At 36.2% G+C, this 72,089-nt stretch overlaps 4 protein-coding genes across 5 annotated transcripts; 3 read left to right on the forward strand and 1 right to left on the reverse strand.

Moving 5' to 3' along the window:
• Window positions 1–6,485: 6,485 nt before the first annotated feature.
• On the forward strand, window positions 6,486–8,888 carry LOC145094770 (translocase of chloroplast 34, chloroplastic-like). Of its 2 annotated transcripts, none has more exons than XM_079032823.1 (8): window positions 6,486–6,610; window positions 7,044–7,147; window positions 7,266–7,373; window positions 7,460–7,584; window positions 7,734–7,998; window positions 8,254–8,322; window positions 8,404–8,565; window positions 8,661–8,888. In XM_079032823.1, the coding sequence occupies exons 2-8, from the start codon at window positions 7,049–7,051 to the stop codon at window positions 8,736–8,738; spliced, it is 906 nt and encodes a 301-aa protein (XP_078888949.1). In that variant the 5' UTR covers window positions 6,486–6,610; window positions 7,044–7,048; the 3' UTR covers window positions 8,739–8,888. The 2 variants fall into 2 exon arrangements, with proteins under 2 accessions (XP_078888949.1, XP_078888953.1); XM_079032827.1 differs by having other exon boundaries at window positions 6,521–6,610; window positions 7,041–7,147.
• Window positions 8,889–29,700: 20,812 nt separating this feature from the next.
• On the forward strand, window positions 29,701–35,551 carry PWD (chloroplastidic phosphoglucan, water dikinase (ATGWD3)). Its single transcript, XM_079032833.1, has 19 exons — window positions 29,701–30,104; window positions 30,362–30,974; window positions 31,073–31,159; window positions 31,243–31,374; window positions 31,463–31,588; window positions 31,665–31,843; window positions 31,914–31,998; window positions 32,205–32,372; window positions 32,455–32,507; window positions 32,627–32,835; window positions 32,928–33,046; window positions 33,161–33,231; window positions 33,308–33,425; window positions 33,528–33,614; window positions 33,720–33,806; window positions 33,882–33,958; window positions 34,066–34,198; window positions 34,275–34,386; window positions 34,484–35,551. The coding sequence occupies exons 1-19, from the start codon at window positions 29,881–29,883 to the stop codon at window positions 35,380–35,382; spliced, it is 3,579 nt and encodes a 1,192-aa protein (XP_078888959.1). The 5' UTR covers window positions 29,701–29,880; the 3' UTR covers window positions 35,383–35,551.
• A 1,847-nt stretch (window positions 35,552–37,398) lies between these two features.
• Window positions 37,399–41,147, reverse strand: LOC145094800 (MACPF domain-containing protein At1g14780-like). Its single transcript, XM_079032838.1, has 7 exons — window positions 40,662–41,147; window positions 39,968–40,206; window positions 39,358–39,559; window positions 39,193–39,270; window positions 38,805–38,988; window positions 38,461–38,627; window positions 37,399–38,357 (listed from the first exon to the last, which is right to left on the reverse strand). The coding sequence occupies exons 1-7, from the start codon at window positions 40,917–40,919 to the stop codon at window positions 37,641–37,643; spliced, it is 1,845 nt and encodes a 614-aa protein (XP_078888964.1). The 5' UTR covers window positions 40,920–41,147; the 3' UTR covers window positions 37,399–37,640.
• A 2,347-nt stretch (window positions 41,148–43,494) lies between these two features.
• LOC145094811 (ras-related protein RABA5c-like) lies at window positions 43,495–44,655 on the forward strand. The gene is made up of 2 exons (XM_079032841.1): window positions 43,495–43,968; window positions 44,278–44,655. The coding sequence occupies exons 1-2, from the start codon at window positions 43,635–43,637 to the stop codon at window positions 44,595–44,597; spliced, it is 654 nt and encodes a 217-aa protein (XP_078888967.1). The 5' UTR covers window positions 43,495–43,634; the 3' UTR covers window positions 44,598–44,655.
• The last annotated feature ends 27,434 nt before the right edge of the window (window positions 44,656–72,089 follow it).

Below are 72,089 nucleotides of genomic sequence, written 5' to 3' on the forward strand. Positions count from 1 at the left end.
AACAGATCCGAAAAATTTTCATATCATTAAGCACTAACCCCATTTGTGATCTCTTCCTTTCTTCCTTTCTCGCAAAAGGACACATACTCTCAACAAAGATCTGAATGTTGTACAGTTGAGAGATGTCCCCAATCAGATGCCAGGAGCAGCGACTACCAACAAACCGAAGTCTGATGATATGCCTCCATAGCTGCTCCGACACAGAGCGGGATCAGTTGGTCTTTGGAACCCAGTCCATTTTGAAACTGGGTCGACCTTTGTCATTAACGCAAGGTACTTTCTCCCATGACATGTCCTGTTTATCACAAACAGAAGATGTAGAAATATTAGAGTCGTTAGTTGATTTGGGAGATTAAACCTTTGGTACCCATTTGTAGTTGGGTTTAACCCATTTCTTTTTCGATCCGATGGGTGCCTCGGCACTTGATTTGGAACTTGAAGTCGGCTGTCGAGATGACTTTGACCTAACCGGTCTTGGCTTCATAAGAGCATCTCTTGGACTAGACTTCTGGGCCAGCATTCCCTTCTTGTTCTTGGGAGTTGGATGTTTGGCCTTGGGAATTGGATGCTTGGCCTTGTGGGTTTGACTCTTGGCCTTCTGTGCGTTCCATTCACCATTGTCTGAACGTGACCTGGAAGGGTTTCTTTTGAAGTATCTCCCATTTGGCGCGATTTTCCATCCTTGTGCATAGTAGGGAACGTATGCACGATTAGGACAATTTCTGGCAATGTGTCCAGGTGTTCCACAGTGAAAACAAGTCTTTTTCTTCACTGTGAAGTTATTTATTCCTGCCCCTGGTGGCGTATCTTTGCCTCGTTTCATGTTGTTCCCACATGCACAATTGCAACAGGCACTTTGTTGCGTTGGAATTGGAGGCCTGTATTTCTCAACGGCAGGTTTGTTAGGAGTAACATATTTAGAGTTCAAGGGGTCGTTTGTTTGTTCAGAAGAACTCTCCTTGTTCTCATCCTCTGCTACTTTACCTGCACATCTAACAGAAACATTAGTATTTTCAACATTAAGAACTCCTCCTGACACAAATCCAGCTCGTTTTCCATATCGAAGATGTGGCTCCCTGTCAGTTTTGTCCTGTGTCATAGGGATGGATGTGTAGTTATGATTATAAGGAGGAGGTACACTATCATACCCTAGACCCTTGTTTTGATTTTCTTTGAATTTTAATTGGGTTTCATATAAGGACTCGACTGTCTGACTTGACGCAGTATAATTTTTGAAACTGACATCAGTTTTTCCACACTTAATTTTTAAAGCGTCAAGTTCTTCAGTTACAACAGCAAGTTGTCTCTTAACATAATCATAATTTTCACACTTGTTGTTATACTCTTCCTGAAGTTTCCTAAAGTCCTTGGTTTTTGCTTCTAACTCAACCTTCAGGGGTTTCTGTCCTTTCCTGAGTTGATATCCTTCATATCTCAGGTCCTTAACTTCTCTTTTAAATAAATCAATTTGTTCCCGAAGAAATTTAATCGTGGCTTCCCAAGCTTGAGTACATGTAGCACCCGGTTTCTGGTACGTAAATGTTATCTGAGTGTTTCCTTTCTTTTAGCCTTGGACTCGGCGAGTCATAGGTCCGACTCGCCGAGTGGATGCGGGACCCAGGACACGTTTAAGTTGGCGACTCGGCGAGTCCATATCCTGGACTCGGCGAGTCATAGCTGTTGGATGAAACCCTAAGTTTCAGGGGTTTGCACCCTATTTAAAGGACTTGTCAGCCCCAAGCCGGCCCCCATTGACCCTTAAAGCCCTGTATCTCTCGTTCTAAGCTATTCTTTGAGAGTTTGAGGTTAGTGTGTGTGTTTTTGAAGGTTTGGAAGGAGGAAGGAAGTAGATCCAGAAGAAGGGAAGCCATCCAGGCATTATTTGTGTTCTTCCAGCAGTTCCTTTGAGGTATAACCCATTTTCCCCTTGATTTTATGCTTAAAACTTCATTTGGGTCCTTCTTGGTCAAATCCCCAAGCTTGTATGTGCATTGTATGTCGTAATAAGATGTTTGGCCTCTGGATCTAGGCAAGATTGAGCTCCAGGAGCTCAGATCTGTTAGCTTTATGGCCCCATGTTGCTTGTTATCCCTAGATCTACCCTTTTGAGACATTTTGAGCCCTAAAATCCATATTGGTGAATATCCACACGTAAAGTTGGAAACTTTACGTGTGATTTGTGCCCTAGAAGTCCAGATCTGTGAATGGCATGGACTGGAATCGAGCAAATCTGTGTATTTAGTGGATGCATGGCAACGACTCGGCGAGTCGTTCATATGACTCGGCGAGTCTGTTCGCGAGTCTCCGAGTTTGTCCCCTTTTCGTAGTGTCGAGTGAGCAGTGAGTCACGGGGTGTGACTTAGTGAGTCGGAAGCTTAACTCATCTATGGAGGTACTCGGCGAGTCAATGCCCTGACTCGGCGAGTTCAAGGCAATCTCCTTAGATCAAGAGCAGACTCGGCGAGTTGTTCATACAACTCGACGAGTCTCAGCATAAGTGTTCTTCGAATGAAGATGGACTCGACGAGTTGTTCATACAACTCGGCAAGTCTTAGCATCAGTGTTCATCGGATGAAGATGAACTCGACAAGTTGTTCATACAACTCGGTGAGTAGGATGAAGGACTTGAATATTGGTTAAGAAGGTAAACCCGTCGAGTCGTCGCCTAACTCGACGGGTAGGATCGGGATTCAGGGCAGTCGTTTGGATAGGGACTCGGCGAGTTGGAAAGCCAACTCGGCGAGTCGGGTCAACTGAAAGTTGACTCTGACTTTGACTTAGGGCATGGTCAGGGGTAAAATGGTCTTTTTACCCAAAGGTCAGTGCGCAGTGTTTGATTGGGTATATTGTGGGAATTGCAGCCGGAGGATTTCCGGAGCAGCAGCAGCAGCAGTAGGCAGTCAGTTCCCGATCAGATCAGCAGCTACTTCGAGGTGAGTTACATTCCAGTAGCGGTGGGTCTAAAGCCACAACGCCGACCCACCAGTAGGAGACGTATGGTAGATGATTGTCTTTGTGATATCATCTAGGTTTACTACTACCTGATATGTTATATGCTAGCATGATACGTTGTATGTGATAGTAGTCGAGTTCGATTGTTAGGACCGAAGGGTAGTCAGACACCCTAGATACGTCTGACAGTATATGATGATATGTTTGCATGCTGGCTTGTTATGTTATATGCGATAGAGGTAATATGAGGGGACCAGTCCCTGTGGTCGGTTGTTAGGACCGACGGGTAGTCAGCACCCCAGAATGGCTTGACATGGGTAGTCAGCACCCCAGAATGGCTTGACACGGGTAGGACGGCACCCCAGAACGGCCGTACCGGGTAGTCAGGCACCCCAGAATAGCCTGGCAGTATGTATGTTACGTGTTTGTATGGTATGTGGTACGACGGGGGAACTCACTAAGCTTTGTGCTTACAATCTTCAGTTTTGGTTTCAGGTACCTCCTCAGCTAGGGGAAAGGAGCCGGCGCGGTAGCAGCATATCACACACACACTCTCCGGTTTCCGCATTTACGAGCTTCACTGGGATTTGTACTCTGATATTTTGATTGAATGTATGAATTGGCTTTTAGACATGGTTCACTTGTGTTATGATTTGATCAGACAATGTTTTTAGTTTTTAATATTTTCTAAAGTAATGTTTTTAAAACGAAATTTTTGGTCATGAAAATTGGGTCGTTACAGTACATGTAACTTCAGTGACCGGAATGTTTTCAGAACTCATTGTTTCTCTACACTTCAAAACATCAAGTTCTTGAATTACATCAGCAAGACTAAGATGATTGAGATCTTTTGTTTTCTTGATAATAGTCACGTTCATATCCCACGATTTCGGAAGTGAATTTAGCAGCTTTTTGTTGATCTCGGACTTAGTCAAGAAGATCCCGGCTATATTCATCTCAGTAGTGAGTGTAGTAAATCGTTGTAACTGAGTTTCAAGGGTTTCTCCAGGGATAAAATCGAAAAAGTTGAAATTTTGTCTTAACATATCCTGATGACTCTCTTTCATGTTTCAACTCCCTCGTAGACCTTAAAATCAATTAAAAAGCACAACTAAGACCCAAAATCAAACTTAAAAGTCAAACCCTTTGATTATAGACCTCAAAAGTCAACCTTAAAGGTCAAATTTAAAAAATTAAACTCAAAAGTCAAACTTGAGAAGACAAACTTGAAAGTCAAACCGAAAAACTAAATTTGAAAATTTAAAAGTTAAACGAAAAAGTCAAAGTTTAAAATCAAAGGTCAAACTTGGAAGTCAAAGTCAAAATTTAAGGTCAAAAGTTAAAAAAAATTAAAATATGAACTGATTTAGTTAAAATCCGATTTACTGTCGTATAAAGAGTTTACTGCCAAAAGGGGTTTGCGGCCGTAAACTTCAATTTTTCGATTAATATTTTTCAGTTCAATTGTTAGCAAAAATTCACGAGATTAATTTAATTTATTGCTGAAAAATAGTTTACTGCCGGAAATCGTTTGCGGCCGTGAACTCAGTGTTTACGACCGTAAGCTTGATGATTTTTCGTTTCAAAAACTTTAACAGTAATTCAAGAAATTAATTTATTTTACTTTCAATTATTCAATGTGGTTAAAATACGGTCTTCAAGATTAACCAACTTGTACCAAAATAGGGTTTACGACCCAAGAATCTAGACTTCACGGTTGATGAATTTGACTGGTTTGCGGCCATGAACTCAGTGTTTACGGCCGTAAGCTTGGACCGGAAACACCAATTATTCAGATTCCAGACGAAACAATAAAACCTTTTGACTGATACAACGAGGCTCTGATACCAATTGTAACTCCCTAATTTGTCTGTGTATCAATCAGATCCGTTTGATGGTGCGGAATCCCAATCAAACGGATGATGTCAGATCAAATAGAAGAGAAGGAGAAGAAGAATAATAATATGAATCTCAATGTATTAATGAATAGAATGATGATCCAGATACAAGAGATTCACACACACACACAATAGTTCTTCTCTCTCTCTGGCCGTAAACTCTCTTCGTGTTCATCAATCTCTACTCCTCACCCTAACACCCATATTTATAGTTGGAGAATATGGTTTGGATAACATGGGTCGTAAATGGGTTTACGGTCGTAAGGTATTTACGACCGTAAACTCAACCGTAAACATGACCGTAAACTCCAAAAATATTACAAAAAAATACAATTGCCCAGAAAAGTAAAGTATAAACCATATTTTAACCCAACAATCTGGTACTCTGTTTCTTGATTTGGATTTTTTTTTGGTGTTTTAGGTTCTAGAGCTTCTTGGTAGATCGATTGATATTTAGTCTTCATGTAAATCTTTTATCATGATAATTTCTGGTGAATATCATAACCAAGAATAAGCACATTTTCGTTTTTACATTTTGCTTTTTGAACTAAAAGAAATAGTGACTGAGATGATGCAATTTATAGGGTATGAAACTTTCATTAGTTGGGTACGACTATGTTACATGATGTAAATCACAAAAGATGGCAGAATCAGGGTACAACTATGTTACATTCTCATCTTTTTATAGCATCGTACTTTGTAAAATGGCATCATTTTGAGGATTTTTGAACATTGAGTGGATTTTTTTTAAATATTCTTTTATAACATTCTACTTTTTTGAAAACCGTCATTTATAGCATTTAGCATTTTAAAATGGTTTTTTTAACGATTTCGAATTTGGACTAGACAGTAAATAAAAAATATATATAAAAAATATATACTTATATGGCATTCTACTTTTCAGAAACTTTAAGTTATGTACCGGAAAAAAATAATAAATATTATACGGTATATGCTTGTTTTTTTGTTATGTGTGCTTTTGTGTAACAAGCTCTTTATAACACCATAAGTTTTTTTTTTTTTTTTGTTTTTTTTCTACTTTATCATGTTGCCTTACCTAACATGTGTGAACTATTCTTACTGTCATTTTATTTTATGTCATTTTACATTCATTGTTTTTCCTTAGAGGTGCTTATGATTTTTTGACTTGTAACTTATTTAGTGAAATAAAGAGTTTTTAATAAATAAGAGGTATGTTATTTACACTTTTTGATTTATTAGAACTTATCAACGGTTATAAGTTGTTTTTTATCCAAACATTTTTTTGACTTATACCGGTAAACCGATAATAAGTCAAAAAGCTCATTTTTAAGCTTTACCAAACACCCCCTTAATATCATTCTACTTTCATTAAATTACATTAAATTACATGATAATGTCAACCAAAAAACAATCTTCCTAACCGAAGATTTTTCCTTAATAATGTCATTTTATTTGATTTGATTTGTCGTTACTGAGTTTAAATTATCAAAAGTGTATTTCTTTCTTAACCATGATTTCCATAAGTATTAACCTACGAAATCATATAAATCAAATGAATAAATCCTCTTTTATAAATGAACTCGTTTATGTTATTCGATTCGGATGCAATTTTTATCTTCTACCCGCCCCAATTTAGTGTATTTCCGGATATACCCTTTCGCAGGGTTCATAATACTCGAAGCTTTTATCTATTGGGTAGCTCAATTCTGAAAAAGGTTATCCATCGGAGCTCTATCGGTTCACGCAGGCATCACCGCCACCTCTCTCTCCAGTCGCCGGCAAGACTCACCTTCCCCTCCTTTCACATTTTCCTTGGATACTTATCTCTCACGCTTTCAAATTTCTTCTGTGAAATTCACAATATATAATCATTGTAAATTTACAGATGAGCATGAAGTAATAACTGAATTTTGGTGGAAATTTCTATATGCTCGGTGTGATTTTTTTTACTTGTTTGGATTATTGAAATGATAAATGTGGAAAGCTAGATTAGGTTTGTTTTGATCATACACTTGATTCGACAGGGCTTGTGTTCGAAGTTTGGTTAATCTTTGGGGTTCAATAAACTCTGAGCTACAATTGTTAAATAGTAATAGAATCTCACAAAACCGAATGTAATTTAGTGTCGCTTTTGAATTTTACTGCTTTTGGGTTGAGGGTTTATGCGTAATTGATTTGCATAGTTGTTTAATTACGTTTTTCTTACAGCAGCTTCCATGGCGTCTCAGTTTATCCGTGAATGGAGTGGGATTCAGCAATTCCCTCCCGCCACCCAGGACAAGTTGCTACAACTGTTGGGAAAACTAAAGGAGAAGGTCTAACTCTTTCCCTAATTCCCTTCATGTATATACTCACTACACTCACATTAAAAGCAATATTATTACAAATTAACTTTACCAATTTTCTTATCTAATTCCTGTTCATATGTTACAGAAAAGGGACAGGTTAACGATTCTTGTAATGGGGAAAGGTGGAGTTGGAAAGTCTTCAACTGTGAACTCTATCATTGGTGAAAGAGCAGTTACTGTTAGTGCTTTTCAGGTACTTTTTTAAGTTTCTCAAGATATTTTTAGACCTAAACTTTATTGTACATGTTGAATTGCTTATAGAACAACATGAATTTTTAGTCAGAAGCATTGAGGCCTACAATGGTGTCAAGAGAGAGGTCAGGGTTTACACTGAACATCATTGACACACCAGGCATTGTTGAAGGAGGATATGTTAATGATCAAGCTCTTGAAATCATCAAAAGGTTATCTTTACTTTCCATGGTTTTTAATACATATGAAAGAAAGCTTTTGTCTAGAAAGATTTATACTAATGGAAACTTCAAAGTTCAAATATTTGACATTTATACATGATTATGATGCACTGTTTTCTTTTCTATGGTTGTTTGAGCAGGTTTCTTTTGAACAAGACAATAGATGTTTTGCTCTATGTGGATCGATTAGATGCATATAGAGTTGATACATTAGATGGACAAATTGTGAAAGCTATAAGCAATAGTTTTGGTCAACAAATATGGAGAAAAGCAATTGTAGTTCTCACACATGCTCAATTATCACCTCCAGATTGTCTTTCTTATGATGAATTTTTAGCAAAAAGATCTGAAGCTCTTCTCAAGGTTGTGTATCGTGGTGCTAGGTTCAGAAAACTAGATATCGAGGTTCGTCTTTTCTTCAAAATTACCATTTTACCCTTACCCATGCCAACATATTTTCTGCAGTACTTTATCACCTTTTCAGGTGGGTTGAAAGATTGCAATTTTTGTTCTAATTTGGCCCTTTGCTTTGACTGTGTGAAGTGTAAACTGTTTGTCTTGATAAAATGACCATTTTACCCCTGTTATATATTTCGGTTAATGATAATGTAAATTAATAATAATTACTAACTTTTACTCTGTTCTTGTTGCTGTTTATAGAACTTTCCTATTCCTATTGGTTTGGTTGAAAACAGTAGCAGATGCAACAAAAATGAGAAAGATGAAAAGGTTATAGTAGTCATTTTAATATTTATTTCTTTTTAACTTTTTATTCTTGACAATTAATTAATGCATCTTAATTTTGTTTAGATTCTTCCAAATGGGAGTGCATGGATTCCAAGCATAGTGGAAACAATCACAGAAGTCAGTTTGACCGAAAGCAAAAGCATTTTGGTTGACCAGAAGTTAATTGATGGGCCTAATCCAAATGAAAGAGGGAAACTATTCATTCCTTTCATCATAGCATTTCAAGTAAGTATGAAGGGTAAAATAGTCATTTACTAGCAAATCATTTGAATTGATTTCTAACTTGATCATTCTGTGTCCTCAATTGTGTGTAATGACAGTACTTTTTTGTTGTGAAACCGCTTCAAAGATCAATCAAGAATGATATTGCGAAAGAGTTAAAGCCTTTATGGGCATGAGGAACAAAGAAGGAAGATTTATGGTAATTAGTTTTTGGAATTTAATTTGAGAGAACAATTTTTGTTTAATTCTAAAAGTTACAATTTCTTGAAATTGAATTGATGTTTGGTATTGATATCACAATGTAGAGGAAAGTGTGTTGTTTTGGAGGGGTTGGGTTTTAATTTTTTTTTAGTTATCAATTTAGAAAATGATTATAATTTATGAGAAAGGAAAACAATATATTAGAACGATGGCAAACATCACTATGAAGTGCATAAATTAATCATCACTATGCAATCAAGTCCATGCGTGTTAATTAGTTAATATGGTCACTTTTTGTTATTCGATCATATTCTTGCATAACATGAACTTATGAGTTTTCGATGTTTTGATAAATTTTAGTTGGAGAACTTTTTTTTTCGTATTGTTAAGAAAGAAACAAAATAAATATTTCTAAAAAAGAGAGAATGCTATAAAAATCTTTAAGTTTGACAAGAATTTGCATTTTTACTTGAAACTTGTAGACTTTTTTTTTTCATTTGTGGCATTTTATAAGTTTGACACACGGGGATCTCTGGTTGACATGGCCATGACGTGGAATGTCATTTTTGTATGGTTTCTTTAACTGAAAATATTAAGCCCTTTGGAAATAGGTTGTCGGGATTCGAAATATATCACCACACATAACTAATGGGTCGTACATAATTTCACACAAAACACAAATAGAAAGGGACATACACCAGAAGATGTCTAAGTTTTACGATTTCTACAAGGTGGCAACTCAAAAAAAATAGCCAAAATATTTTTAATGCGGCGCTCTATGAATACTGTTTGAAAAGTAACATGTTGATATTTAATCAGGAAGGGTTTGATGGGTGAAGGCAGAACTAAAAGTGGTTACACCAACTAGGAAGCTGTTTTTTTTTTTTAGATCTGCGCAACTTTTGTCTGCATCGTGCAAATATATGCCCTTGCAGAGTGTTTGTTTTTTAAAAGTGTGCAGATCAAAAAACATCTGCACGAGATCTTCTGTAACACCATAAAGTTTAAAACCAATTTTTCATTTCAAAACACAAATAAAATATGTCACATTTCCTCAAAATCACTAGTAACAAATTATCAACACATTTTTATTTTAAATTGTTTATCACAAATCCAGGATCCTCCAAACATAACTCTTTCTTTCGTGTGTACAATCGAGTCGGCGCCTTCCTGATATCATGAAAAGTACCTGAAACACATATCACATAACACGGTAAGCATAAGCTTAGTAAGTTCCCCAAAATACAACACACATCTCAGTAGCTTCTCATGGCTATACTCAGATAAGACCCTCCGGTCAATGTATCTCAGTGGGACCCTCTGTTCCCATAACTTTGCTGGACCCTCCGGCCCTAACTCAGGATTCAGGAAGCTCATAATAATAATACTCAGCATAAATCATAAAGACATAATGCAGAATATCACAATACACAGATAAGCAAATAAGACATCTCAGTCGCACAAAGATACCACACATGGTAAGTATAGTGAGAAGACTCACCTCGAAAGCTAACAAGTAATAATCTCGCACACGGAAATCTCGAACTAGCCTCCGTCTATCACATAGGATAAATATCTCTAATTAATACTCTATTCTCACTCAATACCAAAAGGTTGTCCTCTCTTTCTCTTTCTAACTCTTGGATTGGGTAAAAGACTATTTTAGCCCTCCATGGTCTCCTTTACTCATGTAAGACCAAACCCTAAAGTCAACATAAGTCAAACTCGAGTCAACAGTCCATGTTTGACCCGACTCGCCGAGTGCATCTATGTGACTCGTCGAGTCTCCTTGTTTCTTCTGGAATATCATGAAAATCTACCTGGACTTGTCGAGTTGTCTCGCCAACTCGTCGAGTCACCCATGTCCAGACTCATCGGGAAAAAACCCCAGCCGACTCGCCGAGTCAGCTCATGGACTCGGCGAGTCCCTTCAATCTGATTTCTCATTCAAACGATTCAAAGCAGCTCTACTACTCCAAACACTAGATCTAGCATCCCAAGACTCCATTGTCACGTAAAGCTTCAATCTGTATGTTCATGCATGGTAGTTTTGCTCCAACATACGAAAACATGCTCTCACAATGTGTTAAGCACAATATCCTTCATATGAGTAAATAAAGTTGGGACATTTGGACTCTAAGGACCTCACAAGGTCCATATCTGGGGTCTAAACCTCAAGACAACTCTATAATCTCGAAATCCCAAATAAAGGTGGCACAAACCCTAACCTTCCAAAATCAAGAGATTTAACCATAAGAATGATAAAGGTATGAACTTTTCACCTTTTACAAAAGCTCTTGGATGACAAGCAATAGATCTAACAGTCTCTTCTCGTTCCTTGCTTGAATTCCTTCTCTTTCCCTCCAAAGATGCACCAAAATACTCAATATAAGCTCCACATTCTCTCTCTTAGCTCAAAAAGGCGACTAGGGTTTCTCTCAGTGAAGTTGGGCGACTCATGAGCCGCAAATGGGGCTATAAGTTCCCTTATAGGCCCCAAACTCGGAGATTTAGGGTTTCACTACACAGCACCTACTCGGCGAGTCGGCTCTCCGACTCATCGAGTCCGCTCATTAAACCTAAGCAGTCAACTTGACTCTACTCGACAAGTTGGACTCACAACTCGTCGAGTCACTCAATAAACCCCACAATAAACTCACCATTAATATACCTATGATTTCGGATGTTACAATTCTCCCCCACTTGAATTAGATTTCGCCCTTAAAATCGCTCCTTAGCGACACATAGATCAAACCCAATAACCCACGAAACACCACCGAAAGGATCTCATACCACACAACTATCTTCCTCCAAGGTCATTTGAACCCAAACAGGAGCTCCCAATCCCGAATAAGCACAGACTCCTCTGTCGCTATGATACCTGATCGGACTTTCCAGGACCTGGAAAACTCTAGTGGTCTATCTCCCTGTCAGACTGCCCCCGCACGATATCACCATGCTTATCCCTCCTAGAATAACAGACCCAGATAACTCACTACCCCTCTGATTCTCTTGCTGCGACTGACAGAATCGAGTCACTGGTCAATAATTGGCTACCCATCACTCATACCAGATATACTAATCAATCCAGTCCATACTCCAAAGGAACGAAAGGGGTCACATTCCACCAGGGACTCATCTACTGAACTGCTATCAGAACCCATCTGAACAATGAACTCTCAACACCCTGTCCTCAGACACAAGAAAATGATTATGCTCGCTCGGAAGTATCCTATGATATCTATAATCATAAGCCCTAGCTTCCTTTCAAATATTTCATTCAAAACTTGAGCACCAGGTCAACTCCCGTCCCAATAGGTGAACCCTCAAAGGTTACCCGAAGCATACCCAAAACATCTCACTAGCTTCCTTCTCACAATAGCTATCTCGGACCACTCTGTCAAACGGGTTACGAAGTCCACTTTACCCCAAGCGAATACTAAAATCCCAACTGAAATCGTCTCATCCTCAACCTCTGTCGTCTGCTACTCGTTAGTTCCATGCATCTCTCGGTCTTTCCCATACCAACAAACTGACCCACTCAGATCTAAGATGTCAGGTGACAAACAATACCCCTCCAAAATGAGACCCATCTCTAAATCCGGAATCTCATTTCGCCTACTCAATACACCGTTAGAGTCAAACTCAAACTCGAGAGTCTGATCCGACACAGAATTGGAACCACTCGTCCCAATGAAGCACTCAACCCATGACCCATAACCCGCTATCCACACATACATCACTTCTCCAATTCCTTCAAATTATGATAACCACGCCTTAACTCAACCCATAACGATTCCCGACCAATATGGAGACCCTAGTCTCGCCCTTGGTCCGACCACTAAGTTCCCGAAAACTCAAATAATAAGGCTACCCAAGCCTAAAAACTCTTATGCGTCATGCTCTGACTAGCGAATAAGACGACTCCCCGTAGTATCATAACATTCCCTCTTATTAACCCGAGAAGGCTCCCCGCAGGCCTACGTCACTCTCTCACTGACTCATGAATACTACTGCTCCCCGCAGTATCACAACACTCTCTCGCTGACCAGTGAATACTACGGCTCCCTGAAAGTATCACAACACTCTTTCGTTGACTGGTGAATACTACGACTCCCTACAGTATTACAACACTTTCTCACTGACTGGTGAATACTATGGCTCCCTGCAATATCACAACACTCTCTCGCTGACTCACCATGGGCTCACTCCATGGTTTTCGCTAATAATCCAAAGTGATTACTCTCACTCAGATCCACTCACCCTCTTATCACCCCATAATCTCATTCTAGAGTCATCACCCCCACCGAGTTCACTATCGAATACTCCATGGTCTAACATAGATAGGTACACACACCACCTGGGTTAAGAATCACAACTCCTTACGACAACCATCGTGACCAAACATTTTTCTCGCTACAATTTACACTCTTGGATATTCCCGTTTGATGACATTAGTTGAAGGGCTCCCGCTGGAACCATAGTCATTTGATTCTCCTCTTGCCATCTCATAACTCAAGTCTCAAAATGATCGAAAATTCAGGGCATCATACTCGAATACCTCGGTACACTATCACAGAACCTCACGATGTCTTGCCTCAACAATTGACCTCCTACTTACGGCACCATACTCAGATACCACAATGCATCCTTCCAGAATCTTACAGCAGATCTTCCTCTCACACCACTCGTAACTTCTAAATATTCCAACTCTCAATTTGAAATACAGAGGAATCGTCAATGACTCATAACATTTTGACGAAAATCTGAGACTCCCTCCTCTATTGCTCAAAATCCATGCAAGAATACTCATACCGATCCTGAAGTTAGTTGCCCAATCAACTTCTTCCCTTTCCAAAGTGCATATAACGACCCATACATTGAGCCCGAAGTTCTCAACCACCAAAACTATCCTTTCGAGCCAACTACCTTGAATTTACCATTACAACCTTGAAGAATTTCTAACCACCACAAGGTATCTGACCAACGGCCACCTGCCGTGGAGACACTCATCATTTCCTGAACACGTATAACATGCATTATCTCGCCCTGCTTCTCACCTTGACCACCAATAAATGTTGGTCTCATGTATTCGTACCGTAGGTCCCTATATCTAGTTCTCTAACCACCCTTGAACAAATCTATGATCCTTTCAATAAAATACCCGGATCTCCCCCACTCAGGGTTCAAACCATCATCAACAACCTACTCCATAGACTGTTTCACCAAGTATATCACACTTGACTCTTGAAACGAACCACACAATCATTCAATGATCTTCCCGATGGAAACCAAGCAACTACAAATATCCCGCATCTCAAACAAAACCTCAGAATCCTCTCAACGTGACTGCCTCTTGTCATCTAGAATGCCTCAGACCAACACACCGTCGGATACTGTAACACCGTGAATTTTCAAAATAATATTTCGCAAATATAAAAACATTTCTCATTTAATTTCATAAAACATTAAGTTTAAAATTCCAATCCATATCATACAAATCCCAAGATCACATAAATATATCAAAAGTCCACTGCGTGTGTACAGATCAAGCCGGCGCCTTCCCACGGTCATCGCTAGTACCTGAAACAACAACACTAACACTGTAAGCACGAAGCTTAGTGAGTTCCCCAAAATACCACACATAAAACACATATTAGCCACTCGAGGCTATAACTCTATGGGTCCGTGCACCCAACTCTGTGAACCCTCAGGTTCTAACTCTAGGAACCTTCCGGTTCCAACTCTATAAACATGCACAGCATATATCACATAGAAATAATGCAGTACAACATATAACATACATAACATGCAAATACTCTATCACATAACTCTGGTTACCTACTCAAGGTAAAGTATAGTGAGAAGACTCACCTCGCGTATCTCGATATCTCACGAATCCTGGAAATCCCTCATGCTCGATCCTCCGAGCTCTAATCCTCCTATAACATCATATGTCTCTAATTAACACTTTTTATCTCTAAGGCTGACTATCCCTAAAAAGTCAACACAGGTCAACTCTGGTCAACGGTCAACGGTCAACGGTCAACTTTGACCGGACTCGGCGAGTGCACAACGGCAACTCGGCGAGTCTAGACGTTTTCACCAACTCTCTAGGATTCCCTTCTTACACGTCGAGTACTCCCCCTGACTCAACGAGTTCCACCTGGAAGAATCGCGGGGCCACCCCGACTCAACTCGCCGAGTCTCAAGAACAACTCGGCGAGTCCCAGTCCGACTCAGTCCACCTGCCAACCCTCTCTAACTCACCCTGACTCACTGAGTCAACCTATGACTCGACTGGACCACTCACTAAGCGAACTCAAGGAAATCTTCAAGCTACTCGCCGAGTCTGTTCGTCGGACTCGGCGAGTCCATGCCATGCAACCACTCCAACTTGCTCCCAAGGTCAGATCTGCTCCAACAATTCATAGATCTGGCCTTCCTAGACTGATTCATCACGTAAAGCCCCTAACTTGGTGTCCATAACACACCCCATGGCTCATAAATAGCAATTTGACCTAAGGCATAAGGATTCCAATCCAAAACCTCCATTGATTCCCAAAAAGCTTGGGCAAAGGGACACTCTGGACCTCCAAGGGTCCAGATCTATGGTCTAAATCGCTTAAGGGACCAAGGGAGCACTAGATCTAGCCACAAAAGGGTTCAATAAACCCTAAATCAATGTAAACATCAACATAGAAGAGGATAGCTCGAAGGTATTACCACAATAGTGATGCTCTGGACTCCAAACTCTCAGAAGATGGCTCCTCTTGCTTTCCCCTTAGCTGATTTTCCCTTTCCATGCAAAATGACACCCCAAGATCACTAATGGCCTCCTACTTTGCTCCAAACGCTCACACTCGATTAGGGTTTCACTCAAGGGACTGGTGAGCACAAATGACGGCCATAAGGCCCTTTAAATAGGTCCCAAACCCGAGAAATTAGGGTTTCATTAAACAGCGCGGACTCGCCGAGTCCATATCCTGGACTCGCCGAGTCCAGGCAAATCCCGCGTCCAGAATCGCGATCCTACTCGGCGAGTCTGAGCTCCAACTCGCCGAGTCCCCTCTCAAAACACCAAAATCATAAACATAAAAGATACCTGGAAATCCGGGCTGTTACAACTCTCCCCCACTAGAACTAGACTTCGCCCTCGAAATCTCGCTCTGAAAATAGCTCTGGATGCTGCTCCCGCATCTTGCGCTCCGGCTCCCAGGTCATCTCCGATCCCTTCCGGTGTTGCCACTGAACCAACACCAGAGGTACCTCCTTGTTCCTCAGAACCTTGATCTTCCGATCTCTGATGGCCACTGGTCTCTCGGCATAATTCAGGCTCGCATCCACCTGAATATCCTCTAATGGAACCACTGCCGACTCATCGGCTATACACTTCCTCAATTGCGACACATGAAAAGTGTCGTGGATCTACCCTAACTCTGCTGGCAACTCCAAACGATAGGCTACCCGGCCTACCCTCGCAATCACACGAAATGGCCCAATATACCGGGGCCCCAACTTGCCCCTCTTCCTGAATCGAATCACTCCTTTCCAAGGAGAGACCTTCAGGAGAACAAAGTCGCCGACCTGAAACTCAAGCTTGGACCGGCGTCTGTCTGCATAACTCTTCTGTCGGCTCTAGGCGGTCAATAACCTCTGTCTGACCTGCTGAATCTGCTCTGTCGTCTGAAGCACGATCTCTGTACTGCCCATCACTCTCTGCCCAACCTCTCCCCAACAAATGGGGGTCCGACACCTCCTACCATACAACAGCTCAAAGGGTGGCATACCAATGCTCGAATGATGGCTGTTGTTGTTGGAAAACTCTGCCAAGGGTAAATACGCATCCCAGCTACCCCCGAAATCCAACACACATGCTCGAAGCATGTCCTCAAGCGTCTGAATCGTCCGCTCACTCTAACCGTCTGTCTGGGGATGATATGCGGTACTAAAATGCAATCTAGTACCCAACTCCTCATGAAATTTCTTCCAGAATCTGGAAGTGAAACGCACATCACGGTCCGAAACAATCGAGATCGGCACCCCATGCGGAGATATCACTTCTCTCACATATACCTCCGCCAACTTCTCCGCTGAAGAACTCTCACTGATGGCAAGGAAGTGAGCGCTCTTCGTCAATCTATCCACAATCACCCAAATTGCATCAACTCCTATGGCAGTCCTCGGCAATTTGGTGATGAAATCCATAGTGATCTGTTCCCACTTCCACTCGGGAACCTCCAATGGCTGCAACTTGCCATGCGGTCTCTGGTGCTCGGCCTTAACCCTGCGGCAGGTCAAGCACCTCTCGACAAACCAGGCGACGTCCCTCTTCATAAAGGGCCACCAACACTCTTTCCTCAAATCCAAATACATCTTCGTAGCCCCGGGATGGATCGAAAATTTCGATCGATGCGCTTCCTCCATCAAAGTAGTACGCGTACCGCCCACAAACGGTACCCAAATCCGACCCTGAAAAGTCATAAGCCCTCGACCATCCGTAACGAACTCTAAAACCAAACCAACGACCCGTTCCCTCTTCTGCATCTCCGGTTGCACAGCCTCGGCCTGTGCCCCACGAATGGAATCCAATACCGGAGCTATCACGGTCAATCTCAAACATACATTTTGCAGTGGAGTGCTCTCCGCCCTACGGCTCAACGCATCGGCTACCACATTGGCCTTGCCCGGGTGGTACAGGATCTCACAATCATAATCCTTGACCACATACCACCTCCTCTGCCGCATATTTAGGTTGGGCTGATCCATCGAGTATTTCAAACTCTTATGGTCCGTGTATATCGTACACCGAACCCCATACAAGTAGTGACGCCAAATCTTGAGGGCGAACACTATTGCCCCCAACTCTAGATCATGCGTGGGATATCTCGTCTCATGAGGCTTCAGCTGTCTCGATGCATATGCTATCACATTCCCTCTCTGCATCAGCACCGCACCCAGCCCCAAAATCGATGCATCACAATATACTACAAAATCCTCCATCCCTTCCGGGAGAGCTAATACCGGGGCTTCGCACAACCTTTGGCGAAGTGTCTCAAAGGAGGTCTGCTGCTCGGGACCCCATGAGAATGCAACACCCTTTCGGGTCAATCTGGTGAGTGGCACTGCGATCTTGGAGAAATCCTTGATAAATCTCCGATAATACCCTGCCAACCCAAGGAAACTCCTGATCTCAGAGGGTGACTTTGGCACCTCCCAACTCATCACCGCCTCAACCTTGGCCGGATCGACCAATATCCCTTCCTGATTAACAAGATGTCCAAGGAACTGGACCTCCCGCAACCAGAAATCACACTTGGAGAACTTTGCATAAAGCTTCTCCGATCTCAAAACCCCAAGGACCTCCCTCAAATGCTCCTCATGCTGCTCTCTAGATCTCGAATATACCAGAATATCATCGATAAATACAATCACCGACCGATCCAACATCGGCCTGCATACCCTGTTCATGAGATCCATGAACACAGCCGGGGCATTGGTGAGCCCAAAAGGCATCACCACAAACTCATAATGCCCATATCGCGTCCTGAACGCTGTCTTCTGGACGTCCTCATCCCGCACTCTCACCTGATGATATCCCGACCTCAAATCGATCTTGGAGAACCAAGATGCTCCCTGCAACTGATCAAATAAATCGTCGATCCTCGGTAACGGGTAAAGGTTCTTGACCGTCATCTTGTTCAACTCCCGGTAGTTAATGCACATCCGGTGTGAACCATCCTTCTTCTTGACGAACAGAATAGGTGCTCCCCACGGCGAGCTGCTCGGCCGAATAAATCCCTTCCCTAGCAACTCCTAAAGCTGCGAGGATAACTCTTGCATCTCTGGAGGTGCAAGACGATAAGGCACCTTAGTGATAGGCGCGGCCCCCGGAACCAAATCAATACCAAACTCCACTTGCCTCACAGGAGGCACACCTGGCAACTCCTCGAGAAAAACATCTGGAAACTCACGCACCACCGGTACCTCCTCAACTGAACTCGGTCTCTCGGAAGTCACTCGCGTATCCATCACATACGCCACAAAACCCTTACATCCCTGTTGTAGACACTGCCTCACCCTAGCGGCCGAACAAAAAGCTGATCCTGAACGTGTACCATCGCCGTACACTGAAAGAACTCCTCCACTAGGGTTTCGTATGGTCACCAGCTGACGCTCACAATCGATAACCGCGCCGAATCGGCTCAACCAGTCCATGCCCACAATGACACAAACATCACCCATCACAATAGGAATCAGATCAATCGGAAACTCAACCCCGAAAATCTCTAACACACATCCCCGGAGAACCTCCGTGGCACAAATCACTCTATCATCAGCTATGGAAACACTCAGAGGCCGACTCAATGCCTCACGACTAACACTGATATGCTGACTAAAGGCCAAAGATACAAAAGACCGACTCGCACCCGAGTCAAATAACACTAAAGCAGGTACAGAGTTCACAAGGAAAGTACCTACGCATAACATAATATAAGCATAATATCTCAACATCAAAATAAATACATGAAAGGAAACATACCAGCCACAACATCGGGCGCTGCAGTCAGCTGGAAGGCTCTCCCTCGAGCTCTCGGCGCCTCGGCCTTCACAGACCGACTCTCTGTAGCTCTGATGGCGGCAGGAGCAGATCCCTGAGATGCTCCGCGTAACTGCGGACACTCCGCCTTCCGGTGTCCTGTCTGGTTGCAGTGAAAACACACTGCAAACCCCTTGGGGCAGTCCTTGGCCATATGCCCCTCCTTGCCACATTTGTAGCAAGATCCCGCTCGGCAGACTCCATCATGACCCTTGCCGCACTTCCCGCAAGTGCGGCTCTTCTGGCTCCCTGGTTTGGGATCAGCGGGCTTGGCCCGCTTGGCTGTCGGCTGAGACTGTGTCGGTCGCCGATCCCTCCCCTGAGACTCCGCCTCCTCCCTGGCCTGAGTCTCAAGCTCAATCTCCCTCTTCCGGGCATTTGCCTGAAGCTCAGCAAATGTCCGGTACGAGGAGTTCGCAGCGAACTCCCGAATATCCCGCCTCAAAATGCTCAAGTAGCGGCTCATACGTGCCTGCTCAGTGGACACGTGCTCAGGGAAGAACATCGCCCTCTCATGGAACATCCTCGTGATCGCTGTAACTGACTCAGTACCCTGCTTGAGGGTCAGAAACTCCTGTGTCAAACGCTCCCTCTCCACCTGGGGAACGTACTCATCCCGGAACATGGTAGTGAACCTCTCCCAGGTCACCGCCGAAAGCTCAACAGGCGTATAATGCGCCGTCACAAACTTCCACCAGTCCTTCGCTCCCAAGCGAAGTTGGTTCAGCGCGAACTGAACCTTCAAATGCTCAGGAGACGAGCAAGTGAAGAAACACCCCTCAATATCAGATATCCACCTCATAGCTGCCACCGGATCCTGAGTCCCATCAAACTCTGGTGGTTTTGTGTTGCTAAACTCGCGGAACAGCAACGCATCACCACCTTGCGGCCTCGCAGCAGCAATCGCTACGGTAGCCGCTGCAGCAGCAGCCTCAGAAAGAGCAGCATAACGCTCATCAAACGTCTCAATCAGTGTGGTCTTTATAGACCCAAACATCTCCGGTATCTCTGCCCTGATGGCCGCAGCCACCTCCTCCTGGATGATCCGGCGGATCTCCTCCTCACTGGTACCACTGCTCTCGGGCATCAAACGTGTCCTCACCATGATCTACCTCTGAAATACAACATACGATAAATTAGAATCCACACGAGCATACTCACACTCGTCAACTCTTCCCTCCTTGATTCTTGGTATTCCATAGATTCTTACTTGGGCTGCACACCGCTCCGGTGCTTCCAGTAGTACGGGCCCAATACTATTGTCTGCACCGCACCAGAATACACTCCAAGTCCTCCTCTTCGGATCCCAAGTCTCAAGTACTCTATCATGCGTAGACCACTCTCTAATAGATCTCTCATAATCCCCTCGCTGCTACCTACTCACTCTCAAGCATTTCATAGCAGCTCACCTCTCCCTAGGCTAAGGCATCACAAATCAGGCCACTCTAGTCCTAATAGCAATACCTAGCCTACTCTAGCATGCAGATACATCATATCAATATCAATATCACATAATATAAAGGTATTTTGGGAAATCACTGTTCGGGCGTTGACTGATCGTACACACATCTCTTGCTCTGTGTTTTTCAAAAATCTTTTACTCTTTTTGAAAATACATCTCAAATCCTCAGTTTGAGTTCAAATACGCCCGAAGGTGTACTCGAATCCCTCAAACCAAGACTCTGATACCAACTTGTAACACCGTGAATTTTCAAAATAATTTTTCGCAAATATAAAAACATTTCTCATTTAATTTCATAAAACATTAAGTTTAAAATTCCAATCCGTATCATACAAATCCCAAGATCACATAAATATATCAAAAGTCCCCTGCGTGTGTACAGATCAAGCCGGCGCCTTCCCACGGTCATCGCTAGTACCCGAAACAACAACACTAACACTGTAAGCATGAAGCTTAGTGAGTTCCCCAAAATACCACACATAAAACACATATTAGCCACTCGAGGCTATAACTCTATGGGTCCGTGCACCCAACTCTGTGAACCCTCAGGTTCTAACTCAAGGAACCTTCCGGTTCCAACTCTGTAAACATGCACAGCATATATCACATAGAAATAATGCAGTACAACATATAACATACATAACATGCAAATACTCTGTCACATAACTCTGGTTACCTACTCAAGGTAAAGTATAGTGAGAAGACTCACCTCGCGTATCTCGATATCTCACGAATCCTGGAAATCCCTCGTGCTCGATCCCCCGAGCTCTAATCCTCCTATAACATCATATGTCTCTAATTAACACTTTTTATCTCTAAGGCTGACTATCCCTAAAAAGTCAACACAGGTCAACTCTGGTCAATGGTCAACGGTCAACGGTCAACTTTGACCGGACTCGGCGAGTGCACAAGGGCAACTCGGTGAGTCTAGACGTTTTCACCAACTCTCTAGGATTCCTTTCTTACACGTCGATTACTCCCCCTGACTCGACGAGTTCCACCTGGAAGAATCGCGGGGCCACCCCAACTCAACTCGCCGAGTCTCAAGAACAACTCGGCGAGTCCCAGTCCGACTCAGTCCACCTGCCAACCCTCTCTAACTCACCCTGACTCACTGAGTCAACCTATGACTCGACTGGACCACTCACTAAGCGAACTCAAGGAAATCTTCAAGCTACTCGCCGAGTCTGTTCGTCGGACTCGGCGAGTCCATGCCATGCAACCACTCCAACTTGCTCCCAAGGTCAGATCTGCTCCAACAATTCATAGATCTGGCCTTCCTAGACTGATTCATCACGTAAAGCCCCTAACTTGGTGTCCATAACACACCCCATGGCTCATAAATAGCAATTTGACCTAAGGCATAAGGATTCCAATCCAAAACCTCCATTGATTCCCAAAAAGCTTGGGCAAAGGGACACTCTGGACCTCCAAGGGTCCAGATCTATGGTCTAAATCGCTTAAGGGACCAAGGGAGCACTAGATCTAGCCACAAAAGGGTTCAATAAACCCTAAATCAATGTAAACATCAACATAGAAGAGGATAGCTCGAAGGTATTACCACAATAGTGATGCTCTGGACTCCAAACTCTCAGAAGATGGCTCCTCTTGCTTTCCCCTTAGCTGATTTTCCCTTTCCATGCAAAATGACACCCCAAGATCACTAATGGCCTCCTACTTTGCTCCAAACGCTCACACTCGATTAGGGTTTCACTCAAGGGACTGGTGAGCACAAATGACGGCCATAAGGCCCTTTAAATAGGTCCCAAACCCGAGAAATTAGGGTTTCATTAAACAGCGCGGACTCGCCGAGTCCAGGCAAATCCCGCGTCCAGAACCGCGATCCTACTCGGCGAGTCTGAGCTCCAACTCGCCGAGTCCCCTCTCAAAACACCAAAATCATAAACATAAAAGATACCTGGAAATCCGGGCTGTTACAGATACCCCGACTGTTCTGAAGCAGTCCTGACTCTCAATTTAGAATAATGCACTATCACACACCTCGTCTCTGATCCCTCGACCAGCCTCCCAACGTGGGAAATTATAAAAGAAAGAGACCTTACTCTCACAGTTGATACACAACATAGAAAATGAGGGCCACCACCCCGATGTACTCCTCTTGATCGCCTGGAACTGCTGCTAAAGCCATGCCTCACACACAAAGGTACCTTTCTAGTTCTCTTCCATCTTAGTCCCACTAATGACTCTCTCATGGTATGAAAATACCTCGCAACAAACATACTACCCAAATACTCTGGCAAAAATGTTGCAACCCTATGCTACCCCACGGGGTTTACCTCCAAACTCTGAAACCGGAAACTCGTTATCTCTTTTGCTTCTCCCAGAAAACGGGGGCAATGCAACTCTTGTCATAGAAGGTGACGTCTCATCTATCGGTCGATTACTCAACTTAGACCGCGATCCTCCAATAAACATCATCTCTACTCATCCCTGAGTCTTGTGACTCCAACTGGCATCTCACCAAAAAATCTCTCATAACTAACTTGATTTCCCTCTCAAGGTATGCTCCATTGAAACCCATTCGACAGGGCCCTCTGTCCCCACAACCTATCACATATAATCTCAGTCTAATCAATCACAATGGGATAACTGGTAAAACGAGAATCACTAACCGCCACGAACCATCGTACTTGAACCATGTGATCACCTCTCAATCTGCTATGAATCATAGTACTCGAACCATGTGATCACCTCTCAATCTACTATGAATCATGGTTCTCGAACCATGTGAATCACCTCTCAATCTGCTATGAATCATGGTACTCGAACCATGTGATCATCTCTCAATCTGCTACTTAGAATCTCTGGAATTCTCCCTGTTTCGAGTACGGGTCCTTTGCTTTCAGTAGTACGAGCCCATACTACCTGCCACATCTACCCATACTTTCTACACGGATTGTCCCACATTTCCTAAGTAGCTGTCCAATCTTCTCGATTACCAACCTCGTTAAACCTGGTCGCTCCCTAGCGAATACTCTCCTCTATCAGCGTACTCAACTGAATAGGGTCACCCCTAGGCTCTTCCTAGGTTCTCTCACTTCTCTGCCATCATTTGCTGAAAAACTCCTTATGAAGCCAGCCATCTACCTCCTGAATATCGTCATATTCACTTGGTAGCTGACTCCCATCATCAAGAGTTCCACAAAGCACAAACCAATGTAACTCATTTTGAAATAATAAACATGAATTATTTGAGTATTATGTGAATTAGGTGAATTTATGTGCTTTATACTTAATTATAAAAGTATAATAAATAAATGATAACAATAAGCGTCAAAATTAAAGAGCGATATAAACCCGATATCTATACATAAAGTTGTAGTGGTTGAAAAAAAATTACAAGTATATAAAGAACGCCGAAATCCGAGTTATAACGAAGAAGTTATGACCTGTCGAAGTTTTACGGCAAAACCGGCACGACACCGGGAAACGTAAATAGTGAATTTACGATAGAAGACTTTTCAGCCTTAACAATCTAAACAAAAGTTGTAGTATACGTTCAATCAAGGGCGTGCATAAAAATAACCCACAAATCTGACTTCATATGAGTAAGTTATGATTTTTCTAAGATTTGACTTAGTAGTGCATAGCCCAAAACTCGAATTTTAGATCAAGCGGTTTTTGGCCAACGCGACTTAAATGAGACTTGAATATCTCATTAATAGGAACTCAACGATAAAAATGCAGACGAAAACGGAGTTTGTATGAAGAAGTTACGAATTTTACACGGTCATTTAACTGTATAATCTCCTCCTACTGTTAAATTTAAGATCGGTCGATAATCAGCCGATGGAGTCAAAATGAAAGTTGTAGATTTTATTTTTACCTACGCGTGGATATAAAGAACGTAAAAAACGGAGCTTGTATGCGAAAGTTACGGATTTTAGAAGTCGGAAGTGTGTTGTGCGAAAATGGGTGACGTGGCACAATTCTGGCCATTGCTTTCTCCCCAAGGCTTGCCACCAGATGGTGACATGTGGCACCAAGATGAGCCATATTTCACCCTATAAATACAACCCCTTCCACCCTTATATTTTCACACCTTTCCCATTCTTTCTTCTCTCTACTCTCTCTCTCTAAACCTCCCACCCCCCCCCCCCCCTAAGCACTAGGGAACCCCCCCTAGCGCTAGAAGAAAGCCATGGAGCACTCGACGGCTCTGAGAAGAAGAGCTTTTTGGTTCGGAAACGCTGCTCCAGTGAAGCCCGGTTTTTAATAAAAATCCGTTGTAAGTGAGATACGTCTACCATACTTTAAATATAGCTTATATATAAATATAATATCATTATTATGAACCTATAAATAAGATTTATTAGTGATTCAAATTCGTTATACTAATTGATCTACTTACGGGAATGATGTCTAGGCTGTGATTTAGTGAGGTGTTTAAAGTGAGATTTTTAAACAGTATAATTCATATACCAAACGGACCCTACCTCCGATATAATCCTACCTGGTTGTTCCTTACTTTATAGATCATGAAGTAGACTCTGAGTTAATGACGAATCTAGACTAATAACTAGTCGCAATAAATATTAGACTAAAATCTAGTGGTAATAATACTAGGTTTCGTCGAAGGAAATCATATTGTTAAGAAGCGAAGCGCTGCTCGAATTTCGATTTGTCACTTTAACAAGTGAGTGCATAGTTACTTTCATCTTACACATAGATATGAAGTATTTTATATAAATTACGTGCTAAGTGTGCATATTGTCTGTATGCTTGCTATCTATGCTGGATGAACGATTTTTATACATGTTTTAAATGATTTAAACTGTATATGTATTTTATATCTACAAAATGTGTTGGGTAAAACATTGGTAGATGTAATAGACGATGTGTGATAACATGATGAGAGGCCTCGATGTTTTAAGATGATCCATTCATCTAGCGGAGTATAGATGACAACCACAGATAATTCTAGACAGTCTAGTGGAACGCTAGCAGGCTCGCAACCTGTAGGTGTTTATTTGAACTTAGTGTTCACCAGCAGTACTCCATCCCCCACATGGTTGCCTTATTTGACATAAATTGCTGAGGAACCCCCGAAGCAGTGTTGTCACCCCGATGAAATTCCTTAGACTAGGTCCCCTGTGTTAGATGTTTTAGGGACGTAAAGTGAGGATAACGAGAACGGATAATCGGGTTTGCTTGGCTTAATAAAGTTAATAAATTTATTTATTGTAGGTTGAAAACCCTATGTGCTCACCATGCTCCCAAGCCTGACCCACTCAGTTTCTTATATTACATGTAGTGGCACACGAGCATAGATATGATGTTGGGATGAGGGATTACAGATTATAGGCCTGTAAATATGAAATAATGTAGTAAGGCTTATATTGTACTGTTTATGCTTTTGATCTGTATCGAACATGACATCCCGAGGTTTTTAATGAAATACATTTCTTCAGAAATGCTTTGATAAATCTTTATCATATTTTCTTTTGGGAAAAAATTCCACAACACTTTTCTTTAAAATGTTATTCTGATTTTTAAACAAGCATAAATAAAATCAGTCTTTTCTGGCCGTAAAAATGGGGATGTCACATGAAATCATGCCCAAGACCGGGAACCCCCTTGACCGAGAACCCATTAGAACCGAAGACCCTAGGATCTCGGTGGTCCTTGCACCAAAATTCCTAGGATCTCGGTAGCCTTGGACCGAAGTCCCCTCATGATTTCGGTGACACCTAAGACCGAAAACCCATGATCTCGGTAGAGCATAAGAGATATCGGTTCATTCATCAATCATCATCTTTTTTTCATCTTCATTCATTTTCTTCTCTCAAAGCAAGGGCAAAATCCTCCAAGAGTTAATTCCTTCAAGTGGTCCTTAGAGCTTTGGTAAGCATTTTCGTTATCATCTAGTGTTCTAATACATTTTCATGTTAATTTCATCCTATTTACACACATTATTATGTGTTAAAACCCTTAGTATAATAACATTTCCAAGGAAGTTCATCAACCTCATTCAAGTGTTTAGTCTTGGAATCTTCACATCATCTCTTCAAACAACCCACAAATCCACTCAATGTGAGTTCATACCCCCACTCACATTGAGATTTTCATGTTTTAGGGGGGGGATACAAGTCAAAATTTGTTTACTTGCATGACTCATCTTAATGTTAAAGTGTAAGCCAATATTTGCACAAAATATGATTATCACTAGCTTTTATACAATTATTTGTGATATATTAGTTTTAGAATGCAAAGCTAACAAAAGCAAAACATATTCTATGTTTTAAAAATCATAAGAAAAATGATGATTTGTAAAACTACAAGGTTTTGGAAGCTTTTTACTAAAAATAGTTTTTCTAACAAAAAGGGGTACATTATAGTTATTTTACCATTTTGGTGGGTTACAACCCAAAAATATGATGTTTTAGTCATATATTTTGACACAAAGATAACAACTTTGTATTTATATAAAAGATTATATAAATAATTTCAACAAACAAACAAGATAAACTATAATTGGTATAGTTTGGGAGTCACAAAACTACACTATCATTTCAGAAGAATCAAATAATTATTTAACGGCATGATTATTTCATTTACAAGAAAATGGAGTTTTCAGTTCACGTAAATCGGATGATACTGGTTGTGAGACATTTAGCTTCACCATACCTACTAGAGTACACGTTAAGTCCTGAATTATAACCAGAGTCTCTTGTAGGGAGAGCGTGACACTTGTGTATAGATCTATACATGATTGAAAACCCCGCACCTAAATGTTAGCTACAGTTAGACCGACATGTATAGGGTGACAAATGTTGTAACAGTTCCGACGCTCGAAGCACGTCGTTCAGGCCACTAGTCGTATTAGTATGATTATAATAACTTACATAGGGTATCAACAAAACATTTGATTTTACGGGTGAACATACATTCAAGTAGTTTTATATAAAGATAAAACTTCATAACATCGTTTTACAGTACAATATTACTTACATTCATAGTCTTGGGATTTAAGACTAGCAGCTCACTTCTAAAGAAAATATCATATTTTCTAAAAGTATACACTATCATTTTCACGAAACAGATACAAACCCTTTTCATATAAAATGCTCATGAAGTCACCAACTTATATGTTGACACTTTTCAAAATCACTTGTATTCTCAGGAAATCAGTAAACAGGTAACCACAAGAGTTTTTGGTGGATGAGACGTCGTCGCATCACGCTATTCATTTCTGTCATTTGCATTGGATATTTTGTAAACAATGTTTAGAGCAGAATGTAAACTTATTAAATATTCAATACAATGGTTGCAATGCTTTGATTCATTTATATTCAATTGTTATGATACTGTACAATGACATTCTCCACCCCGGACGTTTCCGCCGTTCCGGTTCGGGGGTGTGACGGTATGACACAATATCACAATGGTCAACAAGGAGTTAACGAAACACGACATTGTAATTAAGGACATTTTCTAGCTACAAGTATAGTCGGGTGAGAATGTGCAAATTCTGGTATAATCAATTGGTGGGATCAGAAACTCTAAAATCCAAATACTCTTCTTTGTTTGATTTAGAATCATGTAAACGATGTATTGTGGCCGATAGATTCTATGAAGGTGTGTTTGTAGGGCATTGGAGTGCATGCCCATAACAACAAGGGTTGGATGAGAACATCAATAATCTTCATAGCGACCTCGCTAACATATGTCTGGTCAATGGAGATGACAAATGATCATGTAAGCTTGATGCAACTAATAAATACACCGTATCTGCACTTAGGAGAGCCATAGATCAAAGAGCAGATCCTAATCTACCCTTGCCACTGATTCCTTGGTGCAAAGAACTACCATTGAAAGTAAATTGTTTCCTTCGTAGGGCAGTGCAGAAAAAAAAAATCCATCACTGTAGGCCCTTAGATCAAGAGGTGTTGAAGTATAAACAATATATTGTGGTGCTTGTATAAATGAATCTAGGTGTGCTGACCATATTCTTACTCGTTGTCCATCCGCTCGATTGGTGACAGACAAGATCTTAAACTGGTGTGGAATAACGAATCAAGTGCTCAGTAATCTGGGTGAGTGGCTCACTTTTTTAGCTAACTGGAGCTGTACTTCTAGACGACAACAACGGCTTAGAATAATCAGTTATGGACTAATATGGTGTCTGTGGAAGTTTCGAAATGATCGCATCCTTTCCCAAAGATTCATATGTCCCCTCAAGTGTGTTGAATACGATGGTTCATTTCTGGATTGGAAATAGAGATAAATGTGGTTGTTGTCGGCAGGGGCAAGTTTATGTATAAGGAAGGTGGGTCCAATGACCCATCTAATTCTTCTAAGATATCTAAAATTTCTATTAGAAAATTTTTTATGACCTATCATAGAAAAAATTTAGGACATACCTTACCAATAAATTTTTTGAAGTTATATAGAAAACTTTTTATATAAAAATTATCGAACCATATGGTTTTTCATTATAGTCTCGCCACTAGTTATGGGTGGAAAGAGGGGTCGGTCTCTCTGTTCAATTGTTTCTAAGTTATGTTTGCATTTTGTCGTTTTTTTTTGTTTCTTTAGACTTTAATCTTTTGTAACTGTTTGCTCCTGGTTTTTCCTTCTAGCTCCTTGCTAGTGGGCATCCTTTTATAAAATTGGTTGTTAAAAAAAAAAAGCAATTGCTATAAATACCAAATATGTGTATCCGCCTCCATGTGAGGGAATAGTGTTTTATATAAACCCTCATTGTGAATGGAAGGTACTACAACTCAAAAAAAAAAAAAAGCCTAATTAAATATCTGGTTTCAATTATTATTTTTTATGCCGACAAACATATGAAAAAAAGTGCAAGAAGACGCCGTGATCATACGGTCTTCATATATACCAATATATCCACGAAATGAAGGGTCAAGACTCTTTAATTAACACAAAATCTTTAATAAATGCTCATCTTTAGATCGCTCATGGGGATTTGATGAACCCATCTTCCACGTGTTCATCAACCCCTTAATATCTTCAACACACTCCTTCCAAGCTTCACAATCAAAGAACTTCTCTACATTTTCAATATTTTCCAATGGATTCTCTGCGTGTGCTCAATTGTTACTCTGCCACCAAGAATCCATCTCCTTTAGAAACCCAATCCGCAAGGGAATTCAGATTCCTCCGTCACCATAACCAGCAAAGAACTTTCCGGGTTGTGGGGTTTTCAAAGCCAAGAGTAACTCCTCATCGTGGCCATTATTTGGGATTTCAACATAAATCTTCTCCCATCGTTCGTGCCGTGTCCACCCAAACCAGGTTTCTCGTCGTTTCTTCACAATTTCGATATTTATTTGTGATAAATTCCCTTCATTTCTGTGTTTTAGAACTATGAATGTATTGATGGTATTGATTCGGGCCATGAATTCTACTATCTCATCTTTACTTCGGTATTATCATATGCTTACTTGATTATATCTATCGATCAGTGTTTCTCTATAGCACATTACATGTTCGACAAAATGTCTAAAAGAAACATCACAGAAGTAACTAACCTAACACCATGTGTTCTCCAGAGAAGAAGAAACCGGTGAAACAGGAATGAAGTCAAAAACCTCTCATGGAAAGGTCAACCTGACTCTCCGGCTAGACCATCAAGTCAAATTTGGTGAACACGTTGGAGTCTTGGGGTCCACAAAAGAATTCGGATCATGGAAAAAGAAGAAGCAATTGAATTGGACAGAAACCGGTTGGATTTGTGACATGGAATGTAAAGGTGGAGAAACTTATGAATTCAAATTTGTAGTTGAACAAATGGACAAGAGTCTGATTTGGGAAGGTGGTGAAAATCGTGTCTTGAAGTTGCCAAAATCCGGGAGTTTTGAGATGATTTGTCATTGGAATATGACCAATGAGCCCATAAATTTGTTACCTATTGATGGAAAAGAATATGAGGTGGAAGTAGAAAGTGTAAATGAAACTCAAGACAACAATGGTTCTTTAAATTTAGATGCAACAACTACAACAAGTCCTTTTGTGGAAAAATGGAAAGGGAATGAAGCATCATTCATGCAATCAAATGAACATGGGAATAGAGAAAAACAAAGACATTGGGATACTTCAGGGCTTCAAGGAGTGGCATTAAAGTTAGTTGAAGGTGACAAGAATGGAAGAAATTGGTGGAGAAAGGTAACTTTTTGTGTCCATTTTGGTCATTTTAGCGAATAGTAATTAACCCTTAATGTAATAATGTAATTTTTTTTTTCTTTTTATGTCACAAAATTAAGCTTGAAGTTATTCGTGACCTTGTGGTTGAAAGTATGGATGGTGTGGATCGTTTGGATGCTCTCATATATTCAGCTATCTATCTCAAGGTTTTGTGCTTATTCTGTGTCATTGACTTTATTTGACCAAATGCTTCTTTGATTTTCTTAAAGTTTTAAACTTTTTTTTACAGTGGATTAATACTGGACAAATTCCTTGCTTTGAAGATGGAGGTCATCATAGGCCAAATAGACATGCTGAAATTTCAAGACTTATATTTAGGGAATTGGAAAGAATTTCTAGTAGAAAAGATACTTCACCACAGGTAATTCATACGATTTCAACTCAATTTTGATGTTTTTCTTTCAATTTTTTACACCTATAACATATGTTTTTGTTTGATGATGTGTCAGGAGTTACTTGTAATACGAAAAATTCATCCATGTTTACCTTCTTTCAAAGCAGAATTCACAGCTTCTGTTCCTTTGACTCGAATTAGAGATATTGCTCACAGAAACGATATTCCACATAACCTCAAGGTGATATTGTGATGTAAATTTGTGTTTTGAGGGTATTTTTGTCATTTTAACCTATCTAGGAATGTGTACATTTCAGCAAGAAATCAAACATACGATACAAAACAAGCTTCACAGATGTGCTGGACCTGAAGATTTAATTGCTACTGCTGCAATGCTTGAAAGAATCACTAAAAATCCAGGAGAATACAATGAAGCATTTGTTGAGCAGTTTAAAATATTTCATCATGAACTCAAGGATTTCTTTAATGCTGGAAGGTTAGTTATCTGTTATCATATTTCAATGGCACCCACAAATGATTGGACATTAATCACTTCAAATTTGCAGCCTTACTGAACAACTTGAATCTATTAAAGAATCATTTGATGAAAAGAGAAAAGAAAAGCTCTCATCATTCTTGGATTGCAAGAAGGTATTCTTTTTATTCCATATTATCATAAACAGAGGGGTAAAATGGTCATTTTGATTCGGTCCAAAAAGAAACTTACTTTGTGTGTACATCACTTTATCCGGACAAACACCATTTAATTCATGACTCAAGGTTGTGGATGAATTTTGTAGATCTTTTAATGTTTTTATAATTCTCTTCATAATTTATATTTTTATATGATTTTATAGGCATTGGATAATTTTCAAGGAACACCCGAAGTTTCAAAAGGAAATGGAGTAGAAATATTGATGAATACAATAAAATCATTAAATAGTCTTAGAGAAATAGTTACAAAAGGTCTTGAAAGTGGTATCCGAAATGATGCCCCCGATACTGCAATAGCAATGCGCCAAAAGGTAATGTTTTTTTCCATTTGTGTGAAAAAAGACGTAAATGCCCTTCTCAACCTTATGTTAAATTTTGTTTTCCCTTTTATAGTGGCGCCTTGTGGAGATTGGACTTGAGGACTATGCATTTGTTCTCATGAGCAGGTATCTTTTCTAGACTGAATAAACCGTCTGAACTAGACTAAATGACCATTTTACCCCTACATCTAAAAAACCAATTTCACAACCTTTATCTTTGTCTGAAAATGATTGATAAAATGTAGATATTTGAATGCACTTGAAGCTGGTGGTGGGGCCCAATGGCTTGGAGAGAATGTGAATTCAAAAAATGTTGACTCATGGAATGACCCGATAAATGCTCTTGTTGTGGGCATTCGCCAGCTAGGATTATCCGGGTGGAAATTACAAGAATGTAAAGCAATTGAAAGTGAACTTCTTGCTTGGAAAGAAAGAGGTTTATCAGAAAAAGAAGGTGCCTTTTCCTCTTTTTTATTTATTTATTTTTAAAAATGATTTAACTTTGTTTGTAATAACAAAATAAGCATTGTTGTATTTGTTCTAAAGGTAGTGAAGATGGGAAAAGAATTTGGGCTTTAAGGATTAAAGCTACATTAGACAGATCAAAAAGACTCATTGATGAATACTCGGAAGCACTTCTTCAAATTTTCCCTCCAAAAGTAGAGGTACCTTTTTTACTTTTTACTTTCAGCTTTCAGTGTATATAACTTTTTAACTTTTTGTAAAAGTTACTTTTATATTAAATTTGTTTCACAAGATTATTCTTATGATTCTTGTAGATATTGGGAAAAGCTCTTGGAATTCCCGAAAATAGTGTACGAACATTCACTGAAGCAGAGATTCGATCCGGGTATAATGAGAACTTTTAATAATTATTAAAATATCAGATAATATAAATTTTCTAACTTTAATATTTTGGTGTTTAGAATAATTTTTCAAGTTTCCAAACTTTGCACGATGCTTTTAAAAGCAGTTAGAACTACACTCGGGTCTCAAGGTTTTGACGTTCTTGTCCCTGGATTGGCTCATGGAACATTAATACAGGTAACTTACATAAAAAAATAATAATAATAATAATTAGACCTCATTTTTTTTTTAAATTTGATTATTATATTTGATATTTCTCAATCATGTTGTTTTTACCAGGTTGAAAAAATAATACCGGGTATACTTCCATCATCTGTTACAGGACCTGTTATTCTTATGGTCAGCAAAGCTGATGGAGATGAGGAGGTTAGAATAGTCTTTTTCTTTCTACTCAATCACAACCCTTGGATCAGATTCATCTAACAACTACTGATGTTTCTAGAAGGCTAACTGTTTTGTAACAACATGTAGGTGACAGCTGCAGGGAGTAATATTGTGGGAGTCATTCTACTCCAGGAGTTGCCTCATTTGTCACATCTTGGTGTGCGGGCCCGACAAGTAAGTTTATTATTATTATTATTATTATTATTATTATATTTTGTTAATATTGTGATTTGGTTGATTGTTTTATAGGAGAAAGTTGCATTTGTGACGTGTGAAGATGATGATAAAATCGCTAGTATCAAAAAGCTCGAGGGGAAATATGTTAGGTCAGTAATGGAATCCAGGATTCCAATTCCACCGGAATGGAATCAGGGAGTCCGATTCTGCCGGAATCCAGGAACCAAACATTACCTTATGTTCTTTTGTTTTGCAGGTTAGAAGCATCCCCGTCGGGGGTCAATGTGATTCCGTCCACGGTGGAGGACGGAATTAGGGATGGCCCTGTGGAAGCTTCATCAAATGGGACTCCAAAAGATTCTGTTTCCAAATCCATCTACTCAAGTCAGGTAACACATAATGACTTTATTAACCCCAAAGATGATAAAATTTACGTTTAATAACCATGTGATGTTTCATTTGAAGGGTATTTCAAAGGCTGGAATCATACAACTTGCAAATGCAGATGTACAAACTTCTGGTGCAAAGGCAGCTGCTTGTGGTAGCTTAGCTTCTCTAGCTGCGGTTTCTGCTAAAGGTCAAAATAGTAAAATTAAAAATTTCCATCTTTTTTTTTCTTCATAAAAACGATGTTATTTTCATCGATTATGATTCAGTTTCTTGATTCAATACAGTTTATAGCGATCAAGGAGTTCCTGCTGCTTTTAATGTCCCAAATGGAGCAGTGATTCCTTTCGGCACCATGGAACTCGCAATAGAAGAAAACAAATCAAAAGAAGCTTTTGAATCATTATTAGAACAGCTCGAAACTGCAAAAATGGAAGGTGGAGATCTCGACAAGCTCTGCAACGAGCTTCAAAATTTGATCGCCTCCTTGAAGCTTCCGAATCGAATCCTTGAAAGTTTGGGAGAATTGTTCGAGGGAAACGCACGTTTAATCGTAAGATCAAGTGCTAACGTCGAGGATTTGGCGGGAATGTCGGCGGCGGGGCTATACGATTCAATCCCTAATGTCACGCTTTCAAATCCGGTCAATTTTGGGAACGCGGTTAGTCGGGTTTGGGCGTCTTTATACACGCGACGAGCGGTTTTGAGCCGGAGAGTCGCCGGCGTGCCACAAAAAGCGGCGACGATGGCGGTTTTGGTTCAGGAGATGCTTTCGCCGGATCTCTCGTTTGTGCTGCACACGGTCAGTCCGACGGACAACGATTGTAACTTGGTTGAAGCCGAGATCGCGCCTGGACTCGGTGAAACGCTAGCCTCTGGCACCAGAGGAACGCCGTGGCGGATCTCTTCTGGGAAGTTTGACGGGGTGGTGAGGACGCTGGCGTTTGCGAATTTCAGTGAGGAGATGGTGGTGGGTGGTGTGGCGGATGGGGAGGTGCTCCGGTTGACAGTTGACTATAGTAAGAAGCCGTTGACTGTGAATTCGGTTTTCCGGCAACAATTAGGGCAGAAGCTTGGGTCTGTGGGGTTGTTTCTTGAACGGAAATTTGGGTGTGCTCAGGATGTTGAAGGATGCTTGGTGGGTAAAGATGTGTTTATTGTGCAGACTCGACCTCAACCGTTGTAATGAGTTGTACTTTATGGTTTGGAGAGTGGAGATTCCACCTCAAATGCTGTAACAACTTGTACTTTAGTGGTGATTATGATGTTAGAAACCATAATGTTGATGTAGAATAAGCACAATGTGTGTAAAAAAATATCACATTGACCTTAATAAATGAGTTGATTGCATTTCATTCTCGTGTTTGATATGTTTTTGTTTGGGTTGGACATGTAAGAGAACAGTGTAGCTTAAGAAGATTATGTAAGCAAAGGGCTTGAAGACAACACTAGACAAGAGCATGGGCAAACATTTAGACCAGACCGGACCGGCGCTTGGACAGACCGGTTTGATAGAAATTGGTAGACCTTAGACCGGACATGTTGAGAGTAGCTTACTCGGTTCTTGGATGCATTTGGACTAAACAGGACCGGCTCTTGGATCATATTGGTTTTGTAGAAATTGATAGATCTTGTACCAGACATGCGGATGCTTATCGAGTCTAGGTCTGGTCCGGATATCCAAATGCTCGCCCCTAGATGGGAGAGAATGAGTTGTCACTTATTAGACCATGAAATAAGATTGTCATCACACAGGCGTGTAGGAAAATTTGTTCCGTGGCATAAGAAATATAGGGTCTAGTAAAAGTGAGATATTGCATGGTGTCGATGAGGCTAAGATAGTATGTGGTGTCCATATATGAATCGCTTATGGTTGAGTTCATTTTGACATTCGTGTTAACTAGTGTATGAGATGGTGTACAAGAAGTCATGGGCGACCTACAGGTCCATGTCATACACATATATAAGTTTAAGTTTAATGTATCCACGTTAGTTTTAAAGACACTGATGCTAAAATACGAAATGAAGTTAAATCGCTAGCAAAGAATAAACATGGTGAATTTGAGCTATTGGTATCAATAGTCTTTTGGTATTAAATACTATACATAATGAACTTTTTAGTAAAAATTTGCAATTTGATGATATGCTTCTTTTGATGTTTTTATTAAATAAGTGAATATTTTGATCGAGCTCTCCGAGGAGTTTAGAGAAACATGGTTCTCTAAGGAGGTTGCTAATTCTAAACAACTTTCGATTGAAATGAATATTGATCTAATATTCCCTCAAAAGTGTCTCATTCATTGGAAAAACAATTTGATGAGAATTCAAGTAATCAAGACACTATACTTTCACCCTAGGAGAACTTTAATGTTGATTACTTTTTATATATGTTATTGATCAAGTGAAAACTTCTCTTAAAACAAGATTTGAACAATATAGAATATGAAACGAATTTTGGTTTTTTATTTCCAAAACAGTTAAAGGAATTTGATGACAAATATCTTAACTTGTGTTGTATCCGTTTGGAAGCACACTTAAGTATGATGAACGATCTGATATTGATATAAATTAACTTTATAATTAACTTTATCTAGAGTTAAAGTTGCTTGACGATTTTTTACCGAGTGAAACTATCAACCTCATCGATGTTTTAAAATATATGAAAAAAGATGATTGTTTTTCTAATGCAATTATCACATATAAAGTTTTGTTGATTATTTTAGTAATAGTGACTTCTATAGAAAGAAGTTTCTTAAAACTGAAATTGTTAAAGTCATACTTACGATCTACAATATCATAAGAAATACTTAATGAATTAACAATGATAGCTATTGAGAACGATATATTGAATAATACTGATTACGGAGAATTGGTGATCAAATTTGCTTCCAAAAATCCTATGAGAGTTTCACGATTAATGTAACTATGTAAGATTATATATTGTATTATCGTTTTTTTTATTTTGGTTGTTTTTATAACATTTATTGACTTATCGTGGTATTAGTGGTATTAATATATTTTGTTTATATATAAGAAATGTTTACTTAGGACTCAGTTTTTATTTTTTGACCTTTCAAAATCAATGGGACACCTTGGTAGCACGTTCAATGATTTCTTTGGGCAATCAAGTCTAGCTGAGAAAAATACGATTTACATGCATGTATAGTTGTATACTATAATCAAACCGATTAGTCATGACATATTTTCAAACATCTAAAACCCTTTGTTAAAAAACAATCATTATTTTAATAAAATAAATCAGTATATCAACTAATCCGTTCACTGTAACACTGTTCGTTTCGATACCTCCTTTTTATCTACTCATAAGTCATAACTCTAATAAACATACTGAATGCCGCTTTTCCTATATCTTATCTTATAGATCGTCTTTATGTACAATAAAATAAATACCATATCACACTCCATATATACACAACAAAAAGATCACTCATCTTCAGGAAAATCCAATAAAGCAAACTTCACGTGTAATCCTATCTTCCCGCCGTCCATCACCAACTTCCCGCCGGTCACCAACCAATGCCCCGGCATATCATGCGACCCCCGCACCACCTCTTCAATATCCACATACTTTCTCATCTTCGTCGACCGGATCGGCACCGGCGGCCCATCAGGATACACCCCGGAGTTAATCGTCGCCGGAAGCTGCTTAGGCGTATCAGCCACCGACCTTTGCGTAAAAGTAAAAGTCGAGCTCAGATTCGTGAAAATACTCGATTTCCGACCTAGGGTTTCCGCACCTGCCCATTCCGTTTTCCTAATCGTGCAATGAGGAAGGTGAGTGAAGAGTAGCCGGAGGTGCAACACCGTTTTCGGCCATTTCCCCTTTGTTACGAGCTGAGCTCCGGTGACGATAAATACTCCTCCGCCTCCTGTTCCTTGTAACCAGTTTGGATCGTGTTTCACTACTGACGAACAGATGTTGGAGTATCGCTTCCATCTGATTGGTTCCAGGAATTGGGCGGTGGATTCGAAATCGTCGGACCCCCGCCACTGACATGGCCGGACGGCGGACGGCGGTGTGTTAGTCGTCATGATGTTTGGGAGGCTTGAGAGATGTTGCACGTGCACTGCTAATCGGTTGCTTTTCTTCCCTTCTAGAAACAATCGTAGACCAATTATCGGTTTTTTGTTACTCGAAACCTAAAAATAGTAAATTACCCATTATTATTATTATTATTATCATGTTATATTAAAAAATATATATTTATAATGACTTAATTGATACAGATAAAAATCTGTATACCTGAGTTGTACTAATGTGGACTTTAGGACCCAAGAAAGCAAACTGAAGCCAAGGGTATGACGTCATTCTTTGTTGATGACGAAGAGGTAGGTCGCAAAAAAGTGGGGCCCACTGTCTAGGAACTTGAAACTCCAAGAAACATTGTAAATCTTCTGGTGTAGGCTTGTCTGATTAACAATGAAAAGGCTAAAATGGTCATTTACCCATGACAAAAAAAAACAATATTTGTGTATACAATTGTTTATCCATACTGCACTTGAGGGTTAATATAGACAAATGACTTAATGGGTTAAGCCAAAAACTTATTTTGTGAAATGTAAGGGTAAAATGGTCATTTAACTTACAGCGTAAATATAAGTTGATTGCATGGCTAAGATATCCACTCCCGGGAACCCCATTCAGAAGAGAAGTAATTGGAACAAACTTGAACCGTATTGCTTCAGGGCTAGCAGCCACTGTCTGAAGCCACTTCATGTGACTTTTTGAAAAGACATCTCCGCCCCTCTTAGACCCGATAATCGTGAGTCCCTGTTCCAGTTTCAACCATTCTATTACAAACCATATATCAAGGGCAAAATAGTCTTTTTATGTCTGTGATGGACCAAAGACAATAAAAACATACCATAGGGGATGTACAAGTTAAAAAAGAAAGTTAGGGACCAAACACATAGATTACCCCAAACCACAGGGACCATTTGTGTAATTTACTTTTTTATTTATTTTCAAACTTACATCTTTGCTTGAAGTTTCTGTGATGTTAGTAAACTGAATGGTATGTGGCTCCAACATTCGGCTGAAAACCTCTGGAATCTGAAAATATATTTCTGAATTATTAACTGAAAACTAAAAAAAATAAATAAAAATTTAAGATGTAGAAACATGATTTTAAAATTTTACTTTTTGTTTGCCATCTTTTGTTTTTCTTTCGGGTAAAGAAGGACTTGCTCCATCTAAGAATAAACAGTCTCCAAGATCCTCTAAATGTCCTCTAAGCTCTGTGGGTGAAATTGTGGAAGATGATTTTTGTTTAACACATATAATATCTTGCCCTCCAATACCCATCCCTACTAAAATGTGGGTCCCATATGTCTGAATGAACCTGTCATACATACATACATACATAAACAATAAGCATACACAAAATTCTGTTTCTTTTTAACTTAATTGACTTAATGACTTGATATACAAATATACAATTGCATTTGTATCATTCTCCATTAAATAAACAATCAATTGTTGTTCAGCATTGTTTCCAAGTAGAAGGGTAAAATGGTCATTTAGTCAGTTTCTTTGTTTTTCCTGTTAAGTCTTGTATGGATAAAGTGCTTGATTGGGTAATATGTTTGTATGGGTAATTTTGTAAAGATTTAGGTCTGAACAAGATAAACAGCATAGGATTCCTCCTAATTGTAATATATTGCTTCCATTTTTATGATTCCAAATACTGGAGTTTATAATATGATTAGATTTTTAAAACGTATTTACTGTTTATTGTAAGTTTCTTTACCTGGCTAATAACGCGGGATTCCAATGAGTAGGAACTGACTTTTTTACCCTTTCTTGGAGTACTAATGGAGATGCTGTAAGGTGCAAATAGTAGAGGGAGATAAAATAGCCATCAAAAGCAAGATGTTTGGCATCTGCTACATCATTTAACCATGCACCACTTAGATCAAATAATGCATTGAAGTATCCTGAAGGCACTTTTCCTTGTACTGATGCTTTTTGATTAAGTAATTCTGACATCTGCAACACAAAATGATTGAAACATGAAAAGAAAGATAGTTAGATGAAGTTTGACACACTTTTGCAGACACCATAATCGACATTTGAAACAATTGATGAAAGTATAAGTCATTATAGTTGGTAAGAATGTATAAACATAATCATCATAGGTGCTTATTAACTCTGTAATGTTTTTTTTTCCATTATTAAAAGCACACCAGTGGTTCAATCGATTCCAATTCTAACTTGTTATAGGTTTTGATTTCATTTTCATAATTGAAATTGGAATTGATAATATTCAAGCTCAAAAGTCAAATCCATCTACACAGGCTTGCTTGCAGGGTTAACAAGCCATAGAAATGCTATTCACTCCATGTTTAACAGAGGATAATCGACCACAAATGTTGAATTCACGTGAAACGGATGAAGAATAGATTGATTATGCGAGAGAACAGTTGAAGAAAAAATTCTATCACCTGATTGAACTCCAAAACATCAGATTTAAATCGAACATGATCGCCTTTATCGCAATGAATATCCACAGAAACGCCAGAAATGGTGGCGCCGCCGCCAGGTAAAACGATGTCTCTCTTCCTCGACTCATCAAGCTGCACCAACCGCCCACCACCCGGACACGCCTTCGCAAACTTTAACCGGAAATCGCTAGCGAAATCAAACCCTAATCCTAATGAATCGAAAGCTCTCAACTCAATCGGCTTCTGAGAATAATCCATCAAATTACCAACTAATCACGAATCTCCAAGTCCAACCGCAGAAGAACTCTTGATTCTGATTTATAACTAAAACAGAAACCAAATCAAGATGAACCAATTGGATCAAATACCATAAACGCGTGAATTTAATACCAAGTTGAGACTTTGAAACTTCAGTAATCGGGTATAGAGTGTTGACTAGTAACCGATTCGACAGGTGAAGACACCAAAATTACCTCTAAATTTGGAGTCGTTTTGAATTATTGATGACAAGAAGGAAGCACAAATTGATTGAGTTATCGAATCGGGTCGGATCGGGTCAGTAAAAGAATCGTTGACAATTCTTATATGCAGACAACAATTTTGACTGGATGTATTTAGTTTACCAACTCCAGCATGCTTTCTGACTTCTGACTTTTCGAAAAATTCTTACCAATCTTTTAGGTCTTAAACTTGATGTGAACGTTTGATTCTGAATTTTTTAAAATTAAAATCCAATTTAAATAATCAAGTATTATCCAAGGTCCGAATATTGAATCCTAACAAAACAATCCACTCATACCCGATAGTCAACTTTAATGTAAAACAGATAAATTACTTGTTAGCAAAGAGCTACCCAAGTGGAAGGTTAGTGCAAAAGGGAAAAGATATATCATTTTTATAATCTTTATGTCAATTTGCATCAATTCAACAATCGAAGTTCTTAATATATTTTCGTTATAATAAAAGCAAAATTCTTAACTTATTTATGGACTTATGGTCATATTAATTTCAATTTATATCGTATTTACCATTTTTTTATATAAATGAATATGTTGGAAGTTTAACTAGTACATAAATCATAGTTTCTCATTATAGCAAGAAAAAAAATTACAATGTAGTAATGTTTTTATCCGTCATCACTATTTGATCAAATATGCTCAACCAAGTGAGAATGAAGTTAATGATAAAGTCTGTTTGAACGTACTACTAGACTATTTTGAAGATATTTCATGAAACTTTGAAAAATCTTATTTGAATGATCTATTTCTTCGTGGGTCCGATTAATTATATTGTATCGCATTCATCGTAACAATCTATTTAAGCAAAAGTATGCATATTTTCACAATATTTTCAAATGTTCTAACTATTGTCGTGATAGTCCTTTAACAATAGTCAAACGAAATCTAAATACCTAAAATGACCATTTTGCACCCTTTCTCACGCCCTCTTATTATTCATTAACTAATTTTATTTTTGGAACATGTAGACATAAAAAACTTTTCATGGAACTAGCCCATTTTAGATCAATCTCAAGTCTCAACTACAGATAATATCCTTTGGTAAATTATGTGAATTTTTTAATGAATATTACTTCTGGTGCCTCTCGCTACAAGACAAAAAAAATTCAAGCACTCGTCATAACAATCTACATAGGCCCCATAAGCTTGTTAATGGATAGCCTTCATAAAGTTCATCTATAACATTAGGCTTGAACATAATTTTTTCGATTGGAAAGTTTGTCTTGACATATACTCAAATGATACACTTCATGGCGTTGTGTCACGCTACTTGATGTATCCGATCGATCATTTGGAAGGTAACATCATAAAGGAACCCAACTGACATTTTCACAACATCAAATATAAATGTTAGCTCACATAAATCATTATTGGATATTAGAATTACCAACAATATCTTATATGCTCTCGGATGTATTAAATTTTTTACATCAATCTTTGTCATGCAAATGATCCCAAAAATGTCGAAAACAACTCATCCCAATGAACATTCGAAGGAGTCATTGAAGCTTATATCGTGGATCTACCATTTAAATGATTAATGAAAAACTTTATCTTTCATAGTAAGGAAAACAATTAGTATTATAACCCAATTGGTATTTATGTTGTGATAACACAAAATTGAGAGTTGCATAAAATGCTAATCATATGAGAAATACATAGATAACTAAATGTGGTAAAATGTATATGAGAATGTGAGGATTCTTGTTTAGGAATTCAATGGACAAGAGTGAGAAGGGATCCGATGGTATCTTGGTAGAGTCTAAGGCTTCTAATGGTAGATAACAATTGGGGTTTTAAGTTGTTTGGAAAACTATTTTTGTGTAATTTAATTTGAAACACTTTATTTGTTTAGTTTAATATTATGTTTTATTCTCTGTGTTATTCTATGCTTCTTGATGAAGTAACATGACTTAATTTTCTATTCTCCTATTTACACATTATCATTATAATAGCAAACTCATTGGTAATTCCAATTAGAATAAAATAGAAGAGGTATATAATAAAATATATATTTAAAAAAAAAAAAAAAAACACGACCACATCATTACCTCTCATACCTCATTCCAATTGGGATTATCTTTCATTGTTAGTGGTGTTTTTTTTTTTTAATATCTTTTATGTATAGCATTTTTATTGAAAAGTGACAAATATAGAACGAATAGTGGTGAAAGATTGACTTCTTGTGAAACTAAAAATATTTTATTAAATATCATATGGAGGAAATTTGCATTTTCTTTTTTCTTTATAATTTTTTTTTGAGTAATTTGGCGACCGAAAATGGGGTCCAATAATAAAAGCATCTCTGTCTCTGCAACTCTGCCAGCCTTTCTTCAACCGTTTCTTGCTGTCCACCCTCCCAAATCAGAATCACAACTACAAAATTACAAATTCAATCAAACAATTAAACCCCAAATCTTTCTTAATTTCACCAACAGATCACAACTCCACAAAAATGGACTCATCGGACGACGAAGGAGAGGAGTACTTGTTCAAAGTAGTCATCATCGGAGACTCAGCAGTCGGAAAATCAAACCTGCTATCTCGTTACGCTCGAAATGAGTTCAATATGCATTCCAAAGCTACAATCGGAGTCGAGTTTCAAACTCAGAGCATGGAAATCGACGGGAAGGAGGTCAAGGCTCAGATTTGGGACACCGCAGGCCAGGAACGCTTCCGTGCAGTCACCTCCGCTTACTACCGTGGTGCCGTTGGTGCCCTAATTGTTTACGATATTTCCCGGAGCACCACATTCGATAGCGTCTCCCGATGGCTCGAGGAGCTCAATAGTGAGTTTAATTTACTACGATCTGATCTCGTTTTGCTTTAGCTTAATTCGTTCATTATGTGCTTTGGATCAATTCATTTGAATCGTTTCTAGCTAGATCGAGATGCATACAAGTGTTTTGAAAATGTTTTTGACTGAATTTGAACACTTATGGACATGATCACATGAATCTGAGGTGATGTGATTTAATCCCATGTAGAAAAACTCTGATTGGATTCATAATTTGGGATCTTCCAGTTCAAATCCTGAATTTGTCATATCCAATTTCAAATTCCAATTCCTTTAACAGATTTCATTCCTTATAATGCAGCTCATTCAGAGACAACAGTGGCAAGAATGTTAGTGGGAAACAAATGCGATCTGAACAACATCAGAGCTGTGTCTGTTGAAGATGGCAAGAACCTTGCAGAAAAAAACGGATTGTTCTTCATGGAAACATCAGCACTCGATTCAACAAATGTGAAAACAGCTTTTGAAATGGTGATTCGTGAGATTTACAACAATGTTAGCAGAAAAGTTTTGAATTCAGATTCATATAAAGCCGAGTTATCTTTAAACAGGGTCACTCTTCCAAATGATGGTGATGCTGGATCTAAGCAAGATCAAACCAGATACTCTTGTTGTTCTTGATTTTTTGTATTCTTTTCTTGATTATTTTTCGAAATTAAATTTATTTTGTTGGATTTTATTACGTGAATGGTAAAATTTGCCATTTTTTTTTGTTTTTTTAACCATGTTGATTTGACAAACTGCATATATAATTATATATCTATTTATGTATCTACATTAATTTGAATTTTTTGTTCATCACATCCAAAAACTTAACTGAAAGCATTTTAATTGCTTGAGAATGTTTATTTATTCATTTTTAATAACAAAAAAGTGATAAATTTAGATTTTATTAATTATCTTCATCTGTTAATTAAAAGGTTAAACATCATTATTTGTTAATTAAAAAGTTAAAATCATTATTTGTTATATAAAAGGTTGGAAAACTATCTTTTAAATAATTGAAAATGTCGAAAAGACCAATATTCTAAATTAAACAACAATAACAATGGGTATACATAACATTAAATAAAAAAAATATTAAAATAAAACTAGATTAAGAAAAAAATTATATTACCTTGAAAACAATAATTATCATTTTAAAAACATCAAGAGTGAGAGCATGATAGAAATCTTAAGAGATGTCTCATTGGAGAAGTCAAAGAGTTGGTAATGTTCGACAAGGTTCTGTCCATGCTCAAAGACATGTATTATGTCATTGCAATTAGATATATTAAAGGTCGTGTGGTAGTCTCTTAATTTTTTTAATTAAGAGATTAAGAGCATATACTAGCCTCCTAATTTTTATCTCTCATTGTCATAGCCTCTTAATTTTTAAAAGAATGAGTTGTATCTAAATATATAAAAAAAAAGAGCAGGTTTTGGATATACGCTAATTTTTCGAAAACTTATTTTCCGCTTCTCTTTCTGTGCGTCCATTTTCCCTCCCACTCTGATCTCTTAAAAGATTAGATTTTAAAAATTCTCATCTCTTAAAAGTTCAGATCCTGTATGATTATATGTATTTTGGAGATACATGCCAAGCAAAAGAAATTTCTAACAGAAAATAAAATAAAAACTACTAGAGTACTTGGTTATATCGTGGCTTAGGGTATGTGATAGGGGTGTCAATTTATGACACGACACGACAAAAATACATAAGACGAAACGAAATCGAGACGAAATCAAAATTTGAATTTGTGTTTGTGTCAAGATTAAAAAATACGATGTCGTCTCGTGTTCGTGTTCATAAATCGACACGATTAAGCATGTGGTTGTCATGTTTTTCGAGTTTGTCGTTTTTGTCGTGTTATATAGCTTTAAGTATGAACGAAATACACTAATAGTTATGTAATATTATATTTGTCGTGTCGTGTTGTCGTGTTTTAATTTGTTCGTTTTTGTATTAATGAAAAAAAACACCACATCGTGTCGTGTCGTGTTCGTGTTATACAAAACCTTGTCGTGTTATACAAAACATTGTCGTGTCGTGTCATGTCAGATAAAAACACGACATAACTATCCGATTTGACAGTCCTAGTATGTGACAATGCAAATTGCAAAGACTTGGATTAAAATTATAGGAATGGCGTTTCGCTTGTAGTATCCTAATTTCTTTATGGTGATTAGAAGTTTGGAACATTTGGTAATGGGTTGGATCCATCAGAGGAAATCCAGAAGAGTCTTTTGGGCCCAGGGAAAGCATTGGGTCTTTAAATTTGGATCATCGAATGCCCCCTGCTGAGCCTATCTCTGCTGAACCCAACGAACCTAATGAAATCAGACCTAAATCACGTGTCATTCAAATCGAACGAAAAAGAAAGCCTCCACACCTCTTTAAAATCAAACTCGATATCTGCTTCTCATAGATCATGCGGAAGATCTTCTATCGACAACTTTGCTTCGGTGAGATTAAGAGATTTTGATGTTATTTGTTTTCATGAAAATGTGGACCAAAAGTCTTCATAGGTGATACTAAACAAGATTTAAAATGTCTACAGGTGTTTTCCAAAAGTCTTCATAGGTGATACTAAACAAGAAAAATGGATGTACATACACCCATTATCAAGGGTGAGACTATATTGTTTAAAGGTGGGTTACTTGTCCAATCTAAATATAATAAGTGTACAAGTTATAAAAACAAAATAAATAAAAAAATAAAATAAATAAAACCCTTAAGTATTTTAAATGAACTACGTTAATGTGTTTGGTAAAAAAAATAAAGAGAACTAAAAAAAAAGATATAACATATAGACAATAGAAAGCATATTATATTTATAATTTGAAAGAGTCTTATTAATTCCAATACGTAAACGATGACTAAGTTTTCTATTATAAATCAATGTTTCATTTTTCATGTTTCTACACCATAAGTTTTTCGATATTTGGCAATGTTTTAAAACCCGGGTCAACCTGGCCGGTTCAACCGGTTGGACCGTGACCCGGGATAGAAGATGGGTCAATTGAGAGCGTTTTTTTTATAAAAATACAGATCGGATCAAACCGGTCGGGTTTCCCCTAAACCGCGGTTCGACCGCTTATGTCGAACCAGTTAAAACCGAATTGACCCGTTTTAATAGGGCTTGGATAGTTGGATACAAGCAGCGAACGCCAAAACAACGAGCCGTTTGCGGTTTCTTCAATGATTTTCAATGTTTAAACTTTGTGGACATCAAATTATTGGTTTTATATGTTTATGCATTATACAGAAAAGTAAAAATATATAAAAATAGAAAAAGAACATAAACCGGGTTGACCCGACGGTTCAACCGGTTGAACCAGTTGACCCATGAACCGGTCATCACACCGGGTCAACTAAAAACCCGAGTTTTAAAACATTAGATTTTTTTTTGAATTTTTTTTGCTAGCTTAAAGTATAAGGTTGTTTTATTGAATTTTTTTTTGAAGGAATGACCAATATGGCTTCGGTCCTTTCATCACTAATTTTTTCATCACCAATTTTTATACATGCTGAATCGATTATATTTTTGGTTGAACCGACCTGACTGAACACGATTTTCTCTTGAACCAGTCCAATTAAATTTGGTTAGTAAACTACGTGACTTTAGTATTCTAGACTCGCCACTGCTGGCCATTAACCACGTTTATTTCTAAATGATGGTAAAGATGACGACGATGGTGGTGGTGGCAAAGGCGAATATGAAGGTTGTGGCGGTGGTTTCCCTCATAACGAAAAATGCCACAAAAATCTTACAAACACACTAATATGTCTACTTGTAAACCAACATCAATACTAAAAGGAAATTAAATGCGAACATGAAATTCTTATTTAAGGATCCGACCATATACCATAGTCTAGTCGAAACCTTGCACAATCTTGTATTCAGATAGTCAAGAATTTCTTACAATCTTACTTTGTATGGTAAGTTTTCCTTCATATGCACACTCCTTACAATGATCGTATTACATCTCTCAAAGATACATATGTTGTTCTTTAGATTTTAGTATTCATCCATACAAATTGCAAACGTCTCGTTAGTCAGTTTACACAGATATCATATCAACCGGACAAGGTGCCTTCACATTCGTCACTCCACTGTTGGTTAGTACGTCTCGCCTAAAGACTATCATTTTGTAGTTGTTAAAAAGACAACATACTATCTCTCGATATAACACAAATATAAAATAGTAAGGGTTGGCAAATGTTGTTTCCAAGACATGATGGACTCCAAATATATTAACATAATTACACATATCAATACCAAACGTCATATTTATTTTTCTATGACAACAACAACATAATGTGAAATTAGTTTGACATAAACATACGAAACATATTGATGTCGACCTTCACTTTCTTCGAGAAAAATCTCTATATGACAAGTCTGGTTGTTAGACGTTCCATCTCAAGATCAACTTGCTAATATCATTATCAAATGTCCATCAATATTTCAGAACAATTTTAGCATCGAGTCTCCTCCCACTCTTGATAAGGGGTAGATTAGATATATATATTTTCTTGTCAATAATTAGATATGTTGTAGTCATTGTTATTTATAAGTCGCTTAGGATCTCTATTAGTTACACTTAATATCTTTGATGTAGAGATAATCATGATTGAATGACCATTTCCAGTCACAAAAAAATTAAATTACATAAAATAGAATTAAAATACAGATTTTTTTATTAATAAAATTCAATTTTCCATAATGTAATTATCTTATTTATAATAATTTAAAGGGAAATCTCCAGAAAAGTTCTAAAATTTTAGTCTAATTTATGAAAAAGTCTCGAACTAATTTTTGTTTACAGAAAAACACAGAATACCGGCTAAAACTTTGTAAAAACCCTTTTTGGCCGGTTTCGTAGATTTAGCCGGTATTTTGTCCTTTGACGTTAGTTTGCTCAAAATATTAGGACTTTTCTGAAAATTACCCGATAACCAAAATATTAGGACTTTTTTAAAATTACTCTGGAATTAATGGATATTATTATTAACAAATCATTTATAAACATAATTTTTTTTATTATAAACAAAGAAAATACATTTGTTGCTAATTTATAGAAATAGAATGGTCGACTATGTACTTCTCTATTGTTTGTTGACCACTTCAAAGTCTATGTTCTTCCTATGTATCGTTGCGGGTGTCATAGTGAGAAATACTTTGTTAGGCGTGACCAATACAAGAGTTGATAATATTATTAATACACAATCAATAAGTGTCTATTTGTTATCAGGTATGATGCTATATAATCACATGCTATTAGAAAATATCATTACACGAACATATAAATCTTTCATTATGTTCTTTAACCTAACTACCACCTAACCTCCAAACATTACCCGGTAACAACCATAAAATTACACACATCTATCGAGAGTGAAAAGTAAACTTTGAATGACAATTTAAATAGATAATAACCCTTCACTTGTTTCCATACAAATTATCATTCACGGTTCATTTTTCACATTTTATAGATGTGTGTTAGCCGATGGTTGTTAACATGTAAGGTATGAATGTTGGTTTGTAGTTAGGTTAAACAACATAAGAGGAACACCAACATTAGAGGAATATTAACTAAGTTCATCTTACCATCATACTCACAACAATGCATAGGAAGAATGTAGAGAGTTTGAGTGGTTATGAAGCAATAGAGTACTTAGACCACTAATTTATTCCTAGAAAATAGCAACAAATATATTTTCTTTTTTTATAATAAAAATATTTTTTATGTTTATAAATGATTTGTTAATAATAATATCCATTAATTTCATGGTAATTTTAAAAAAGTCCTAATATTTTGGTTATTATTTAATTTTTCGAAAAGTCCTAAAATTTTGAGCAAACTAACGAAAAATGACAGAATACCGGCAAAATCTGCGAAACCGGCCGGAAAGGGTTTTTTCGATGTTTTAACCGGTATTTTGTGTTTTTTTGTAAATAAAATTTAGTTTGAGACTTTTTCATAAATTAGACTAAAATTTTAGGACTTTTCTAAAGATTTCACTAATTTAAAAACCATAATATAACCGGTACAAAAATCATATTATTTAAGAGATAATATACTTCCTACTTTGTAGTGATTTTATAAAATTAGAAGATTATTCCTAATAAAAATAAATTCTAACAAAAAACTATAATAAAGAAACCTTTTAAAAAAAACCTTAAAAAAAGTTATAAGGTTGTTAGATATTTAAAAATTAGTTTCCACCGAATTATAGTAAACGGGCAGCTTGCGTGAGTACTTACGCATTTAATCGTTAAATATATGAAAAAAGAAATTAATTATGTTTTAATTAAATTAAAAGAAATGTTAGCAAATCGTGGATTCAGGAAAGTTGTCTAGAGCCCCTAAGATTTTCCACTAAAACTTGTTTTATATGTTTCTGATTATCAGTTGCTTTATAACATGATGATAGTTGCATTATCGAAAAATAATTATATCAAAAGTTTGGAAAACAAGCATAATAAACAATCAAAGGTCGAATGAAAGCTACATAGTAAATGTGGAAGACGTCATTCTAGGAATTGTTTTTTTGGAACAAGTTTTCATTGCAACCACTGTATAATTTAATTCTAATTTAAAAGTATAAAAGCTGATATGATTTCGAATTTGCATGCATGACATCATGTGTATTTTATAAAATAGCGGCTTACTTATCAGAATGGCTTCATATTTGACGATTTAATAGACTATACATATATCATGTAGATAAATAACCAATTTCAGAACTTATATATTTTAAAAAATACATATGATTCCATGTATGTATATGAGAAATAATGTCAGATTTGACACATATTAAACCGGAAATATAGGTCACAACTCACAATGAAAATTACTTTAAAAATTAGATGATTTTCATTGACCGAGATAAATCAAATAATAAAAATAAACAAAATATAAAATTTTTATTTATATTGCCCATTTATAAACAAATAAGATAGCCATTCATCACATACAAACTACTTTTCATTTTCATCTAGCCATTTTTTTGAACTAATATTATAAAATCCCTAAATTTTTAACACATAATTTGAAAAAGCCCTAATATTTTTTTTATTATTGCTATGGCCACAACTTTCTCGCATAATTATTGTTCTAACCCACTTAACGAGTTTTATGGTTAACTTGATTATTTATTTATTTATTTTTTTTGCAAAATCAGTCCTAAAAAGTTTAAATTTGGTCCCTGAGGTTTGCAAAAAATTACACTACATGGCTTTTTAACATTATTTTTCGTTTTTTGTATATTTTATTTATTTTGGGTTATATATATATATATATATATATATATATATATATATATATATATATATATTATTTTCTTTTTTATATATATTTCATTTATTTTCCTTTTTTAACTTTATTTTTCAACAATCTAAACTTTTTTTTACCTTTTGTTTTCTATATATATTTTTTCTATTTTAGTTATTTACGCTTTATCTAATGTTTTTATTTATTTAGATTCAAGAACTTGAATTCAATTTAAATTACCATAACAAGTTTTTTTTTATAGAGACCGACTCCTATTATATTTTTTGTTCTTTCTTTTATTGTATTACCAAATTAAAAAAATATTATCTTCAATATAAACTGTTGATATCACATATAAAAATACGATTTAATTTGCAAGTTGTACAACACATTGCAACACTAACTCTCAATAAAAAAAATCTATTTTTATTTTAATTTTAACTTTTTCATAACATAAATATAATAGCACTAAAGAAAAAAAAAGAATAAAATGAAAATAAGTTGGACTGAAATTACAAATATAAACATAACTATTTTATTTATTTGAATAAAAATAAAAAAAAATTACAAAAACTATAAATTATCAAAATTGTAATATACTCTAATATATTAATACCTTTTACATTTTTTGAAACAAAGTTAGAAGTACAAAAAAAAAAAAAAACAAATAATTGAAACACAAATAAGAAAAAAAAAATAAATATGAAAAATAAATTTAAAAAAATATAATATGAAAAAAAAACTATAAAAAAAACTCTAATATACTCTATATATACACTAAAAAAATAGAAAACAAAAGGTAAAAAAAAATCAAATATTTGAAAAATAAATTTAAAAAAATGAAAATAAATAAAATATATATAAAAAAGAAAATAAAAATGTATATATATTTATAAAAAAACCCAAAAATATACAAAATATATAAAAAACAAAAAATAATGTTAAAAAACATGTGGTGTAATTTTTTACAAACCTCAGGGACCAAATTTGAACTTCTTAGGACTGATTTTGCAAAAAAAATAAATCAAGTTAACCATGAAACTCGTTAAATGAGCTAGAACAATAACTCTACGAGAAAGTTGTGGCCATAGCAATAATAAAAAAATATTAGGGCTTTTTTCCAATTACACGTCAAAAATTTAGGGCTTTTATAATATTAGTCTTTTGTTTTTTTTTCAGTTTTTTTATTTATTTATAAACTTAGAATAAAAGTACTATATTTAATTTAAATATAAGTTAGAGCCAATTCGTTAAAAAAAAGAAAATCATATTGATTGTATGATTGGTTGGAAACCTCTAGCTTTTAGCTTTTAACAAAAAACTTGATATTAAAAAAATAAAGCTTTGTTGCGGTGTACAGACGGTGTATAGACTACGTTTAGATTTTAATTTAAATAAAAAAACTTTAAATATATAAACTACTGTAGCATTTAAGAAAAAATTATTAAACTTATTAATCAATTTCTAAAACTGTCCTTCAAATAAAAATATATTTGTATTTTTATATTTTTAAACAATTATCTTTTTATGTAATTTTATAAATTTCAAAAACTTCTTAAACTATTTTTATAAAATATTTATATAATAAATAAAAATTAGACAAAATTTCACAATTGGTCCCCATGGTTTACAAAATATCGCACTTTGAGGACTTCCTAGCAAAAAGTCACGCGACTGGTCCCTGTGGTTTGTAAAATTACATGAAAGGTCCTCCTGCCGTTAAATCTAACTTTTCTGCCGTTAGAGTTTTAGGAAAAAAGACTATTTTGCCCTTGTACCAATATTGCATTACACTACAAACCTCAAGGAGCATTCGTGTAATTTTCTAAATATGAATATATATATATATATATATATATATATATATATATATATATATATATATATATATTTCACAATTTTGTATATATATAAATTATAAATATAAATTATATATATATGATATATATATATATATATATATATATATATATATATATATATATATATATATAATTTTAACAATTTGATAACTTTTTTTTTATCTCTTTGACATATTGTTTTCTATTTTTATTTTATAGTTTTATTAATTTATGGCTTTTGTTATATTTTTATTTATTTTCAATCAAGTAAATAAACTTAAATTTGATAAACCATGTTGAAATTTTTTTTTTTTTTTTTAAATTTTTCTTATTTGTGAATTGAAGCGTTAATATTTTGTTATTTTACTTTATTTTATTTTAATTTGATGCCGTTACTGTTAATGTTTTTTTACTGCTCAATAGTTAATATCGTTAGCAACTTTATGTTTGCATTTATCATTATCATTATTTGACCTTTTGTTTTCTATTTTTGTTATAATTTTAATTATTTATTATTCTTCTATTGTTTTTATTTATTTTGATTCAAGTAATGAAAAATAGTAACATAAAAAAAAAAACCCAAATTTTGCACCAATTTCTAATATACTCTAATATATTAATACATTTTACATTTTCATCTTTTTTTGGGTTTTTCGTATTTTTTTTTTAAATTTGTTTGTATAATTTTTTTCATATTATTTTTTAATTATTTCCTTTTTTTTGTTTCGTTTTATTTTTCATCAACTTGATAACTTTTTTTTGACCTTTTCCAAAAAATGTAAAATGTATGAATATAGTAGATTATATTACAATTTTGGTGTTTGAGTTTTTTTAGTTCTTTTTTTTATTTTTTTATTTTGGTTATTTATGGGTTTTGTACTTTTTTTTCATTCGCGTAAATAAAATAGTTGTATTTACAAATATAAATATAGAAAATAAACATAACTTTTTTATTTACACAAATTAAAATAAAAAAAAGTTACAATAACTATAAATAACAAAAATTAATAAGAAAAATACGAAAACAAACCAAAAAATATGAAATGTGTAAAATATATCAATATATTAAAGTATTTTACAACTTTGGTGTTTGAGTTTTTGTTTTGTTTTGTTTTGTTTTTTTTTCTATTTTTCATTACTTGAATCAAAATAAATAAAAACAATAGAAGAATAATGAATAACTAAATACATACATATATATATATATATATATATATATATATATATATATATATATATATATATATATATATAAACAAAAGGCGAAATAATGATAATGATAAATGCAAACATAAAGTTGCTAACGATATTAACTATCGAACATCAAAGTAAAAAAAATAAACCGTAACAACATAAAATTAAAAAAAAAAAAAAACATTAGCGTTTCATTTGATAATTAAGAAAAAAAAAAAGTTTCGATATGTTTTATCGAATTTCAGTTTATAATTTTAGTTATGTATGGTTTTTTAATGTTTTTATTTATTTTAATTCAAGTAAATAAACAAAATGTCAAAGAGATAAAAAAAATTTATCAAATTGTTGAAATTATATATATATATATATATATATATATATATATATATATATATATATAATTTGTATTTATAATTTATATATATACAAAATTGCGAAATTTATATATATATATATATATATATATATATATATATATATATATATATATATATATATATAATTTCATATTTAGAAAATTACACGAATGGTCATTGAGGTTTGTAGTATATTGCAATATTGGTACAAGGGCAAAATAGTATTTTTCCTAAAAATATAACGGCAGAAAAGTTAGATTTAACGGCATGAGGACCTTTCATGTAATTTTACAAACCACAGGGACCAATCGCGTGACTTTTTGCTAGGTAGTTCTCAAAGTGCGATATTCTATAAACCACAGGGACCAATTATGAAATTTTGTCTAAAAATTACAACTTTTAACTACACAAGTTATACTAAAAAATATCAGCTTTTAGTTTCTGACTATTTTTATTTTTACCAAATTCATATTACCTTAAATTTTTTATCCTACTACAACACGGCCCACATTTCTTATCTGTAAATGTAACTTGAAAATCAATTACTCCGTATTTAAATAATTTAATTACAAAATACTCCAATTACTTCTTTAAGTTTTCTAATTCCAAGAGACAACCACCACAATAGCCGGAAAAGGACGGTTTTTTTCTTTTAATTATATGGACTATGAAGACATCAAAAAGTAATTGTAATAGTTTCACCGTATTTATAAGTAAGTGAGTCGATTTAATTATGTTTTATTATAAAGTTCAAATTAATAAAGAAAAATATTTGAATAAATCAAACTGTTTGAATGGGTCAACCAGATTGTAAGTTGCAAAATATAGGTAAATGCATACAATTTTCTTAATTACTTTATTAGAAAAACTAGTTTATAACTCGTGGAAACCACGGTTATAAAATTAATTAAACTTTAATAGTGAGAACTCAAAATTATTAATCAATTATTTTAAATAAATTATTAATTAAGAGATATTTTGTTAGTTATATAAAATTATAATCATTAATTTAAAATATATGAAATTATATCACCTTATAATTTGTATTAATTTTATTTTAATTTTTATTCTAGTGTTATTAAATTAATGTAATCAGAATGAGAAATTTAAAATTAATAGGTTGACAAGTGGCATGCATTAACTAGGAGGTCTAATAGGGTGACACATGCTAAAAGAAGAATAAAATATGCATTAATTAAGATGTCTAATAGGATGACACATGTCAAAAAGAGATTAAAACTAGACAAAATTACAAAAATTGTCCATGTGGTTTGACAAAAGTCACAAAGTCAATCCCTGCTAATTTTTTTTTGATGTAAATGGTCATTGTGGTTTACAAAAAAAAAATTAACAGGGATTGACTTTGTGAATTTTGACAAATCACATGGACCATTTTTATAATTCTATCAATTAAAACTATTATTTTATTAGAACAGGGATGTTTAAAACATGAATCACAAAAATAACTTTTACAAAAATAGATTAATCTTAAAATAACTTTGATAATAAAAGACATAAAAGGAATCTTAAACCAGGTCCTCCAACTTTGGCACACCAACATTAACCCTCATACATTCCTTGAGTACAGCCGGCTACCTTTATGTTACATACACTAAACAAATTAACTTAGATACAATAATTTAACATCCTTTTTAACATGGGACAAAATTGCAAGAATGGTCCATGTGGTATGTCCAAAAATTCTACTTTTGGCCAAACATGTTTGGACTACGCCAATAGTCCAAAAATTTTCATTTTGCTGCGGTTTTAGTCCAAACAGTTTAAAAAATCTAAAAATGACGGATTTGCCCTTTTCCATTTATTTTTTGCATTTTCTTTTTGTTATTTAATTATTTTCTAACAAAAAATATAAAAAATAAATGAAAATCTCTCTCTCTCTCTCTCTCTCTCTCTCTCTCTCCCTCTTTCTCTCTGCAGCCCCACCTTCCATCATCATTTTTGTTTCAATTCCAAAGAAACCCATATCTAAAAATCATGTTTATGGTGTTTTAATTTTTGTCAAGAAACATAAATCCATCATCCTTCTATGTCGTAGAAACAAAAATCATGAAACCCATTAAATAAGAAAACCTTAACCCTGCAAACACGTTACATTTTCAGAACCAAATCAAATTTAGAAACCCATTTGATAAGAGGTTTGTTTTTGTCAAGAAAAACCTGCAAATTAAATCCAAACACACAAAAAAAGATTGAATCCAAAAAGAAGTTTCCAATTAAGCACTAATATCCGACTACCTCCTCTACAATCAAACTCAATCAAACCTAACATTAATTATTCTGAAGATCTGAAATTTAGGGATGAAGAGAGTGGTATAATTATTCTGAAGACCCAAAATCGACTACCTACTCTATAATCAAACCCAACAGAAGGGCAAAAATGTGTTTCAGACAATCGAAAAAGGACTAAGATTCTTCAGCTCTTCATTTCTTGTAGATTACAATAGAGAACACAATATGATCTGGCTTAGAGTTACGATGAATATATGGGGAACGATGGTCATTCTTGCGTCCACAAGTTGACGATGACAACACGGGGCAGGCAGTGGACGGAGATGTGACCCAAATCGACGTTGCTAGGGTTTCCAGGGGGTGGTGTCGTTGTCGGAATCAATGTTGAGTTACAATGACACATTCTTCTCGTCGGAGAAGACAAATCGATCTGGGTCTGTCCACCGACTTCGTCTTCCTCTACCAAAACAACCACCACCCTAGCTCCAATCTATAAACCATTGGAGGCTACCAACCACCACCTTCACAGCCCCTCACAACCTCCCTCTAGCCGTGTAGCACCACCAAACACACATCCCTTCACCCCCTGCTCTGAAAAATCGACCCCAGGTGTCTTCCCCTCGATTTCTAGCCGTTAAATGCCCCATCTAAAAACCTTAGCCGCCAAGAAACCCTAACTTTAAGATCTCGATCTCCTTTTTCTCGTTGTCGACTATGGAGGTTCAAATGAAGGGCAACAACGATCGAAGCGGGTGTTTAGGGTGGTGCTACCTGACTGGTGGGAGGCAGAGGCCCAGCCTACGCCGGCGACAACTGCCGATTTATTCTTCTTTGGCCGGTGGTAAGCAAGAAACAAGAGAGACAGAGAGAGGGAGAGAAAGCGAGAGAATATTTTCTTTTATTTTTTAGTTAGAAAATAATTAAATAACAAAAAGAAAAAGCAAAAAATAAATGGAAAAGGGCAAATCCGTCATTTTTAGATTTTTTAAATTGTTTTGGACCAAAACCTCAGCAAAATGAAAACTTTTGGACTATTGATGCTAGTCCAAACATGTTTGGCCCAAAATAGCATTTTTGGACATACCACAGGATCATTCTTGCAATTTTGTCTTTACATTATTATGATTGAAATGTTACTTTTTAGATACAAGTTATCATATGTTACTTTTTAGATACAAGTTAACATTGTTATGATTGAAATGTTACTTTTTAACATCGTCCCTCAATATTAACAATGGAAAGAGTTTATCATGTGCACCATTTTTAGATACAAGTTATGTTAAAATGCATCAAAGCTATTGTAAAATATTTTCAATTTGAAGTGCATAATCTATTTTTTTCAACCTTAATAACATCATCGAAAAACTATTCTTTTATCGGATATATGTCGGTTTCTATATACTTAGTCCTTTTATGAATATATGGATATCACAAAACAAAATCACATGTTTTACACCATTTACATCTAAATGATGCATATTTTTCTTTGACCAGATGTATGTCAGTATTTTTAGATGAGAGTTATATGATTTTCGATATGAAAAACCAATCATGATCTGGATAATCGAATATTAAAAAAAACGTGTTTATACTTTACAAGTCGGTGCAAAAAAAAATCAAAAACCAAATCTTAAAAAAAAAGTGTTCACACAGTTGAGATATTCAATTGATCATACAAATAAATAGTCAATCATGTTAGTTTCTTGTTTAATATATAACATGTGCACCTTATGAAAAATGATCTTCTATTTTTGTTTCCCACCTACTTTTACTTTTGTCATTTTTATGTGTTTTTGACTTTGTATGTTGGTAAAAAGATAGGTACATGTTTTCTATTATTTTTAAAAGTTGAAATATTTTTGAGCTTAAAATTTAATAAGAATATTATTTCATTATGTATTTATTTTTTGTGTATATATTCGACACATCCTATCATTTATCATGGTATGGCGTTTTGATGATGAATATTTATATAGATTTTATAGTTTTCAATTATAAATTGCTTAGATTTTCGTGTAAACTTCGTTTAATGTGTACCAATCATGTTTTGTTTGTTTGGATATCTCTAGTTCATTGAACCTCTCGTTTGAGAAACTCGAAGAAGATTTGAAAAATTCTTTATTTAGAAGTGTAATTAATTTTTTCCCTTCCAAATTAATAATAAGAATTATATAAAAAAAATAATAGTTAGATATTAATATTTCAAATTAATATAATTCGTTCATGTCTACATAGAACCCAAAACTTTCAATCTAAGAATAAAATATTGGTGTTTCGAATCTTTTATAATTTCATTTAATTTAACCCAGTGGATCATTTTACCAACAAAATCAACTGGATTCTTTACGATGAATCTTAAATATATTGATGGAAAAAAAATAGGATTAATATATGAAATAAGTTGTAGAAGAAGGTATTTTTTGTTTTTATAATTTTTATTTGTAAGATGAATCTAAATTTTTATAAATAGTGTATAAATATACAGAGTAAATTACACGAATCTTCCTCAAGTAAGCGTCAAAATGAACATTTAATATATATTTTTAAATTTTAACTTGGATCGTCTCTGAGTTGGTATTTTTTTGCACGCTTTCCTTTCGACACTAACCATTACTTGTTGTTTAAGTGCCCCACGTGCCTTGCATGCAGAGGTATTTTCGTCAGTTCAGGTCTAACACTTCTTTAAAGTCGTTGCATGTTGTATATATTTTCCCTTTATTATCAACTCCTTCATAAAACCTCTCTCGTCACTAACAACTTCACCAATCAGAAGAAAAATGGTGATACAATGCAATTGTTGATCTGTTATGATTTGCACTTCTTAGAGCAAGAATAACCCTGTGAACTTTATGATTCTTTTATAGTAAATGTAAAACAATTTCTCTTCTTCGTTTTCTCCAATTTTGCCATAAACCTGATAAGATTGAAAATTTTCAAGGACAAACATGCAAGTTCATTAGATGTGTGGATGATTATAAGCAAACATGTAATTGTACAAAATTTAAGCTGAATGTTGAAGAACAAAATCACAAATTGAAGCTTTACCTATCTATTAGTTGTCTTTTTTTTACCAAAGAGCTTCTAGCCCCGCGATATCCGATATTGCCCTCCATCCTTGAGGTCAAGGGTTCAAGTCCCGTTTTAGATATAAGTGAAATAATTTAGGAGTAGTTTATTATATTTGATGTTTCAAAAAAAGTTGGATTTTTTGTTTTAGTCCTTATAGATAAAATTTAGGTTTAGTAAGCAAGTTGTTAGTATTTTGGTATGCGTACTGGATTAGTATATGTATATGGTAGACAAATGTAATGAAAATGTGTTGATTATGTGTAACTGTATTTGTTGTGAGCAATGTGTAGTTAATTACCATTTATAACCGTTGTTGTGGGAATTGTGTTATGATATTGTCATATTTATACATATATCTAGGCATTATTTTAATACATTTAAGCTATATTTTGGTAAATTGCAAAGATATTTGATACTTATAATGTTAAATTATACGTTGTAGTAAAAAAAGACATTCTCAAGGAAAATGAACTAAAATTGTAACACTTGGTCCATGTATTATTTATTTATCAATATTTTAGGGTCTCGGCTGGAACTTGACGAGTTGGGGAGCTCCAACTCGTCGTGTAAAGGTTCATTTGGACATGGGTTTAAGGACTTAACTCGACGAGTTGGGGAGCCCCAACTCAATGAGTATACGCTGGAAAGGAAAATCCTATTTTTCAGGGTTTGCACCCTATTTAAAGGCCTTAAGCCTCATTATTATCCTCCTTTATCGCCCCTTTGTCCAGAGAAACCCTAGTTTGTGCTTTTCCTACCATTTTGAGTGTGTGAGAGCTTAAGGAGTGCCTTTTTGGTGTTTCTGTGAAGAAACTTGAAGTGGTTGGTGCATAGCTGAAAGGAGAGGCTGTAGATTCAATGTTTACTCTATTGTGGCAACCATTTTAAGGTATAAAGTTGATACCTCGGCCTTTTATTTCTTAGATCTTCTCCTATGAAAGTATATGGTCATTTTTAGCTTATCTTGGGGTCATTCTTGGATTTGAGCATGTCATGAAATTATGACTTCAGATCTGGACATCTCATGGCCTATTTTGACTTAAAGTTGCCATCTTTATCTAGTCTTGGCCCTCATTCATGCCCTAAATCCCTTAATAAGCTAGGATTGAGTGTTTTAGCCCCTTTAATGCCATCATGGACATAAAGTCAACAACTTTACGTGGTAACTCAACCATAGGGGATCAGATCTATAGTTTGGAGCTCTAGACTCGCTTAGAAAGTGGCTGAATGAGTTAAGACTGGGCAAACTCGACGAGTTACCTTTCCAACTCGGCAAGTTGGCCTGGGGTTTCCTTGATCTTCTAGAAACTATTTGAACTCGACAAGTTGTTGTAATAACTCAACGAATTGACTAGAGTTTTCCCGGTTTTGCTGAGAACTGAAGGAACTCGACGAGTCAGCAAGTGCACTTGACAAGTTGGGTCAACATAGACTATTGACCTTGACTGTTGACTTTGACTTGGACCATGGTTGACCAAGTTTAACTTTAAGGAATCTTTGTTAATTCAACGTTTTGTTGAAATTAATTGTCGGGTGGTTGTAGGCGGTTGAGTTCGGAGTTGTGAGTTGGGATTTGATTTTTTTCCAGTTCAACATTTCTTGAGAGGTGAGTCTTCTCACCATACCATTGGGTCGAAGGCACCAAGGCCGGCCCATTATGTGATATGTGGATTGTTAGTTGATTATGTATTATGTTGGTATGACATTTGCATGGAAGAACCCGGGGGGCTCCCGTGGCAGTAGATTAAGACCATGTAGGGGTTCCTGTAACATCCCAAAAATTTAAGACTAGGTTCTTAAATTAATAAACCAAATGAATGAAATATGAAATTTGTAATTTCATAAAGTGATAAAAGGTCAACATTGAGACCATAAAAGCTAACCTTAGAGGAAAGATAAGTAAAAATGGTGTAAATATAACTTGTAGTATAACTGAAAATGAAACAATATCAAAAAGAATCAGCTTAAAAGGAATTTATATGAAAAATCTATAAGGTCGCAAAGTTTGGCAAAAAGTTAATGAGAGCTGAATTGGAAATTTGAGAGCTTCAAGGTGCCAACTATGGAGCTTAATAAGTCAATATATATATATATATATATATATATATATATATATAAATAATTAGAAAGAACATAAAAAAAATGAAAGTTATAGTATATACAACGAAGAGTAAATAGAAAAAGGAATCGGTTAAAACGGAGGTGTAGAGAACGAGGTATGACTGTTTGAAGTTGGGTGTTCAAACACATGAAGTGTTGTAACGGTTCAGCATGCCATGTTCACGGCTGAATAACTGCAGTTCCGGAAATATTCAGACGAAATACATAACATGGAACTTGTAGTACTCACAACAAGCTTTCTAAATATACAAAATTTTCCAAATCGGAGTTAGTATGGCCGAGTTATGAGGCTGTAAAGTTAGGGAAAATTTTGCATTTTTACTAGGAAAATATACCAAGGGTATATTTGTCTTTTCCCACTAATCAATCCTTATATGATTTGTTAGGGTGGATGTTTCCAAAATCATAAGAAAAGAATGGTAGGGAGAGCATGGAAGAAGGAAATGGTGATTCTTGGTTCTTAAAAGCTTCCATGGATTGAACCAAACAAAGAAAGGAAGCAATCAAGGCTTCCTAGGTATAAAATATTCTTCTCCTAACCTAGAAATTCGTTTTTGGTGAAGTGGGTAAAAACCCATTGTTGAAATTAACAAATTATAATGGTTAGGGTTTGGTTTCTAACCTCCCTTGAATGGTTTCCATGGTTCCAACTCCAATCCAATCATCGCATTGATGTATTTGATGAATTGTGTACAAGCTCCATGAACCCTAGAAATCTAAATTTGGGATTTCTTATTCATGTGTTAAATTGTAATGTATTATATGATATAGATGATGTTTGATGACAATGAATCCAATTGGAATGCTCAAACACATCAATGATGGTAGAATCATGTTTATACTAGAACTGGAATGGAATTGAGTGAAATGTGATGAAAGCAATGGATCCTTTGTAATTGAGCATTTGATGAGTAAATTATATTCATAAACATGATCTGATAGTAATAACATGATTTGAATGCAAGAACATGAAGACTTGAATTATTCCTAGTTGAAAATATGGAGTTATTGGGCATAAGGGTAAAATGGGAAAGTTGGAATGGAATTGGACATTCCATAACTCTGTTAGGAAATTAACATGAGATTTGTGTAATGTTAAGCACTTACAACACCCAACGATGTATTTGATGATTTTGTAATAAGTCACATTGGTTAAAGAGTGTTCTTGATCAACTTGAGCTCTTAACCCTTTCATTTGAGTGTTTGTAAGTATTATGAACTTAACATTTTGATAAAGGTGTTAATGATTAATTCATCATGAATATAGGGGTTAATTGAGTATTTGAGAAGTTGATAACCTTTACTTAGTCTTTAATAACCATTTGGTAATGTTTGGTGGCTATTGGAGGTCTAGGAAACAAGTTATAAAGCTTTTAGCAAAATTCTGCTGAAAATAGTGAACTGCAGTTTTGACACGGGGTCGTGTCAAAGGTTCTGTGAAATGTATGATTTTCGTGGAAAACCTAGTAAATGACCACCAATTGCCCTCAAACTTTATATATAAGCTAATAGGAAGTAAATAAGCTTATGGGGAATATCTAAATGTTAAAAATATTAGAAGTGTATTTTGGTCATTTTGTTGACCTTCACTTTTAATTTATATAGGTGGTGATTGAGAGTGTTGCTCTAAGGAAAGGAACTAGAAGAAGACTAGATATCCTACGTGTGATTGAGGTGAGTACGTGTTGGCGTTTTTCCACTTTGCGGTACATGAAAAAAATGATTTTATGATAATGAAGCACTAATGTTGATATATGAAATGTTTTTAAATGAAAGTGTCAAATGTTTTTGGAAATGATAATTTGAAAGATTTCCATGAAGGCAAGAATGTTTTTGAAAGTAAAGAATGTTTTCGAAGATCGAATGTTTGAAAAGGTGTTTGAAATGTTTGAAATATAGATGCTTTACTTTTGAAATGAGTATTTTCATACTAACATATGAAATGTGTAAAGCTTGGAAAGTAATGGCAAGAAATGGAAATAAATGAAAAGTAATGACAATAGTTAGAAAGTAATGAAAAGAAAACTGATCGAGCCATGATACCTCGTAAGAGGTACTAGAGGAATCTATCGGGATGGCGCCTTCCCCTTCGCGAGATAGATTTCCTAATGGAAATGATGCCTTGGTGTATTGATTTGTTCTTTCCACCTTGGTCTAGACTTGGGAGTGGTTCCTTTATTGGACGTAGACCCTAAGTATAAAAATGGCAACGATTTAATACCGAAATTAGCCCTTAATGATAATAGAAAATGAAATATGTAGATATGGATTTTGAAATAAAATGATAAGATATGAAATGATATTTATGACATGTATGAAATGAGTTTTCCTTGAAAATCCTTGAAAATGTTTTATGGTATAAAACTATGTTTTACAAAGATGAAATGTTTTTGGTAAAAATGTGATAAATGTTTTGGTTCACAAAACCACGTAGCTCACGAGACATCATTGTCTTACGTATCTGTTTTTAATGTCATGTATCTCAGGTTACCTTTAAGGAGAGATGATGATGAATGGAAGTTAGATGTCAAGTGATAGAGTATGGAGTGGAACTTGTTAAGTTCATTGTTAATTATACTGATGTGATTCTTATTGGCTTGCAATGACTGTATTGATGCTTAATGGTAACACCCATTGTTTTAAAATTGTAAATGTTTTTTTGGGACCGGTTTTTGTTAAGTGTGGGTTAAGACCCGAATGTTTTCAAAACCATAGCATGAAAATGTTTTGAAAATTTTTGGGTGTTACAATTCCCATGGCATTTGGTGTAACACCTTGGAGGGTTTCCATGGCATCCTAGTATGTTTTTATGTTTAGCTTGCATGATATTTATTTTGTTAGCTAAGACCATGTGGGGGTTCCCATGGCAGTTAGTGATGACCATGTGGGGGTTCCCATGACAGGTAGTTAAGACCATGTGGGGGTTCCCATGGCAATGGGATAAGCCCACGTGGGGGTTCCAGTGGCACCCGATGTAAGACCTTGGAGGGTTTCCATGGCATCCTAGTATGTTTGTATGCATGGCTTATGTGGTATATGTGGCTGATATAGCTAATATGGTTTATGTAATTATGTGGATGGTGTGGGGTATGATCTGGGGAACTCACTAAGCATTAGCTTACAGTTTGTTGGTTGTTTCAGGTACTTCAAGATCCAAGGGAAAGAGCCCGGTGTGATGGTGTGACATGCACTCTCTGGCATTTCATTTGGGACACTCTGATTTTATGAATAATTTATCTGATGTTATGGATTTTGAAAACAAATGTGTTTGGAATTCTATATCTTTTGGAAATGTTTTGATTTTTTAAAATGAAAAATTTTATTAGAAATTTGGGCCATTATAAGTTGGTATCAGAACCTTGGTTTGAGGGATTCGGGCACACTCTCGGGTGTGTCAAAACTCAAACTAAGGAAATGGTAAAATTGTTTTCAAAATCAAAGCTAAAATTTCTTAAAATTGAAAAAGGAAGAGTGCAATGCGCGTAATCGGCTGAGCTTAAGTAAGTGGTTCCCCAATATGTTAGCCATGTTATACTGATATTTGGAATATGATAGTCGGATGGATTTTGCTATGTGTATGCTTTAAAAATTATACACGGTTAGGATCTTATAGCCTTAAAATGATTGATTTGGCTTTATTTCATGTTCCTTGTCTGGTTGTGGTCCTAGGTTAGAGTCTGTTATTCGAAAGTCTATTTGATCCTGTTCTGTGTATAATTTGCATGCATAAGGCAACCTGTTATGATTGATTGATTTTTGGTTTAATAGAAATGGAGCAAATCTTGGGGTAGCCTGGGATTTGAGTTATGCGGTAGTTTGTGAGATATGTTTTGTTCTGGGGCGAATTAGAGTTATCATGTAGAGCCTTGGGGAAGGTACATGTAGGTGTGGAAGGTAGTATTGGGCCCGTACTACTGAAAGCACAAGACCTGCACCCGAACCAATGTTAGATTTGGAAGCTCTAAGGAGACCGATGCGGAGGAATTCCTTTAAAGATCCTGATCATTTTATTGTATGGTATTTTTCAGTTTAGTATGGTGGTGACACGTCATGGGGCGGAAGGCTCAGGATCAGGATTAGGATCATGATCTGGGTCGGGCTATAGTACCGAGTCCATTGACGAGAGGTTGCGTGAGCTCATCACAACCGAGGTTACGAGTGGCATTCTTGATGCTACCCCAGTGATTTTCAGGACCTTCATGGAGGGGATGATGGAGATCATGGAGGAGCGGCTCAGGTCTTTCCGAGCCGAGATTGCTGCGGGCCAGGTTAGGGCCCGAACTCCCTTGTTTCGAGAGTTCTAGGCATACGGAGCGCCTGAGTTCTTTGGGATCTGGGATGCCATAGTTAATCAACATTGGGTGGCAGATATGGAGAATGACCAACATACGAGATCGTGCCTTGATGCGGAAAAAGTGGGGTTTGCTTCGTGCATGTTGAGGGACCGAGCCAGGGACTGGTGGGAGGAGGTGCCCCACCAACACCCGGATTCCCAGGTATGACATTTTGTTCTTTTATTTTTGAGTTTTGTTGGGGAACTCAGCGAGTTGGCGTCTAGACTCGCCGAGTATGGTCGCGGATTTGTACGCGAGTTCACAGCTGGACTCGGCGAGTTCATGAGTGGACTCGGTGAGTCCACGCTATTTAATGAAACCCTAATTTCCAGGGTTTGAGACCTATTTAAAGGGCCTTATGGCCGTCATTTGCGGCCACCAACCCCAGAGAGAAACCCTAAAGAGATCTAGAGCGTTTGTGAGGAAGGAGAGGCCAATCTTGATATTTGGTGGGTGTTTTTGCAAGAAGGAAGTGTTTAAGGCAAGAGGAGGCTGAAGGAGGTGCGAATTTTGGTGGTTTTGAGCTCATAGAGATTGAATTGAGGTATTATTCTCGGACCTTCTTCAGTTTTGGTGTTGATTCTTAGTGTTAGGGTTTTCCTAACCCTTTTAGAGATTGATTAAGTGGTGTATTTGGTCCCTCCTCGAGTTTGTGTTCTGGATCTGGACCCAAAGAGGTCCAGAGACCTTAACCCTTGGAGCTTTATGAGTCATTTTGGAAGTCATGAGCTTGGAATGTCATTTTTGTTGGATTAGTGTCTAAGTCCATAACTATTTTGGTATGTACTTGACCCGATGGTGCATGGTCCTTTTGGGTTGCCTTCACCAAAGCAACTTGATAGGATGAATTATGGAGAGAAAGGATTAAATATGATTTATTAATATATTATGGGAATAATATATTAAAGGAGAAATCATATTGTTTAATTTATATTAGTCAATAATTAATTGGTAATTAGTTTTGTGGCTAAAAGAGATTAATTAAACTTAAGGGACTGGAATTGTAATTATAAGATAATTGCAATTTGGACCATGGATTGCCTTGTATTAAGGGATGGACGAGTTCTATGGGGAAACCCATAAGGAAATCATCCAATGCCCTAATTAAAGGAGTCCATGGGTTGCTTAGGGCTTAAGCATCCAAATTAGGGTTTCCTTGTTAGATAACCCTAATTGCCTAACTATATATAAGACCCTTATGACCCAAAAACGTGGAGAAGCTTTATTCTAGGGTTAGAACACGTTTTGGGCAGCATCCATCCTCTCTCCTCTTCATCCTCTTGCTTATGGTGTTTGTGAACCATTAGAGGAGTGACAATTATGACTCTAAGCTTTCTAAAGTCAATACAAGGAGATTTGGGATTGTTATTGCTACATAACAATCAAGGTAACATCTTAAACCTATTCTCATGTTAATATGATTACTTGAATGCTTGAATTAGGGTTTATAGTCTTGGATAACTTGCATGTACAATAGAGAAACCTAGATCCAAGCATTAGGGTTTGTATGAGCACATAGGATGTTCTTAGGACCAAAACCCATCAGTGGTATCAGAGCCTAGATTGGTTTCTATTGTATTGATGCTTTGTATGTTAAAAAAAATTCGATTTTGTGTTTCTGGGGGATGAACTCGCCGAGTTTTCTAGATGAACTCGCTGAGTCCATTCCTGACTCGACGAGTCGGCTGGTCAGTGAGAGGGAAAACCGGGATTTCTTGCTGTTTTTGCTTGAGGATGCTTGCCTTATCATATTAGATCAATATAAATCTGATTTTTTTGATATATGACTATATTCTTGATCTAATTGAAGATATTTATCAATTAATAAAATATTCGTTTCCTTATGTGATAATTGATTAATTATTTTGATTAAATCGATAAATTGTTTTGCAAGAAATCATTAAATAAATCAAATATGGATAATTATGTGATTAAATGTTAATTTAGATTATTTGTTATTTGATCCTTATGTTATGAAATGTTTCATATTTTCCCCTTTAGGTTTTATAGTTTGAATTTAACCTCAAAAGTTTTGTTGTTTTGAAATTTAAATAGTTGAAACCCTAATATTTTGAAAAAGGTTTCAAAACTTGCCCTTAAGTTTTGGAATTTAAATTTTGATTAATAGTTTAATTTTGATGCATATTTAAATTCTAAACCCTAATGTTTTGAAATGTTTCAAAACTTGCCCTCAAGTTTTCGAATTTAAAAGTTGATTAAAGGTTTAATTTAGGAATGTTAAATTCTAAAACCCTAGTATTGTTTTGAAAAAGTTCAAATCACACCCTTATGGTTTTATTAATTAATTAAGGTGTATAATTAATAGAGACTTAATAAATCCATAAAGTTTGGTTTACAATTTAATTGAATTAAAAGTATAATTGTTAAATTTGACCCCCTAATATTTTAAAAGTGTAAAATACACCCTATACTATATATAACATTAAAATTCTAACATTATATATATGTATGAGTAAAAGTCAGTCTTACCATTAGTAGGCCTCATTCACGAAGCTGGTCTATAAGGGGTGTTTAAGGAAATTGCCTATAAAATGGCGATTGAATGGGTATCCACTCTTACCCACCGCACTCTTGACTAGTGGAGGGTCATTAGCCGAACGGGTAGGATAGGACGAAACCTTCCATTATAAGTTAAAAAAGTAACTAAATGTTTTACAAATTCCCAATCTTAGTTACTTAGGCAAAGTGAATTGATGCAATTCCATGAAATTACACTTTGTGCCCTTGCGAAGACGTTAGTGGAGCGTGTGTGGTTTACCGGCACACTAAATGGTTCTAAGCAAAGGTAGCAAAGGGTGAGTCAATGTTTGTCATAGTTCGGTGGAGCGTGTGTGGTTTACCGGCACATCGAATAGGTGACTGTAACATATGGGGCACCATGTAGTTTACGTGGTTATTCACACCTGCTTTGTGATCCTCGGCATCCCAGTCACAAACAAGAGGGGCATATCGAGATTTAAACATGTCATTGAAATGTTCAATGAATCTCATAGGATCTAGGAGTTTTCATAGATTTAAAACTTAAATTTCTTTTTCGTTTTTCATGGTGGAAATTAGTGAATCGTCATTCACTTACCTTCAAATGTTCTGCAATTTGGGTTACGGCATCCCTCTCCCGAGTTGTAGAATATTGTGTTGGGTCCTGGCCTTAGTATTTCATTTGGGTGATTTACTAAGGACTCAATCAATCAACTAACTTGAATTCATTTTCTCCCGTTTTGTAGATGTCAATGTTTGACAACTATGGTCTTCTGAAATCCCGTGGAACAAGCATTCCACATGAAGATGATATTCCACAATTCGATCGAGGAACAAGAGATCATGCTTCACTTCCTCCACCTCCTCCAATTATTCTCCCTAACCCACAAGTTTGAAGGCTTGAAAAGTTCAAACTCATTCAAGCCCTTTTGGCAAGTAAACATAAAGAAGGAAAGTCGATATGTGCACACGTCCTAGGGATGAAGTCACACATTGATAGGTTAAGAATGTTGGGATCCATTGTCTGTGAGGAAATGGCTGTTGATTGGGTTTTTCAGTCACTTCCTAACTCATATAGTGAGTTCGTAAGAGAGTACTATATGATGAACCGCGACGTGACCCTCATAGATCTCACCTATATGCTTATTGCTGCTGAATCAGCAATGGTTTGGCGCAATAGAAAAGCAAAGTTGATTGGTGAATCTGCCTTCAAGACCTCTATGGATATAGACAATGGCAACGAAAGACATGCTATGATCGAAAAGTTTGATCATAAGAGAAAGGCAATGTCTGAAGTAGTTCCATGTCATGTTCCAAAAGAGTCAATTTGCTTTTATTGCCAAGAGAAAGGGCATTGGAGACGACGCTGCCCCATTTACCTAAGAGATCTAAGAGATGGGAGAGTCGAAACGTATGGCTCTAATATAGGTAAAATCCACTAACTCTTTTAAGCTTCTATTCTAGATTCTTAATACATAATGTGATAAGATTACAATTGATGTTTTGTAGAATCGAAGAAAAGAAAGGAAGCTTAAGGGAAGAAGTGAGCGGAATCTAACCGTGAAGGAATGGATTTCGATCGCATTTCTCGGAGATTAGATTCTTGAGCTACTACTTAGAGTTAGAATTAAATTGCTAAGAAAGATGTATTAGCATAGTTTTTCAATGAATTGCATTGTAAGGACAAATTTTTCTGCAATAAATAAATTTTGATTTTATATTATTTATCCTTGCAATGACGTATATGAAAAATTAATGTTTGAATATTAGCAATAATGGATTTGGTTCTTATTATGTTATTTATGGAAAGTAGAGAATTTACCAAATAGAGAGTTTCTCATCGCCCAAGTTTCAATTGGAAAGAAACTTGGAATCATGCAACTTGGTTGCATGATGAATGAGAAATTTCATATTTGGAAATTAGACTAATTCATTGACAAAGTGTCAAGTGAAGGACTAGGAGATCGAATACACACAATTGTGTGTTGATCAAGTCCACCATAAGAGTAACAAAATATTTGTCATAATTTACTAAAGGTTTAGTAAATATGATTATACTTACAAGATTAAGTTTAATTCTGAATTGATTAAAAAAGGTTTAAACCAATAGCAGAATGAATAAGAAGAATCAAGTAGGCAGAAAGATAAAAGTTTCTCCATTCTAAGAAGAAGGGAGAGTAGCTTTTATGCTTTATGATAGGTCTTAATGATTAAGAACCATATCTCAATGGATCCTCTAAGTGAGTCTTAGTACAATTGTATGTCTAAGAAGAGGAATCAAGAATTAAAGAAATGGTTAAATCAAGAAGTCAAGCATACTTCGTTCCAAAACAAGTCTTAAAGTTAAGATTGTGACATTGAGTGAAAAGTATTAAGAAGGTTTGTAACATTCATCAAATGTGGAAAGTTGTGATGTCGTGGATGAGACAAAGACCAACTAGGACCAATTTATGAAGAGTTTTGATAAAAGCTACACTAACTCTTGAATATTTTTTTGTCAAGAAATGTTTTAACAAGAGAATCTTATATGTCAAGGAGTCAGTGGGAGTCTTAATGGTCTTGAAAGGTTTCAAGAACAAATCAAATAAACCTTATCAATCATCACTAGGACACGAGTTGAGGTTTACAACCTATCGTGTTGACATTATTTTGTTTCTATGCCGTTCCAATTGAGTTAATTATGCATAAGAGTTCTATGAGTTCTCGTTCGAATGCATAAAAGGCAAGGACCTTGATCAATGAAGAGTACATTGATAGGAAAGGTTGAGCTGCTTAACTACTTGGAAGACGTGGTGGGCAGCTGTGCTACCATAAGGCAAGAAATCGAGATTAAGAAAGTTTGATCCATATGAGTTTGAATTTATCGTAAACTTTGGTTTTAACAAATTCACATGGATAGGAACACATACACCATTTAAATCTAAGTGTCATAAGATTTCCTCCTTCATGAAAATGATTGTGAGGAAATGTTTTCACTAAGAAAGATTTTAATAAGATAGTGATTGTAAAATTGCATTCTCGAATTCGATTATGGTTACGGTATCCCTTTCCATGATTTGAATTGTGAGGTTTGACAATTAGTCTTAATTGTTTAGACACACATATGAGCTATCTAAGGCAAAGGTGTATAAGTTTAAGAGGCCTTGATAAAAGATTATCAAATCATTAAGTATTAGAAACATGGACTTA

This window comes from Lactuca serriola, chromosome 1 (genome assembly GCF_051521515.1).
Source record: "Lactuca serriola cultivar US96UC23 chromosome 1, Lser_US96UC23_V15, whole genome shotgun sequence".
Lineage (NCBI taxonomy): Eukaryota > Viridiplantae > Streptophyta > Magnoliopsida > Asterales > Asteraceae > Lactuca > Lactuca serriola.

What these genes read in the sequence shown, in the direction of transcription:
- LOC145094770 (XM_079032823.1), top strand. Translation starts at nt 7,049, where the DNA reads ATGGCGTCTCAGTTTATCCGTGAATGGAGTGGGATTCAGCAATTCCCT. An exon ending in TGGGAAAACTAAAGGAGAAG is followed by an intron (nt 7,148 to 7,265) that starts GTCTAACTCTTT and finishes CATATGTTACAG; the next exon opens with AAAAGGGACAGGTTAACGAT. An exon ending in AAAATGAGAAAGATGAAAAG is followed by an intron (nt 8,323 to 8,403) that starts GTTATAGTAGTC and finishes AATTTTGTTTAG; the next exon opens with ATTCTTCCAAATGGGAGTGC.
- PWD (XM_079032833.1), top strand. Translation starts at nt 29,881, where the DNA reads ATGGATTCTCTGCGTGTGCTCAATTGTTACTCTGCCACCAAGAATCCA. An exon ending in GAAAAGATACTTCACCACAG is followed by an intron (nt 31,375 to 31,462) that starts GTAATTCATACG and finishes ATGATGTGTCAG; the next exon opens with GAGTTACTTGTAATACGAAA. An exon ending in AAGCTGATGGAGATGAGGAG is followed by an intron (nt 33,615 to 33,719) that starts GTTAGAATAGTC and finishes AACAACATGTAG; the next exon opens with GTGACAGCTGCAGGGAGTAA.
- LOC145094800 (XM_079032838.1), bottom strand. Translation starts at nt 40,919, where the DNA reads ATGGATTATTCTCAGAAGCCGATTGAGTTGAGAGCTTTCGATTCATTA. An exon ending in AATCCCGCGTTATTAGCCAG is followed by an intron (nt 39,560 to 39,967) that starts GTAAAGAAACTT and finishes TATGTATGACAG; the next exon opens with GTTCATTCAGACATATGGGA. An exon ending in TCCACATTAGTACAACTCAG is followed by an intron (nt 38,358 to 38,460) that starts GTATACAGATTT and finishes TACTATTTTTAG; the next exon opens with GTTTCGAGTAACAAAAAACC.
- LOC145094811 (XM_079032841.1), top strand. Translation starts at nt 43,635, where the DNA reads ATGGACTCATCGGACGACGAAGGAGAGGAGTACTTGTTCAAAGTAGTC. An exon ending in ATGGCTCGAGGAGCTCAATA is followed by an intron (nt 43,969 to 44,277) that starts GTGAGTTTAATT and finishes CTTATAATGCAG; the next exon opens with CTCATTCAGAGACAACAGTG.